Source organism: Clupea harengus, chromosome 6 (assembly GCF_900700415.2).
Source record: "Clupea harengus chromosome 6, Ch_v2.0.2, whole genome shotgun sequence".
Taxonomy (NCBI): Eukaryota; Metazoa; Chordata; class Actinopteri; order Clupeiformes; family Clupeidae; genus Clupea; species Clupea harengus.
The window spans coordinates 28974853-29030303 of NC_045157.1; the positions used below are offsets into that span (position 1 = coordinate 28974853).

Consider the following 55451-nt stretch of genomic DNA (forward strand, 5'->3'; position numbering starts at 1 on the left):
TTCCTTGAGCTGAATTCTCCAGTGTGTTGGTAAAGTGGACGTGATAAGTGAGTAGTGGTAGTACGTCAAAAGTCCCCTGAGTATTTAAAGGTAGCCCATATGGAGTGGGAAATAGCAGTGAGAATAAAGGCTTGTGCATTGGAAACACATGACAATCTGGACCTCATTATTTTGGTGTAAAGCACCAATGATTAAGTCCCTAACAGCTGTGGAGCGTAATGTTATCAGCTGTTGGCTGAGCAAATGAAAGAGGAAGATATGTAGAAAAATAAATAGATAGATGATCAGAGGGAGGCCGAAGGGAAGATAAACCATTTATTTTGTCTTCAGATGTTTTTTTTACTAAAACATTAATGTAACTAGGGTTCAAAATGAGGTTCAGAGAACATACGCCCCCTTAAATTGGAACACTACATTATACATGTGCCACATTTGTCAGATTGGACAACTGAAAATAGTTTGTAGAAAAACAAAGACAGCATATTAAGCTTTTAAAAGTTACATTTAATTAATAAATGGACATGGACGTTTATCAAACCTTTACCACACATTTTTATTAAAACGTGTCAACCTATTGTCTGTGGTGGTTTCTGTCATACTGACACATTATTTGTCAAAAATGAGAGACATAAAAACATAAATAGCAACAGATATGCCTCCAACAAAAACAGATTATTTGATATCACTCTGTTTACCTTCATTTAAAGTTAACATGTATTGCCTTCCAAAAATATCTGTGCTAAATGTGTCTTTGTGTCTGTAATCCCGCCTCTGTGATGCTGACGCCTTGCCTAAAGGGATTCCATTTGTTACTCATCTAAACATCTCAATTCACCTTCTTTGTTCATGGACGTAGGATGGGGCAGCACCAAGTGACTCAAATGCTGTACCATTATCTGGGGTTCACTTCCATCAAAAAGGGACCAGCAAGCCAAAGACACCTCCTGTAGTTAAATTAATAGTTCTTGGCCGTGTCCATGGAATTATACCCAAACAGCACTGGGACAAATTATCTCAAGATTAGGGCTTTATGTATAGACTCTCTCTCTCAGACATTATTCCTTTTAATCTCTCTCTCTCTCTCTCTCTCTCTCTCTCTGTGTGTGTGTGTGTGTGTGTGTTTTGCCAACCTAAATTTAGATCTAGCCCTAGATTTTTTTTCTTTTCTGATTCAGCAGTCCCTTTTTGTGGACTTTAATGCCTATTAAATGCTAACTTCTGGGCATATTTGAGATGGGGAAAGATTTCTTCAACTATACAATGAGATGGATGCAGATGGGGTGTGGGCAGATGGCTGGCTTTTGTAGGTTAATGCACGTTGTTGCCAAGGGCTTTAATGGTGTTTGTAAGTGTTTCTGAAGAGAAATTGTTGAGTGGGGACTGATAATGAGGGCTTCTGTATGGACAAAGCAGGGTTCCTAAGGCACCTGCTTCGTTCATTATGGAGAGAAAACGGCATTTAAAAATTTCCCTATAGCATGCAGCTGCCTTCTTTCTCAGAATAAGAGAGGGTGTCGCAGTAAGCTGCGAGAACATTATTATTTATTTTATTTTAAACGTAGGTGCTCAGTAGGCATGGTCCTTTGTATGATGTTGTGTAAAGTTTGACCATTGATTGCAAACACTTAAAAAAAAACAAAGAAACCTAACAATATAAAGGGTCTGAAATCATGACGCAAACGACTGTGTGTTGGGACAAAATAATATTTATTTCAATATTTCTATAAAAGAATAAGAATAATTACAAATCATATAACAAAATATAAAATAATTAAAACCAAACATTTCCGCTGATTCAACAAACGGTTTACAAACATACAATAGCCTAAATATAAAAAAATAGATGTCAACAAACATCAAGTTTGAATGCGATAATGAGAATAAATAAAATTTAAGTTATTAATCTTAAAAGAAAATTAAAATTAAATAGGAAATAGACATGACACAAAAACACGCTAATATTTCATTTCCATCGCTACATCCTTCTGTATGGCCACTTCAAATTGTCTTTCAGACATAACACTATAAGCAGCAGTGCCAGTGTTTTTGCTACATTTATCTGGGCTTCAGAGTCCCGTTCATTTTCCATCCTCCTTCTGGTTCTTCCGTATGGAGTGCCATTCATCTGCGCAGCAGATAACTGAACTCCTGACAGCTAGGCGCCTGAAGATGATAAAAACCATGGTTAGTTTAAATGCCTTTTTATAAACTTGGTATCGATTAATACCCAAGATCCAAGAAATATAATAAATTAAGGTATGTAAGGCATGTTATTTGTAGTTGGTTAGGGACTGAAGTGGTTCACATAAAAAGGTTAAACAAAGATCTAAAATAAGATAGCTCTACTACTGAAACATGGGGTAACCTACCTTTAACGTATTCTTTTGCGAGGTGTTTGCTCCGCAGGAACTGTGACCCCAAGATTTTGTGATTTTTCAGTTTCTTTTACATTAAATGTGCGTTTTCTTTTGGAGAAGAAATCTGAAAGAAGAACAATAGACGGTTAGGGTTAGGCTACGAACGAATACATAGCAAATGGCCAGGAATTCATATGGACTTATACATTAAGATAGTCTAGCTATTTTTTAATTGTTCCTACCTGTGACTTGTGTGGCGCTGATTCTTGGTGAGTCAGAAGATGATGTGTTTTTCCTGCAAACCGAAGGTGTAGACGTGCATCCCCTGCTCCCCGTGTTGACATTATCAGTGCAGTTCTCCTGGTTAATTCCACTGGCACTAGCAGAGGGAGCTTTAAGTTTGGTGAGTTCATTACACACCGAAACCTTGGCATTTTTATAGTCCACTGTCGTCGACTCTAGATCTACTGTTTCATTCTCTGAAAACCCAGTTATTTCTCTCCCGATTTGCACTGAATCCCGATAGAAAGTAGGCACTATTGTTAGAGATACATCTTCCCATGCGTAATGGCCTGGTAACGGCGTGTCCTCCTTGAAATTAAAATTCCAGCGACTCTGATCTCGTTCAGAAATTTCTCCGAGTTTTGCTCTTAGCTCAACGCTTAGCTCGTCGTGATCAACCGGTCCAAATAAGTTCCGACAGACGCCGGTACGTAAGTGCAGTGGAAACGTTCGCCTCGCAACGAGTCGTTCCAAAGTGCCTGAGAGTTGAACGTCTGACATAATGAAGTATTAGTCCGACAAAAGCAAAATAATATGGGAAAGATCCAGAAGATAGTCCCAGAAATACAAATCCTTTTCTTATACGCTTTTCTCGCCCACTTCAGTCCTACCACCGTAGGTATCAACAAACATAACTGAGATTCAGCTGTACCCATTCCTATTTAAGGTTTCAGTGCGTTTGTGTAGGGTACATTCTGGGAGACCCGCTATTGGTCGAAGTACGCCCCGCCCAATAACAACCTCACCCTTCCATTGATCTACTGAATAAGAATGGTAATTGTTCAGGTGCCAGCAGAGAGGGATTTATTATATGAATTAATTTATATTATCTTAGCTTAGCCTATGAGAGAGTTGGCAAATGTATGCAGTACTTTCTTTGTGCACATATTTTGTGCATTTCCAACCACACAGGCCCATCTGAACAGGATCATTCTTTTTCACTACAGGTTTTCTGTTGTTTGAAAATGTATGTGGAATGCTACTTGTGGAAATTCCAAAATCGGACTCTTTCAAGTTTAACATAAAAAAGGCATCGTTGCAAAAAAAAAAAATACAAGGCGTGTACTAATTGGGCTAAATAGTCCGAAAACGAAAGTACCGGTATGTATATTATCAATACCGACCAATGTAGGCTGTAGCCTGCAAGGCGCATTGACGTAAAGCATCATATTAAAGTGTCGTAATGCCACCACCCAGTGGTGAAATAAGATGGGTACATGTTAACATGTTAACGAGCGCCGTCATTTCCAGATTTACCTAGACTATTTCAACAGTTTTTGCGGGGCGAACGTGTGGACATGTGTATGTGTGTTTTAACTTTACATCATCAGCCCTAATGGATGACTCAAAGAGGACACACCGCCTTGGTTGACCAGGGAGTGGTGCCATTAGCTTACCTGTCTCCCTGTACCAGGTCACCTTGAAGACGCACCGAGGATAAGGCCATTGGAAAGAGGACTGCAAACAAGTGCTCATATAATGTCCCACACTGGCCTATCGTAATGCAAACTCTGGACGAGACTCCCTTGGTGAGTTCTTCATTCATTCATTCATTCATTCATTCATTTATTCATTTTAAGAGTACCCTAGAATAATTTCATCTCTTTTGTCCTCTCTTAATGTCCTAATTGATAATGCTAATTGATAGCCGATCATCAAGAGGAGTGAACATATTTCCTTAACAATGCTTCCGTTGTAAATCTATTCAGCATAATCTTAGTTAACGTACTCTACAGTCCAATGTCATTTTAATTTTATGGCATTCTCACCTAACTCAATCATGTAAACTCTTACACACAGTTGGCTACGGTATGAGCTTATGGATAACGCTTATTCTACTGGCAGAAAAGTCCCATGCTCAAGATCCTACTAAGTAGTCCACTCCCAAGTAAATATAATTATTTATATAATTATCCTACAATAGGACAAAGGAGGAAGTATAGTACAAGTATTGTCCAGTACTTTTATTTAATGGTTTTAAAGGAGGTATACTTGTAACACGGGGATAGTTGTAAGCTGTAAAACCTCTTGTCTAACGTAATGCGATGAAACTCACTGACAACATGTGAGATGCTACGTTCAAAATTTCAGCTTGTGTCTCAATCTCTGTCAAAAGTGTTGTGTTGTGGTGAAACTTGAACTTTTTTGCACAAGATTTTGACATTTAAACCTAATTATTAGCTGCACACAGTGTGTTATATTTCAGTTATTTTATCAAATATTAGGTGAGGTCAGCCGCAGACCAATTGTAATGGCTAGCAAGTGAAATAACTTCGCCACTTTTGCGAAAAATGTGACACCCTTGGTTTGTAAGCGACTCTCACTGGAATTTTGGAAACAAACGCTGTGAAGACTGAAATGTACAGAAAAGCCCTCATTCACCATTATTTTAGTTTGAAAAATTGTTGCTGCAGCTGAAATATTTAAAACTGCAATAAAACGCCAAATGTCACCCCAGAGCTAAAAGCACATGAAAAAAAGTTTGAACTAATTGAAAAGACACAAGGAAAGAACATTTACAGTCACTTACAAGTGTGTATGCGCATGCACGCACACGCACACACACACACAGGTAATTACTATTCCCGAATTCAAATATTGCTTTTGCATGAGGGTTAGTTCCATGAGGGTGGGTTCACACATCCTACCTTATTCCCTCGTCAAATAAACTCACCTCAACACTACATCCCTTAAACCTGAGGATAGGTAATTGGTCATTCCATAACTATTGATGAGATTATGTACCACAGTGTAGTTGACATGGGAAATAATTGCTTTGATGTAAATATAAGGCAGTGTGTGGGTGTGGTTGAGGTGTACCTGTATTCGTTATTCTGTACACAGTGTGTTTGTCGCATTCTGTGCTGTATCTGAAGAACTGCCTTGCACTCTTTCAATTGACTGTAAAAGTCTTTAAACTTTGACATCATATTTATTGCAGTGTTTACCAACACTTTTTGTTAAACCATTTGCCGCTAGGTGTGCGCCTGATGGAAGAGAAAATGTCTTTTCCCATGGGGAAAAAATGAATTTAGTCAGGATGACTCTTTTATCGTTAGCATTTTACTCCATTGTCATGTGTAAGTGGTGTATATTTCTTCCTGGCAAGCCTTATTCAGGGAAATAAGATGCAAATTCTCCTTCAAACTCACCTGTGAAAGAGCCTTGGCAGAAATTACAACATTTGCATGTGTGTAGAGGATGGAAATAATGTCTGGATAGCACACAGAGACAAGTGCCCCAGTATTTGGTCACCTGTCACTTGTGTCCACTTATCATCCTCTCAAACTGTTGATAACGCTTGTGAACTTTTGGAATATGACCCCGTGACTATATACTCTATGCCAGCAGCACCTGTTACAGCCTCGAAGGCAGTGCATTCGATGTGGAGGAGAGGTAGAGATCACACAGGCACAGAGGTAAAAAAAAAGGAGCATTAACTCACCTTCATGATCTCTGGTATAGTTGTAATGATATAGTTTCTAACCATGCCTGTGTGTGTGTGTTTGCGTGATGTCTGTGTCTCCCAGCAGGACTCTGTGTGTATGCCGATGCTACTCTAGACATGAGATGGCAGCGCAGAGACATAGAGACATGGCCCTAGGCATGCAGAGTGTCCGGCAGGAGAAGGGCCACTGGGCAGCAGGGCGGGCTGGAGACATTGATTTCATTGGGTCCAGCAGGACCAGAGGCAAGGTAAGGTCTATACATGTGTGCATGCAGAGGTTTTAATGTTGGTTCTAATCCAGAAACTAATACGCTACAATCTAGGGCAGTATTAACCCTCACCTTTAGAAAAAAAATTCTTCACATTTATTATATTTATATATTATCCATATATTATTATATGTCATAATGAATAGTCTTTGGGAAAAGTGTTTACAGTAACAGCATACATATTACATTTGCTATTCTGCTGTTAGTATTTGCTATGATTTTATTTTGCACACAGTTTGTGAGGGTCCGCAGCTCCACTGATCCTGCCCAGATCTATGAGTTGCTCACTGAGCAGTGGGGGCTTTCTCCACCTCACCTGGTGGTGGCGCTGGTTGGTGGAGATGAGCTGACACAGATGAAGCCATGGCTGAGGGACACAGTGAGGAAAGGCCTGGTGAAGGCCGCTCAAAGTACAGGTATGACCCATACAACTGCTCATATTTGTCAAAAATCATACACAGAAAAGATTAAAACACTTTATATAATTTGCTCCACCATAGTGTTTGTCAGTAGCGGTCACTCATTCACTGTTTAAAACATTTGAAGGATTTCTCAACTTGGAATGAGAATCAAATGTAGATTCACCCTTAGAGTAATAGTTCCTGTGCACTTGTCCTGTTTTATGCACCACCAGTGGCAATGCTGTAGCTGATCCGTCTTCTTACAGGTGCATGGATACTCACCAGTGGCCTTCGCTTTGGCATCACCAAACACCTCGGACAGGCAGTGAGGGACCACTCTCTCGCCAGCACATCCTCAAAATTCCGTGTTGTGGCTATAGGCATTGCACCATGGACCATGATCCAGAACAGAGACATGCTGCTTACTGCCAGGGTGAGTAGTCTAATTGATGCTGTACACTGACAGGGTGAGTAGTCTTATTGATGCTATACAATGCTATAGTCTAATTGATGCTATACACTGCTATACAATGCTATAGTCTAATTGATGCTATACACTGCTATACAATGCTATAGTCTTATTGATGCTATACACTGCTATACAATGCTATAGTAGTATTGATGCTATACACTTTTACGCTGTTCCTGAAGTCTTGGACCTCTGGTTCTAACACTAAATAAAGAACAGCTGCCTTAAAATGGTCCAGTTGCATAGTATATACAGCTCTCACTAAAATGACGTCTATTTGCATGATTACACCAGATATTCAAATGATGTCCCTGCTTCTATTGTACTGAACACCTTCAATTCCACCCGATCCTTTGAAGAATACCAAGCTCCATTTCACTTCATGTATTCCTTACCCAAGACGTTTTCATGATTAAAGGGGAAATTATTTTTTTCCAGCCAGATCAGCCAGCAGCCTACCCCACAGAGGACTTGCCTCATGGGCCTGTGTACTCCCTGGACTCCAACCACTCCCATTGTGTCCTGGTGGAAGAGGATCCCCAGCGTCCAGGGGCCACCAGTGAAATGAGAGTCAAATTCCTCAAGCACATCTCCCTGCAACGCACTGGATATGGGGGTAAACTCTAGATGCATTCCAAAAGAGAGTTGATATAGAATTCAATTAATTTTGGTCATGTTGTACATTACACACACACAAATATGAGATGCTGAAGTGTAAAATATAGAATTATAAAAGATAGTAATACTTTTCTCTGAATCAACATGCAACTCTCTAGGTACAAGCAGCTTTGAGATTCCAGTGCTGTGTTTGTTAGTTCATGGAGAGCCAAGGATCCTCCAGGTTGGTACTGTATTTTAGTTTATACAGTAACTAGTAATCTAGCAATTGAGATTTTTTTGGACTTTTTTGGACATATTCCTGCTTGTTTCCACAGAGAATGTTCAAAGGGATTTTGAACGCAACACCTTGGTTGATACTGGCAGGCTCAGGGGGCGTGGCAGACATCCTTGTGACTCTGATGAATAGAGGATGCTGGGATTCTGACGTGGTTCAGGAGTTACTACAGGACACCTTCCCCAGTGGGCATCACAGCACTGACATCACTTCCTGGGTGAAGCTGGTAAGGCATTATTTGCAAACCTGAGGAAGATGCCTGTAACACGTATGGCCCATCAGAATATTGAATTGAATGGAAATATATTGAATTTGTCTATATCATAATAATGTTTTGATAGATTCAGAAGATACTTGACCATGGCCACCTGTTAACTGTGCATGACCCAGAACAGGAGAGCTCTGAATTAGATACTGTCATCCTCAAAGCCTTGGTGAAGGGTAAGACTTCTGTCACTCTTATGTCCATACATATCCTTTCTTTTCTGCTAATCTTTGGTACATGTGCATTGAAATGTTTCCAACAGAATTGTTAAGTATGTACATGATGATCTGAGTCTATCAGACTTGGGTTTGTGTCTCTCTAGCTTGCAAAAGTCAAAGCCAGGAAGCTCAGGACTTCCTTGATGAGTTGAAGTTAGCCGTGGCGTGGAACAGAGTGGACATTGCCAAGAGTGAAATCTTCAATGGAGACGTGGAATGGAGGGTACAGTATCTTTTTTCTTCAGTCCGTGTCACAAGGTCGTTTGTTTTCTTCCTTATACATATTGGTTCCTGGTTCCACAATCTTTAATTTTGTTAATTGTTATAAAAATCGATAACATTGAAATCATAACATTTATCATTCCAGATATCAACATCACACATCACATCCATCTGTTCACTATTTCCTCTTGTGCAGGCCTGTGACTTAGAGGAGGTCATGATGGACGCACTGGTCAATGACAAGCCAGACTTCGTGAGACTGTTTGTGGACAACGGTGTGAACCTGGGGGAGTTCTTGACCTACGGCCGCCTGCAGGAGCTCTACTGCTCCGTGTCGGAGAAGAGCCTGATCCACTTCCTGCTGCTGAAGAAGCTCCAAGAGAAGCAGATGATCCTGGCCTCAGCCCGCGTCCCCGGCCCAACCCATTCAGAACCAGGAGACCGACGGGCTCGCTTTACACTCCACGAGGTCTCCAAAGTCCTGAAAGACTTCCTCCATGACTCCTGCAAAGGCTTCTATCAGAAGCTACCAGCAGTAGGTTGCAGAGAAATATCTGCCGATTGAGCATAAAAAGTTATCGCACTGGATGTGAATTTCTGACTAACATTATCAGTTCTTACAGGAGAAAGGAAGCAAAAGTCGCCTCTTTCAAAGTCACAAGAACCTTCCGGATATGGAGCAACGTTGTGAGAATCCCTGGAGAGATCTTTTCTTGTGGGCTATCCTGCAAAACAGACAGCAGATGGCCAACTACTTTTGGGCTATGGTGAGTAACTCGTTTGCATGCTTTAACATATTCCAAAGCCAATCTTATCTTCAGAAACATTATTCAAATGTAAATGAAAGAGGCATGAATGGCATATGGCATTCAATTGAGAGAGAGAGATATATATAAAATATTATATATATATAAAAAGTGTATTCAATTATTTTGTGCACTAGGGTCCAGAAGCAGTGGCTGCAGCTTTGGCTGGCTGTAAAATACTGAAGCAAATGGCCCATCTGGAATCAGAGGCAGAGTCAGCACGGAGTATGAAGGAGGCCAAGTATGAGCAGTTTGCACTGGGTGAGAAATGTAGACTTAAAGCCAATACTAGTTTCAGGCCAAATCAGCCCATAAATGCTAGAATGGCTTTTATCCTGCTCGTACCAGTTATGTAAATGTTTATTATACCAATTGTGCATGCTCCTTAGACCTTATTGACAATGATAAATACTAAAATAAAAGTATTCTAAAGTAAAAGTTGAAAAACAAGCCCATGGCCCCTATTCAACTCTATGATTTCCCCTCTAGATCTCTTCAGTGAGTGCTACTCCAACAGTGAGGACCGGGCCTATGTGCTGCTGGTGAGGAAGACCCACTGCTGGAGCAAGTCCACTGTGCTCACTCTGGCAACAGAGGCAGACGCCAAGTGCTTCTTCGCCCATGATGGTGTGCAGGTAACAACCAGGCTTAGACCAGAGAGTGCAAGGGGTTATATCACAGTAGACGAAAACTATAAAACTAACACAAACTCTACACTGTATTCACAAACATGTCCCTCAATGTGTGTAGTTTCAGAGGTTACAGACAGGCCCCTTCTGGAAATGAATGGTACATGCAAGCCTCGTCTTAAGGGGGTTATGCCCTATGCCTCAGCAGCTACCTATATAACAGAAATCAAATATGGAAAATACATGAGCCTGACTGGCTGGCAGGGGCCCCAATATTTTAAGATATCAGGGCTACTCACAAATAGATGCAGTCAAAAGTGTAATCACAGTAAATAGTAAATATTAGCGGACTGGCATTATACTAAGGTACACCAGTAGACATGAGTATAGAGAGTTTTAAAAATGAAGTCATGACCAACAAACAAGCATTTTGGTATGTACCAACACGAATAAGGGGGCAGTTACCCCTTGCATATACTATTTCCATTGCATGATCATAAATTAGACCAAACACAGTGGTACACGAGCATCAATCTGCATTTGAGGAATGTCAGTCTAAACGTGTCAACTGGTTTTTCACATGTTGTATGGCCTAGGCCATGCTGACGAAGATCTGGTGGGGAGCCATGACGACAGACACATCCATCTCCAAACTGGTGCTCTCATTCTTCTGCCCTCCTCTCATCTGGACCAATCTCATCAAGTTTAGGTCTGAGATTCTTCAGCTCTTTATCTTTATCTTTCCCCTGCTCTTTAAGTATGTACTCTTCAAGTTAAGGTCTGAGATTATTCAGTTCTTTATCTTCCCCCTGCTCTTTAAGTATGTACTCTTCAAGTTAAGGTCTGAGATTATTCAGTTCTTTATCTTTCCCCTGCTCTTTAAGTATGTACTCTTCCCACATGTCCAAGTTTAGGTCTGAGATTCGGAGTGTTCTTTATCTTTCCCCTGCTCTTTAAGTCTGTACTCTTCCCACATAATGTCCTGGTTTGCATGTGATGATGTGTTGTAGTGACCAGGAGCTGGAGAGTAGAGGTGGTGGGGAGGAGTTTGCAGAGCTGGACAGCCTGGACACAGAGAAAGCCCTACTGCTTACTGATGAGGATCCACTGTAAGGCACCTGCTTTTCATCTAGTGTGACTCACAAGAAAAGTATCTTTAGATCTGCACATTAGTGGCCTGTAACATTTTTAATATCCTAATAAAGGCGACACTAAAATGTACATTAAATCACATGAATTTACACTGGAGGTATGACTCCACAGACCGTATTCAAACGCTGCATATTTAAAGTAAATGATGAAATTGTATGAAATAAAGTCCACTTGTCTTGTTCATGTCCCAGGGGCTCGGAGGCCGTGGGCAACCCAGGCACTGAGAGCCATACTGCAGCCTGGAGTCGCTTCCTCCTCCGCCGCTGGCGTCGCTTCTGGGGCGCGCCCGTCACCGTCTTCCTGGGCAACGTCATCATGTACTTTGCTTTCCTGATCCTCTTCACCTATGTCCTCCTCCTGGACTTCCGTCCCCCGCCGCCTCTAGGTCCCTCTGGGGCAGAGATCATGCTCTACTTCTGGGTGTTCACTCTGGTGCTGGAGGAGCTCAGGCAGGTGGGACACAATGTCACCTCTCTCCCTTTATACAGAAATGCAGTGAGTTACAGCAGACAAAATGTAGCAACTGTCACAACACTGAATAATTCTACAGGGTGTATGCTTTGGATACTGGTATACATCCTTGGCCTGTGTTGCATGTATTCATAATGTGCATGTCATATTTTGTACTTGATTTATGATGGCTGAATATTACAAACCTTTGTGACTATATAGTCATCCTGATGAAGACACTCTTATGAACATTAAGGAGGTTTCCAGTGACAGCACAACTGTACTGGGGAACTTGAAGAGAATGTCCCCATACAGAACATTCTGGAAAGCATCCAGTGAGATTCTAATGTCTCTTTCTCTCTGACTTAGAGTTTCTTCACGGATGAGGACTCCAACATCCTGAAAAAGCTGAAGCTCTATGTTGAAGATAACTGGAACAAGTGTGACATGGTGGCCATAGGTCTTTTTGTTATGGGGGTGTCCTGCAGGTAGTCTGTTCCGTTCTCCTTCCCCCGTTACTTTCCAAATGATCCTCCCACACTGTGTACAGTATAGCATTATTCTGCCTAGGCATGTGCTATCTTATTGATAGTAACCTGCAGGAAGCTTCCATTCTAAAACATGACCTGGGCTATCTGTGTCTTTCACATCCAGGATGGTGGAGAACACATATGAAGCAGGGCGCACTGTCCTTGCATTGGACTTCATGATCTTCACTTTAAGACTCATCCATATTTTTGCCATACACAAGCAACTTGGGCCCAAGATCATCATTGTTGAAAGAATGGTGATTCTATGTTGCTTTGACATATTTTTGAACTTTCGTGACGGAGGAAATATTATTTTACCACAACCCACTTTTGGTGGTGTGGCTTTTGAGTGAGCTTTGTAATGATAGTCCTTGCCTCTTTCACAGATGAAAGATGTGTTCTTCTTCCTCTTCTTCCTGAGTGTGTGGCTGATAGCCTATGGTGTGGCCACACAAGCTTTGATGCACCCCAATGACCCCCGCTTGGACTGGGTCTTCAGACGAGTTCTATATCGCCCCTACCTCCACATCTTTGGACAGATACCCCTGGAGGAAATAGATGGTGAGTCATAATTCACAGTGGATGCAACATAGTTATCTAACCTTAGAACTAATCACTCACTTGAATTTACTAACTAAAATTAATGAATAGGATTTCCCTGATTCATTAACAATAAGGGGCACATCTTTCTAAAGCAAATCTGTGAAAGTTTCACTGTTAGTGATATGTGGGTGGAGGTGCAAAGAAACGTAACAGTCTACTAACCTCTGGTGTTGAACAGCGGCCCACATGCCACAGACCAATTGCACCATGGAGCTAGGAGAGATCCTAAAGGGTACCCTCCCGCCATGCCCCAACATCTATGCCAACTGGCTAGTCATCCTGCTGCTGGTCATCTACCTTCTGGTCACCAACGTGCTGCTACTCAACCTGCTGATTGCTATGTTCAGGTGTGGTGAGGGTGGATTCAATCAGAAATACTGTACCCCAAGGCTTAAGAATGTGTCGTTTTCCCTTAACTTAACTGAGATACATTCGGATTGTGTAATACTGACATTTGCTTGCCGCTAAATGCAACAAATCTAGACTAAATCAAGTCAATTTTTCCTGTGAGTGATTTTCATTGACATTCTCATCTCGTCCTCCACATAGCTACACCTTTCAGGTTGTGCAGGGAAACACAGACATCTTCTGGAAGTTCCAGCGTTACAACCTGATAGTGGAGTACCACAGTCGCCCCGCCCTGGCCCCTCCCTTCATAATCATCAGTCACTTATCCCAACTGGTCCTCAGCCTGTTCAAGAAGACAGAGTCAAAGCTGGAGGATCTCGGTCTGTTGGCCTCAAGGCCTCCTGTTTCATTCCTCAAGGAAATTGTAACATTACAACATGCATAAATGTTTCAGTTTATCTGGATATTATTTTTGCAAATATTGTGAAATATATATAATATATAAATATATATTATATTAGTATATTAACATTCCAGTTTGTTCATGTAAAAGGATATTTAAAATGAATCTTTATGTTTGTGTGCAACCAGAGAGAGAGTTGCCTATGGTACTGGACCAGAAGCTCATGACATGGGAGACGGTACAGAAGGAGAACTATTTAGCCAAACTGGAACGCCAGCACTGGGAGAGCAGTGAGGAGAGACTGAAGAGCACATCCTCCAAGTAAGCTTCATTTTATATGGTACCACATCACAGCTGACCATATTGAATGTTCAGTCATTTTATATGGTACCATATCACAGCTGACCTCTGGTTCATTTTATATGGTACCATATCACAGCGGACCTCTGGTTAAGGCCCTCTTCCTTATCCATATTGAATGTTCAGTCATTTTATATGGTACCATATCACAGCTGACCTCTGGTTCATTTTATATGGTACCATATCACAGCGGACCTCTGGTTAAGGCCCTCTTCCTTATCCATATTGAATGTTCAGTAATTTTATATGGTACCATATCACAGCTGACCTCTGGTTAAGGCCCTCTTCCTTATCCATATTGAATGTTCAGTCATTTTATATGGTACCATATCACAGCTGACCTCTGGTTAAGGCCCTCTTCCTTATCCATATTGAATGTTCAGTCATTTTATATGGTACCATATCACAGCGGACCTCTGGTTAAGGCCCTCTTCCTTATCCATATTGAATGTTCAGTCAGGGGATTGTAAACTACATCTATACATAGACATCAAGTGAATTAGAGCATTGTGTATAGGGCTGAAAACAATGTAGTGATATCTTTAACGTTTTCTAACAGAGTACAGAGTGTACTGAAAACAGTCGAAGGATTCAAGGAACAGGTTAAACGTCTGTCATCTATGGAAGCTCAGGTATGATTTGAGTTGTGTGTAATTTAAGTAATTTGGTCCATTGTTTGTGAGTAAAACGAGTGTCATTAGTATCTTCACTGTACCAGAAAAAAATAAATGTTTATCAATTTTAACAATAGGCTAATAATTGCAGGTAAAATACTGGATTGCTGAATGTTTCAATCAGAGCACCTCTAAATGGGACAGAGACGCCCCCAAGGATTCACGTGAGACCTCTTATCAATCTCACGGTCTGATAATGTTGGTTTCATACATGCTGAGAGCAGAACTCAGTGTATCAGCTTGTGTGCGTATGTGTGTGTGTGTGTGTGTGCGTGTGTGTGTGTGTGTGTGTGCTGTTCTGCAGGTTCTAAGGCTAGCAGCAGCATTGCTCCACAGCCACAGCCCAGTCTAACGGCGAAACAGGAGAGTGGTATACACCTGGGATATGGAGCCAACAAGAAGCTCCCCTACATCGATGAGTGACGGACAGTTTAGGAGAGTTCATGTTGAAGGCTAAGGATTGTAATCGAATCTTTGACACATTTCATGAAATGTGCATGCTAAATTGTCTTGGAATGTATTGGAATGCAAAATTGGGTACAGGACATATTGAATTTAACAGGAATTCATGGCCTTTGACTGCCAAGACAGTTAAGTATGCATTTATGAGAATATTGACTGGAGTTGTTACTATCTAGAAACTAACCTTATTTATCAAAACTTACCTATAAAAAGAGGTGCTTTAGCACAAATTGTCAATGCTGACAGACTTGCTAAGGAGTTGATGTGATGCTTTTTGCTACTTTTTCAGCATTCTTGTCTTTTGTCTCTTTGATATGATTTAGTTGAAATTAAATTAATATTTAATGATTTATTTATGAAGGTGTATTTATGTAATCTAATCATATCTTTCCATATAATAAACACAATTATGTGATCACCTCTCAGTAATTTATTGTAAATATTTAGGAAGAATTCGATTGCTGTTAGCTCCCATGAATGAGATAATGTTTCAACATTCAAAATTCCACCTAGTAGTTCATACTCCACAATGGCAAATAACTAGCATATGCTTTCGGTCCAGTGACAGGAGGTCAAATTACACTCATTCTGAACATCTCCACCAAAGGTACTGGGAAGACACTCCTAATGACTGCTTCCCTTTTCAAACTTCCCTTTTCCACAGACTTCAGTAGACTTTCTGTCTTATACAGTTCAGAGGTTATTTGAATAATTTACCTATTTATGTAAGCTTGGACAAACCACACGCTATGCTTCATTGAGAAATGACACATTTCCCCCTTTAAGCTAATAGATAACCATGCAAATGTCCTGGTTAATTCACAGAGCAAAGGTAACTACTCCCACAAGCTGGACATGCAGTTTCCAAAGAGAAGCATATTATTGGCATAGCGTACAAAGAACGGAAAGTGAAACAGTGGTGTAATTACCGATTTCAAGATTCTTCACCATCTACAGTGGTGCCATTTTACTGATTCTGACAGGTTGGCCAGCAAACTACATTTCTAGCTGTTTATAGGACAACAGATGCAAGCCGAGCACAAAATCCATTTGTGGGGGAAAGATAGGTAAGTCTTTCAAGTAGTCTTCCACTTCCACTATAACTCAGTATTATATGATAAAGTTACACCCTCCCATGTTAACAGATTATTGTTACAAATGCCTGACGTGAACGGGATCATTTTGATTACCAATTATATTTCAGATCCCATTGTATGAGCAAATGTCATGGTATGACAAAATATTCAACTATACACTGTACTATACACATGCACATTTGACACCATTTCACAGGCATTTTTGACAGGATGGCGTATTTCCTGTGTGCACACATTTAGTAGTACAAGGTAATATGTGTGCATATATATAGAGAGAGAGAGGTATATGATGGGACAGGAGATCCCATGCAACAGCTGTCAACTTTTGGTCAAACTAGTCTTCTTTCATGCCTTGCCATGTACATCACCATAACATAGTAAACTAACACTGTTGCAACAGGTCGTATCGTCTTGGTGACAGGAAGTGTATGCACCACAGGAAGTGGTCAGATAAACACCAAACCCACCTGCTAGCGTTCACAGGACTAAAGGCTCTTCGATAATCTCAGTATTACATGACCAAATGAGAAAAGAGCAATGTTTAATTTAGTAAGCGGAGGATATACTGAGCCATCAGATTTGTAAATATCTGTCATTTAAAAGATAAAATCCTATTGTCTTTACATCATCCTATTGTAGAGAAATTATGAACTTTTGCATATGTTAAAGTAGCACTATGCAACAATTTGACACTTTTTGAGGTATGGTTTTATAGGCAACTAGTATGGTTTTATAGGCAACTAGTTTTATCCTCAAATTCATTGTGGATAGCATATGGTCATGTGAAGGACAGATAAACACCTGTGTCTTTCCCACTAGCCATCCAGGATATGCCCTATGTAGTTCTGTGTTCCGGGCTGGAAAGCTTTCACAGCATGACATTGCCAACTATAGCCCCATAAGACACCAGTTAGTGTGTTGGCAGGCTTCTATCAGTGTCAACTGGGCTGTTGGTGGTGTTTGCAAGGTTTTTGCATGCCTTTTAGGTAGTTAGCTTGCTGCTTTAAGGAATCATATCAAATGTCTGTGAATAATATGCCAATTAAGCACTTACGGATGATACAATCGAATACATTGTACAAAAAAAAATAAAAAATTCAACTTTGCAGAAAGTAATCTAGAAACTAGATCTCATAAGCATGTAAGAGTCTTTCCTAGCTCTGTGCTGAGGATATATCAATGTTGGCCTCATATTCTCATTTGAAGTGCATCCACTGCAGCACAATGAGCAAAAGACACCATCAACACATTCGCTTGATGAGCAGTCCTTCTATGAGTAATCTGCCCAGAGACACACAGAGCCAAAGCACCAGCGTCATGAACAGGTGAGGCAAAGAAACCCTTTCCCACCAAGATATGGAAGGGCTCGAGATCTCTACCAACATTAGCAAATCATTCATTTTTATGGGAATGTCTTTCAGGATATTTTGCAGCACACTGGCTTTTTTTTTACTGGCTTTTTACTGAACTTGCCATTTCACATTTCAGTTAAGTCAAAGTAAATGATTTTTATTTATTTATTTACTGACAGAAAGTCACCTAAGCTTAAGTCAGCAGTCAACGGTGTAGCCAGTTTTAATTTAAATGTGTTTCAGTGGTTGGTACAGAAACAAGAACAGCAGCAACCAAAAAGGAAGTGCTCACTTTTTGACACTTCCTAAAAAGTGTTCTCATAATACTGTTCTAGCGTCTGCACAGCGGTGATCAAAGTGTTCCAGGGAGAAGCACTGCAGACCAATGAGCTTCATGCTCTCATAGAGAGTATAAGGTAACAGCACTATTTAGTACATAGGTTTACACATCATAGGCCTCATTGATTTCAAACTTACATCAAAAAAAACATTTGTTCATCAATTTGGTTCTGTCCACTGACATAATAATCTATGGGCTGAGTTGTTTAACAAGGCCATCAAACTCAAAACAGCACACACACAAATACAGTTTGTGTTGGAAATGGTTCAGTAACACTTGAGCCAAGTGTGATACTGTTTCCTTTTAAAAACATTTACTATAAATCTGTAAATTTACATAAGTCTGTTCAATTGTCACTGAATGGTAATATATGCTCAACATTTCAGGTGGCTCCTGAAGACCGAAATGGGCTCTTTCATCACTGAATATTTCCAGGTGCTCATTGAGATGAACATGATTGCATGTGAATAGTGTATTTAAAATGCTGTAACTTAAACGTATTATTTCCTATGTGTTTAGAATCAGCTCCTTAACAAAGGTTTGGCCTATATAGTTGACGAGATTCAAGGATGTGAAGGTGAGTGCTAGAATCATCCCACAGCTTAGTACCCTTTCTTTTGTCATCGACTTGTGTGTAACACTGGCTTTTTCACACAGACGACTGCAAGCTTTCTGTCCTGTCTGAGACATGGGAAAGGTTTTTCACTGAGATTCTACCAACTTTGCAAGCTATATTCTGTCCATTGCAGGTATCCTCTTGGCATGAAACACTGTGTATCCATGTATTCCCTTATAGGACTCTAACAATGTCTGTAAATAAATGCACGCACCAGTTTGCATTTATAGCAAAAGGAGTTTCTCAGTGACTCAAGAGGATGAGCACCTCATTTCTGAATCACTGTTCTCAGGGCCAGGACATGACAGTGAGGCAAATGGCTCTCCTCAGCTTCAGAGACCTGGTCCTGATGAAGCTCCCACTGCGTGACTTGTTGCCAAAGAACCCAACCCTACTGCCTGCTGCCATTACAAACATGCTCCTAGTTCTGCAGGTGGGAGTTCCTTACATTTATTTGTAATCCAATCAGCGCCAAAAATCTAAAGCTTGTGATTGCACCCTTCATTGTAATGGAACCATTTGTACTTTTTTTCGCAAATGGGATTACTTGCCTTAAATGAAAACTTTCTATTTGTTCATTGCTAGGGTGTTCATGAGCCCAGAGGTCTGAGTTTAGAGTACTGCCAGCTAGAGAATCTGATTGAGTTGGTGATTTCTCCCTACTTACGGAACTGCCTGCAAAAGAATCACACCACCCGCTATACAAGTAAGCTCCCTCCTAAAAACATTTCACAATTCACGGTCATTTCTTTCATACTGCTGCCCATTTGAAAATGCCCCAAATATAGAAAAGAAGGATAGACCTCAATGAAGTGTTGTGTTCCTAAAGGGAATGTGAAGCACTCACGAGGGACCATGGGCCCCCCAGAGATCAGGATCACCCAGCACCTCTCCGACGGCTCACTGCTGGACCCCCTGGTGGAGCAGGAGGGGGAGGTCTACCTGGAGAGGATGGGCACCACTCGGCGCCACACAGTGACCAATGCCCACTCCGATGCCCAGCTGCTGGCAGTGCCCGGAGCAGGCGGCTCCGTCTCTGGAGTATCGCCTCTGGCAGGAGCAGGAGCAGAACCCAACCCCTCCCGCATGAGCAACACATTTTAACATTGCCCTTCAGAACTCTCCCAAGGATCTGTGAGGAGCTACATTTCAGTGACCTGAGGAATATCTCAAAACACTAGAAGGCAAAGAAACAAGTTTATTGTTAACTCAGCATCAGCAAACAATGAAACTCAAAAGCACAATTCCAGTGTAGGCACAGTGTCATGATTTGCTGTCTGAAAGATAAACTATGAAATTCAAGTTGTTAAAGATAAAGGCAAAGACAAACACAGACCTGTTTCCACAACAGTACATTAAGACACATGGGGAAATGAATGCAAAGTCCATAAGAACCACAGTAAATGTAAGGGGGAAATCATTTCTCATTAAAAAGTGCAGGAGACCAACATTCTATGCTGGTAAAGGTTGATTGGTCTGATTTTTGATTGGTTGTTGCTGGATTATATCATGCAAGAAAAATGATTTACATTCTAGGACACTGATTTTTGGCATCTTTATGGAAACTACAAGAGGGATGTTTATAACCACTGAGGCATAAAAACAGCTGTGCACAAAAGGTGTACCTTCAACAAGGAAATCTGATTGGTTTCCACATCATTCTTAGAACAGACCCCATTCATGTTAGCTATATACATGTACACTACTGTGGAACATTGAATGACATGAACACATCGTACAAAAATCACATCAATCTCACGGCTGCACCACAGAAAGTCATTAGTACAGATGAAATAGGAAGAACAGAAAACCCACCATGAGCCATAAATAACATACTACTACCTGTGGTACACTTACATTATGCACAGTAGACACATCACACAATATGCAATGGGCCTCATGTAAGAACATATTTGTATTCCCATTCCTTGTTAGTAAGGCGGTGTTGTGTAATATTGACATGTCGACAAACAAACATGAAGTTTGCCAATGACCAGCATAAATTACTAGTTTAGAATTGAATTGAAGATACAGACAAAATGAAAAAAATACTGAAAGGACCTACACCAAGGCTGTAGCCTACGGCTGAAGGCACAGTGGAAGGATGATGCTAACCAATATTACTGTGTATTCTCTGATGTTTTTTGGAGCTTATTGCACGTGAACAAAAGCAATACATCTCCTGAATCTGACCATCAAGATGTACACAATAGTAGAATCATGGTAGAATTACAACTAAGTCTAAAAGCATTTTTATTCGACTACAAAAGCAATAAACTGTACCTTTATCATAACTGCCATTTAGAGAAATCTCCTCCATAGATGTCACCGGACCTGTCTGTAATAAATACAGACTTTTTTAAGTCCAGAGTAAAAACTGAAAATATTATTATTATTTGATAATCTCAACTACTACTTCATTTGTATAGGCCTAGTCAAACTCTGAGCTATCTTCAGAGTAGTCCCAAGTCCCATTATCTTTTTGCTTTGGAGAGCACAATATTATACTCAAAAGAGAGGATTACTGGTGAAGTTAATCTGAGCCCAAGTTCTTGTAACTTGCTTTCACAAGGTATTATAGGACAATCTTATCAAAGGAGATGTTCTTGCATGAGGCTCAACGCATGACAAGATATAGCGGTCAGGAGCATCTATTATAGGCTTGTTGGACCATGTGCAATACTCTACAGTGTGGAAACATTCTTCCAAATCTAGGCAGCTGAGGCGCAAAACATTCAAGAGTAGACTATATATATGAAGTTGAATGACAGAGTACATCAAGGCATGAGAAAGTATAAACTTCACATATGCACAGTGAGGTCGGCTTCTCTCTCGGGGTTAGTCTTTGAGAGTACTCTTTTTTTTTTATGAAAATAGGAACATCCCCAGGCACTGTGTCAGGAAGGATGTCTTTTTGGAGCAATATGCTTGTCGGTATTTGTTTTTACGGCTGAAACCAAACATCTAGAACCAAATGCGGTTGTGAAGCACCAGTAACAGATGAAAGAGGCTGGGGAAAAGAAGGAGAGAGACTTCACCACTCACTGCAAGGCTAGAGTGAATCTGAATGGAACACATGTCAACACAACCAACAACCATTTTCCCATCCCTGCCAGGAAAAGTTCTTCTCCATAGGAATAATGCTGGTTTGACACAATGGACAGGAAAAATATTTTGGATTTGCAGATTTGAATTTTGCTGCATCACGTTGATACCATGGTCATGGTGAGGACACAGAGTATCTGAATGTTTGTATCAATCGGAGCAATCCATGACGGGCTGTAAAGGGTGCCAAGTTGGGAATGATTCCCGTCATAATGGTCAATGTTAAGACTCAGTACGAATGGCAACAAACACATGACAGCTAAGTGGCATGACCCTCCAAGCCTCTAGAGCCTAACCCAATTCAAAAGGGTATCGAAAGAGACGAAAGCAACGAAAGGATTCCAAACTCACATACCAGTCATCCACCTCTAGAAACTGGGAGCGACAATGGAAAGCAATATTTGCCATTGTGTCATTAAAGTAGTTCTGTCCATACGGCCAGTCTAACGAGCGTATGAAGGCAAGGATGCACAAAAACATTTCCATTCCACATACAATGTAGTAAAAACAATCTTTAAAAACACTGATAAAATTGAGAACTTGAGACATTTTGTGGATAGTCAGTGCATGTGTGAGCAATATATGCACTAGTTCTTTTCACTGAGGAACCAAGCCAGTCTTTCTTAGTAGGCGAAATACCGCTCAGATCAATCTCTCAGGTGAACGCCGACACTCCAGTTCCTTTTCCACCATAGAGATCATTTCAGGAGTCAAGAAACCTCCAGTGCAGTACCCCTACAGCAACCTGCCTAATGTCCTCTCTAGACATGTAGGTCTTTGAGGTCATGTTGACTTTTTCCAAAGTATTGGAGTATTTTTTGGTCCAGGAACTGAGTGCTGGTTAAGCTGCTGATTGATCAAATAAGTCACAGAATGACTAAAAGTGTTGATCATCATTTTGAAAAACCTGCTAAGCAAATGAATGTCAGGAGAAAGTAAATAGCTTAAACTGTAAAGTTAAATCAAGCACTGAATCTTATTCTGCAGACTATCAGACTATGGATTCAACAAGAGTTTGTGTCACTGATTCAACAGCGATTTGTGTGGCGAATGAAACAAGATTGCAAGCTTGTGCTAGCACAATGCCTCAAATGAAAGTGTCACACATTGGTGACTTAACATGATGTTCAATATCGTTGCACTTTGGGGAGAATAAAAAAACAAGTTAATTACTAAAAAATAAAAAAACAGAAATCGGGAACACATAGTTGGTTTACATTACATGAATGGTTAAAAGGCTGGGGGCAGAAGCAACTATTCCCCCCCCCCCTATGGCCATGTTGACATACATATTTCTGGAGTTAAGGCCGTTTTTAATCTAGAATAAAATAGAAAGACATTTTTATGGTTTCAATAGCAAGTGCCTTTAGCTCACTGTGCTCCTATTTAAAGAAACACTTACTGCGTTGGGAATGTAATAGAATGGAGTGACCGGGGCCAGCGTGTTCTCACAGAGAAGGCTCAGGTCCTCGAGGCTGAACGCCCTCTCGACGTGGGTAGGGGTCGAAGCGAGGCATGGCCTCACAGCGCACCAGCATGGTGTCATCGCGCACAAACTGCCTCTGCTGCAGCATGGTCAAGTGCAGGAAGGTGACGTAGCCGAAGCCCTTAGAGTTCTTGTGAGTGGTGGGCCGCTGGAATGCCTGAAGGTCCGGTTTGGTATCCATCACCTCCACGTGGTGCTGCCCTTCCGCTTGGTCCAGAATGGCCAGGCGGATGGTGCCCTGGAAGGGCCACGACAGCTGGCTATCAAACTCCCCCTGCATGGTGTGCACGAACAGGGAGATGTAATTGGCGCAGCGGGGCGCGCTGGGCGTCTGCAGGTGCAGCCTGAGGCACAGCTTGTACCCCGGCCGGCCCGTATAGAAGCCGGGGCTGTGGAGAACGACGGCTTGCCCGGCCTCCTGGCTACGCAGGTGGGCGGAGAAACCCTCCACCCGCCACACGTAGATGCCCTGGCACTGCTGGGACTCCAGCTCGCGCACCGTCCCCTCCACGGAGCCCAGCTTGCGCCGCATCTCGGCCAGCTGGCCCGTCTGCGTGTCGTTGTGGATGGTCAGCTCGCGCAGCTGCTGGTCCTGCAGCACCAGGCGGCCCTCCAGGAACTTCACCGTCTCGCTCATGTTCTTCAGCTCCTGTGCACACTGGCACGGATCCCCTCCCCGGGCGGCGCCTCTCTGTTCTGGGGAGGACTCCAGCCCTGAGGAGGTGCACCCGTTCAGGCTTTGCCGGCGCAGATACTCGGCCATGTAGCGCATGTGCATTCCGGTAAACTCCAGCATGTGCTGGGCCAGATCATTCCTCTGCATCTGCAGCACAGTAAAGGACAAGGACGTTCATGCGCTTGAGGTACAAAAATATGCACACAGATATATGTATATACACACAGATATATGTACACAGTCACAGAATGTGACCCACCTTCTCTCCACATCCAAAGAAGCTGAAGGTGCAGTCTACAGGGGCTTTGAGGCAGTCCGTATTACGATGCGATTCCAACTATGCCGACCAAAACATAATAAACATCGTCATATAGTACCTATTACTCTATAATATAATACGAGATACAATAATATATCCACCAGTTTATAAAAACAACAGTAGCTTTACCTGGTCACGAATGAGCTCAAGATTGCAAAACTGACACACAACATTGGCGAAGGGACAAATCATCTCATGAACCTGTGGATGAAACCAAATGTAAATGACAACGCAATCATTTCTCAACACAGCTCTTCTGAGGAAAACTAAACCTATACAAGCAATCTAAATTCAGCACCTTGCTCTCCTCAAAGACATAAGGCTGAAGACAGTCAGGACAGGTGACAGTGCGACGGAGGCACTGCTCCTGGGTGTGCTCCTCCAGCTGGCTCTTCCGCACGGATTCTTGACACTGTGGACAGGGCACTGTGGAAAACTTGCATTCAGCCACATGGTTCTGGAGTTGAAAGGAGAAAGAAGCAATGTTCTTTAAAGCCTTACAACTGCTAGATATCCCATATGACCGTGAATGTTAGTGATACTTACATCCAAATGGCGAAGCTCCATTTTATCTCGGCAGCCATTGTTGGGACAACGGACAGTAAGGGACAGTATCTCTCGCTTGGCGAAGTTATCAGGGAAGAGCTGCTCCTCCACCAGCCTTTCATTGTCTACTGGACACTTCTGTCCTGTATCCCTGTCAAGTAAACAGAGGGTTCGCTTGATATACACAGGAGTTACAGCCAGTATGGGAACTGAAAGGCTCCACACAAACCAGAGGAAGCAGAGTGGCTGAGCCTGACTAAAAGAGCTTGACAAATATTACAACATTTCCTCCAGCTTTCATATGGTTATAGCCTTTGATGGCTCCATCAGGCTGTTCTTCAGTCTTTGTCATGGTTTTTCAATGGGATATGTATGAATATGTGTTGAAGTTGTACGTTGAATACAAATTTTAAACTTTAATACGTAAACAAAAACAGAGGAAAACGGATATTAAAGCCCACACCTTGGGGAAAAAAGCTGATCTAATTTCAAATGTATTTTTCAGTTTCAGCCATGTTACTGCATCCTATCACTTCCAGTTATATATTAAACACCTCGATAGAGAATCAAATAGGGTACCTGATGGACTTCTCTATGCAGTTGCGACAGAAGCGATGTCCGCAAGGCGTCTGCACAGCACACCTCAAAGCCATAAGGCAGATGGGGCACTCATACTTGCTCTCCAATGGTGGATCAAACTCCACATCATAGCCCTGGATGTCCACCTGCAGGCTGGGGGTAGAGGTCTCGGTGGGACTCAAGTATTCTTTCTCCATGGCTGCAGCGCAAGAGTTAGGGAACTCAGCATGACAGTCAGACTCCAGGCTGCCCTTTGAACTGTCTGCACTCTCACAGCACGCCATCTAAGAGAGAACGGGAATACAACTGTTTATTGATGGGATTGTCACCAACTTCAGGGATCTACAGTATCCAGTAACCACTTTGTTTTGATCAGATTGTTTACCTTGATATGAGGTGAAAGGAACTGTGACTTCTGATTCCAAATAAATACATTCGGGTCAATCAGAAAACATCCACTACAAACACAGGGTGGCCCTGCAAGAAACACAAAATTAAACTGGAGACGTTATGATTGTATCATATGTCCACACATAAGAACAAATACAACATGATGCATAGTCACATTTGCCGTCGGCTTCCACTGGAGCTAACTTAGTCTGTTCTTCAAAATGATCTTCCTTAACCTTGGTTATTAAAAAATATCAATGTTGAACTTCTTATCATGCCAGGAATTGTTCAACAGATAGGAACTTAGGTAATATTGCATTTCATTGCTTACTCACAAAGCCATGGTGTTAATGATATCCATTACACTATCTTACTTGCAGCAAGCTAATAATAAGCTGAAGTGCCTGTTACCTTTGTTAACATTATAGTGAAGTGCAAGTTGATGTTAGCCGAGTTGGAAAACACCAGGGCGGGGCAGATGACATAAAACAGAACAAAACTACAAATGTAAGACTATTACTATGTTTTGCAACTAGCTAATCACTTAGAAAATAACGTCTTGTTGATACATATGGAAATAGTATTTTGGTGACGAGAGACGTTTAAGCAAAAACGCTAAATTGTAACGTTAATCGTGACGTTGCTATAACGTTAACCTCACTAAATTAGCCTGTTCACTAAATTACAACATGCTTGCGAGAAATAACGTACACAGAACTGACTGCAAAAGACAGCAGTGACCAACTTACATATAAACCAAGTAGTTATCTTGTGTGTGTTCGACCAAAGTTAACTTAAGTTAACAATACTTAACGATGGCTAGCTCAATTTGCCTCCTACTCGGGTAGCTATTTACTTCCTACCGGGGTAGCTACCTACTTTTCACTAGTCACAAGTTTCTGTCATTGCGTCTGCAAAAATGTTTAATAGTGTACTCTTCACTACTGCCCTCTACTGGGTGGAGGTCAAACTAGAAACGGATATTGTGCCGTTAGCGTGATGATTTGCTCAGAGAGTGCAACCTTTAAAACAGTCAAGCCGTAAAATATAATGGCACAGGTTCGTGACTTTATTAAGAGGTAGAGCTACATGTCTATCTATCAGCACTCACTGCCTTCCTGCAGTCTCGATACAGGAAGTTAATTACTTTTTCTCCCCCCAGTGGTCGGCGTTGTAATTGCCTGGCGCTGCAATCGCATAATAAAACAGAAAAATGGCGGACTTGACGAGAAGTAGCCTTGGTAGAGATATTTGGTCGAATGTGTCATGGAAAACATCGTTTCAAGGAAGGTTATTCATACTGTTTTGCGTGCTTTTGGCCAAGCCTGGAGGCGCTACTACTCATTGGGTGGTCACAGAGGATGGAAAAATTCAACAGCAGGTAATGCTAGGTCACAATAGTGTCCCGCACTAGCTAAACCAGGTTAGCTTTCAACCAATCGACATCTAGAAAACAAGCCAGCTATACCTTATGTCAGCTAAGTTCACTTGCTTTTGGTTAATCACACAGTCAATCTGATAGACAGCCTCTAAGGCTCGTAAAATAACCAGGGAAGCTAATGGGAAGCTAAGTAGTATGACAGCTATGTTTGTCATTCCGTGGATACCAAGCCGCAAAGTAACGTTGGATAGCTAGGAGAAGTAATCCATCGGGCAGATAGGGTGAACGATTCTGCAGTTAGCTTCCTAGGTGGCATTTTCTTGGACTCTATCATGACATGTGTTTAGGTGTTAGGGCTTTTAAGTTAGTCATAGCTATATGAGGGATAGAATTTGACATACGTTTACACGCACAGGTAAACATGATGACACACAGATATGGGAAGGGGAGCGTTGAGTGATCACGACCGCTATGTTGCAGTCTGTTAGATAACGTTAGGAAGTTACTGTACTGTAAATGTGGTCCAACGTAAGGTAACGTTAGTCATCTTTAAAAATGTACTTAAAACAAGTAGCCTACACAATCTGTTACATCATACCTGTCATAGTTGATTTCTTGACACGAAGCGCGCTGGTTAAGACATTAATGTTAGTTGGTAGGAAACTAATTTACACCAGCTACCCAGCCAGCTGCTTCACAAGGTAGCTGATGTTGATTGAGCAGAAGTCAGCAGCGTTTCAGTTGTTTTTGCCCTATGTTGTTACAGGTGGATTCACCACTCAATTTGAAACATCCCCACGATCTTGTTATCTTCATGAGGCAAGAAACCCGTGTGAACTACCTCAAAAAGCTTGAGGTAATTAAAATGATTTGCCCATATGTCTTCATCTTGCTTCATCGTTGTGTGTGTTGAACTAAACATTTTGTTCATTGGTGTGTTATTATTGTTATATGGTGTACACAAAGACTTTCTTTTTGGTAATGCAATGTTCAAGTACAGTGTGACACAGGACCTTTCCTTTTGAACGAGGCTGATGCATCACATATGTACATATATTTAATTTGTTTACATTTTATTTAACTGTGTGAATTGGTCTTGTGCAGAAGCAGCTGGTTGCTCAGAAAATTCATATAGAGGAAAATGAAGATCGGGACACTGGATTGGAACAACGACATTACAAAGAGGATGCAGATTGTGTCACAGCTAAAGTCCCCCTGGGGGACCTGGACCTATATGATGGAACGTACATCTCCCTTGAGAGCAAAGACATAAGGTCAGAGGGGTGTGATGGACTGTTGTGTGTGTCACAACTGTTGTGTTCATTGTTTGACAGACATTATGGCACCTTTTTTTCATGGGCCGGTGAGATTTATCTCTGATGGCAACCTTGCAAGAACCTGTAATGTTGACACATTAATGGCTTGTGTATTCCAGCCTTGAGGACTATGTCGATCATAGATCTCCTCTGCCACCTGACCTGGAGAAGCCTGACTGTGCTAAGATCCTCAACCTCCCATATAGTATTCATGCTTTCCAGCACCTCCGGGTAAGGTTTTGCAAATTAAGGTTTGCAAATTAAGTGGGCCAGGCACTATTGATTTGCTGCAGTGAATTGGCTGACATTTTGAGTAAATGTAAATGTTTCTTTCACTTGCTTTCTATATCTTCCCAGGGAGTGCAAGAGAAAGCCAACCTGACCTCTCCTTTACTGTCAAAAGAGGACCCCATTTTTGGTTCTCTATCTTACCATTTGGGTCGTAGCATGGAGGAAGTAGGACACAGAATATATCAGGGCCTTTTACGTGTAAGTTACTATCATAGTACCTCAGGTTTACTTGCATGCCATTAAAAGCCCCAGAACGTCTGGACATATATTTTATGCTACAGTGCTATTTTCTGTTCATAGAACTCTTCGTCTTGGGTACTGTATAATATGGCATCCTTTTATTGGCGGATGAAGAATGAACCAAGGCAGGCTATTGATTGTGTGGTCCGTGCCCTACACTTCTCACCAAGGTAACACAAAAAGTGCCTTTACACAAGAATGAAAACACAACAAAGTTGAACTCCTACATCAAACCTTACTACACTTTCCCAATTCCCCATTTATATGCTAAGATGGACAAATGGCTTAGCCCAGGATGCCCCCCCCCTCATAACTACTGTGCAAAATACTAGATCCTGCCCCTGTGTATGGGGGGGGGGGGGTAGTCAATATAGCATTCTATTCATAGGTTATCATCATATATCCCCATGTATTGGAAGATGGCAATTATCATATAAGGCCATTACCCAAGGATGGGTAGCATCTCAACAACAGTAGCAGATTTCACATGGTCTTATTTTGTTTGTTTTTATGTGCCGTTTGTTTACCTTTTCCTTTAGGGTCCACAAGGACGTGGCTCTGGTGAACATGGCCAACATCCTGCACAGAGCCCACTTCTCTGCTGACGCTGCCATCCTTGCCCACGCTGCTCTAGACCTCACCTCAGACTTCCTCACCAGTCACTACACCCTGGGCAACATCTATGCTGTAAGCCTCAGTTCACCCTCTGAACTCTGAACTCTGAACTCTGAACTCAACATGAAATGAAGGCCAGCGTCAGGTCAGGTTTCTCACATGCACTGGCTTGCTTTCTCTCTCTGACAGATGCTGGGGGAGTACAACCACTCTGTGCTGTGCTACGAGCAAGCACTGCAGGTGCTGCCCGGCTTTGAGCAGGCTTTGAGACGCAAGCATGCTGTCCTCTGCCAGCAGAAACTGGAGCAGAGACTGGAGGCCCAGCACAGGTACACGCTAATCTGCCTGCTGAGCCCTCATTCAGACTGGGCCATATGTGCCTTTATTGCCTCCCCATGGATTTCTGTTCTGTTATGATGTGAAACTATATATCTAGTTCTACATAAACATATATTTACTAGTAGTCCATCTGTGTATGCTTGCACTGTCCATATGTTTTTCTGTTGAATTGTTTTTGGTCTGATCATTTTATTTTGATACTTCTTTTATTTTTCACTTTGTTGTTTGGTCTATTTTATTGTTTTTTCTTTTATGAAATGTAATGCTTTTGCATGTTTATCCAATAAATTAGGCATGATTAGTCAAGACTAAATCAGTCATTTGATTTGAAGCTGTTCTAAAAGTAGGTGTGGTAAGGGCATAACAGTTGTAACTGTAACTTGGGTTGCCACTCCTACAGATCCCTCCAGCGTACGCTGAATGAGCTGAAGGAGTACCAGAAGCAGCATGACCACTACCTCCGTCAGCAGGAGGTGCTGGACAAGCACAAGCTCATCCAGGAGGAGCAGATCCTCCGCAACATCATCCACGAGACGCAGATGGCAAAGGAAGCGCAGCTGGGTGAGAAGGCAACACACATACAGGGGCGGAGAGCCCATTTCGTTGTAGGGGGGGACAATACACGGTAACATTTCAGAGAGTAATTCCTGGGGGGGGGGACACAGGAAAATTGCAGATGACCCCGCCCCCTCCCCCCGCGACGAAGCTTTGCCATATTTTTCACATGCAGATGACCCCGCCCCCTCCCCCCGCGACGAAGTTTTGGCATCCTTTTCACATGCAGGGACGTAATAACCATTTTTTTAAATACACAGAGGAACACAAATGTCATTTTTTTAGGTCTCGAACAATGACTGTTGGGGGGGGACAACTTTATGGTAGGGGGGGGACACGTCCCCCCCAGGATCTCCGCCTATGCACACATACACATACACACATTCACACAAACAAATATGCACAGACGCCAGCACCTGTGCTAAGAAAGTCAGCTGTGGGTGTTGTTTGTGGCTGACATCGGTAGTTAAGAGAGTGTGTTTGGGTCTTGTGTCTCCTAGGGAACCACCAGATGTGTCATCTGGGCCCACAGCAGCGGAACCTCTTCTGCCCGTTTGACCTGCCAGTGCGTTACCATCGCGGGGACCTGTTTGAGAATGTACACTACATCCAGGTGAGGCCCAGGCAAAAACATTGTGCACACACACACACACACACCAGGTACCCTTATTGTTTTAGTGGTCATTCACAATCTGAATGTTTCAAATGTCAATGTATGTAATGTGTCCTCTCCATGTTGCCTGCTCAGTTTGGGGAGGAGGTGTCTGTGGCGAGCAGCGTGGCCCTGGTGTCAGAGATGAGTGCCAACGAGAGCCACAGCCCCCAGCCCTACTTCTCCATGTCCAGTGGAGAGAACCCAGCATCCCTCTGGGGCCAGGAGGCCTCCTCTGCCACGGTCGGTTCCTTAGCGCCTGCCAGCCCACTTCTACTGTTACACTGCAGTACTTTTTTCTGTTGAATTGGCATAGAATATTTTAAGAGCTCTGCATTGGTCCATACCTGCCAAAAATCCAGCAGTGAACTTCACTGGGTTTTCAGCAGTAGAGACCAAACCAATTATTGTGGCAATGCACCTGCTTCATCTAAGTCAAACACCACAAAAACATGTAGATCTCCTAAAGAGTTGTGCCATGGTAGCACTAAGTGAGTTGTGATAATGAGATGTCGACTGATGTGTGTGTTTGGTGCAGGCTGGCCTGTCTGTGCTCTGGCCCCGGAGGTCCGACTGCGCTCACCATTTCCCCTCGCTGCCCCCGGCCCATCTGATGCCCACCTTCTACCTCCCGCCAGAGACCAGGGGCTACGGGTGAGTGAGTGAGGAGGAGGAGGAGGAGGAGGAGGGGAGGGGAGGGGAGGGGAGGGGAGGGGAGAGGAGAGGAGAGGAGAGGAGAGGAGAGGAGAGGAGAGGAGAGGAGAGGAGAGGAGAGGAGAGGAGGAGTAGATCACTAGAGTCTTATTACAATACACCACTATTGTGTTTATTTGTGAGGGCACTGATCTGAGCATATAAGAGAGAATGTTCCATCCATTTCTAGAGTTACTAACTCCAACCTGTTCCAGCAGGAAGTCGTGATTTACTTCCCCAATCAGTAAACTCTGAACTTCCCTTTAGTTTCCCATCAGTTTACAATGGTTCAGTGTTATGTAGGCTCTTTAGCCAAAGGGTTGAGAGGCAGTGTGTTAAACACAGTAGGTAGCTCTTAACCTGCGCTCATGTTCTGCACAGGGATGAGAGGGAGTGTGTTAAATACAGTAGGTAGCTGTTAACCTGCGCTCATGTTCTGCACAGGGATGAGAGGGAGTGTGTTAAATACAGTAGGTAGCTGTTAACCTGCGCTCATTTTCTGCACAGGGATGAGCGGGAGTGTGTTAAATACAGTAGGTAGCTGTTAACCTGCGCTCATGTTCTGCACAGGGATGAGAGGGAGTGTGTTAAATACAGTAGGTAGCTGTTAACCTGCGCTCTTGTTCTGCACAGGCTTCAGAACACGCTGTATGAGAACAGAAGCCCCCCTTTGTCTCCGGAGCTGCCCGACTGCGGCTCCGGCCCCCAGCCTCGCCCACAGGACCCGCTGGCCTCCCTGGCTTTGGCTCTGGAGGGGAAGGAGCTACCTGACCTTCATGCCACAGAGGTGAGACCACTGTCAGAGCCAGGATTGGTCCTATTGCTGGGTGTGGTGGAAGTATTATACAGTATTGTTAATTTGTACCCTGATATGCCCCACACTTTAAACTTTATTGACTTCATTTTCACCCTCACAGGTTGCTAGCTCTTCCATCTCTAAGGTTGCTAGCTCTTGACATGGTTGTACTAGGAAGTCTAAACAGTTTTTATCTCGAAAAGAAAGTGGGCGCTCTACTAGGCTTGGGTCACAGAGCTCATTTGTGCTTGTGTGTTTTCTAGATCTTACTGTCACGCAGTGGTGGGTGGAGCTTGGAGCAAACCGGAGCACTGATAGCCCAAGCAATGAAGATGGTAACCCTTGTTTTCTTTTTGGGGCATTTTATTTGATCTGTACCTTTTTGTCCATAGTTGGTGTGTGGGTTTTGAAATGGATTCAGAAACTGATGAAAGTGTATTTGCCTGAAATAGCAACTGTTCGCTGATAACGCCGTGGCTGTTGTTTTAGAAGAGCGCCCCCCGCTGGCTGGTGCAGAACGAGGCTGGGCTTTTCTGGCGCGCCAAGGGTAACGGGACGCGGGCGCTGCAGTGCATACGCCAGGCCCTGGACGCAGCCCTGCCACAGCACCGCGACGTGCCACTGGTCAACGCTGCCAGCCTGCTGCTACGCTACAGCCAGGTCCACGAGGCCCAGCAGCTGCTGCAGGAGGCCCAGGAGCTCAACGCCTCAGAGGTAGCACACTTCTTAACTCCGTTCTCACCCAGTAGTGCTGGTACAGTCTTACAGCTTTACTGTTAGGACACCGTAGAATGGATATGGGACAATCAGACAGTTCTCTGTGTTGCTCAATTCTATGTTCCGTATTCCGTCATTCCGTGACAATGAAATGAGTAACTGGCACCAGATGTGTTTGTTGAATAGTCTCCATAGCATCACCATGGACCCCATCAGTCTTGGCGGGGGTAAACATGGAAGAGTGGGGGCGGGGGCTAATGTCTATTCTACTGTTTGCTAATTCAATGGATTTGCCAAGTGTGATTTCACAGTTCTGACCTCAAAGCCAAGTACTGAACTCATAATTCTTGTGTCACCGCACAATTCGGAGCACACTGAGCTTATTCCAAACACATCATTAAGATCTCAGTTCGTATCTCACAATGTGGAGCCAACTGATCTCACAGATTGGAATTCTCACTTCAGTCTTTCAAACTACATCAATGAAGTTAAATGCATTCATACCGGTAATTGTTAGTAAAGCTCCAATACCATGACAGGGTGTGACAGTGCTTTTTTTATGAAGTAGTTTAGAGGTTAAAACGGGTTGTTCATTTACCAGTCTCTGTGTGCGTTTATGAATGAATGACCGGCTGTAATACTCTGTGAACATGCGTTTCCAAAGCCCTGACTCATCTTAGTCCGGGGTAGTTCTGTCTCCCAACAACTATCTGGAACTGCCTGTGTGCGGGGTAAAAACACTTACTCAGCCGTTTGGAAGGGTGTTCAACTTTCCCTTGGATTGTCCGGCTGACTGTGTTTCCTCTCTCCTTTCTCGCCTTCCCTCTGTCTGTCTCTCTCTCTCTCTCTCTCTCTTTCCCTTCCTCCCTCCCTCTCTCTCTCTGTTTCTCTCCTGCCAGCCCCACTCAGTGCTCAGCCTGGTCAGTGTGCACCTGTCCCAGGCCAACGTGACCGGGGCACTGTCCCTGTTCCGCCGTGCCCTCACCCTGAAGTCCAGCTGTGCCCAGTGCCACGCCAGCCTGCCCCTGCTGCGCTGCCTGCAGTTCTACCCCTTCCTCTACAACCTCCAGCGCCCGCCCTGCACACGTCAGTCTGCCCACTGTGCTTCCTCTCTCTTTCTCTTTCTGTGTCTGTGTCTGTGTCTGTGTCTGTCTAGGCTGTGGATATATGGTTCTAAATGGCTTCAGTTTGTCCTGTTGTATCTGTTTTACAGTCTCACTTCTTCTGTCTGCCCAAAAGACATTTCTGCCAACCATTCGCTTCTGTGAAACACACTTGAGTGCATTTTGAGTTCAGGGTTTGCTAAGACCTGGGGAACTGGAAAAAAATGGCATAGTCTTCTTTCCTCCCAACGTCTGCTGTGCTCCTTCTGAGTCCTGCCCTGCCACTCACCCGTCTTCATTTAGTTTGGCCACCACTGCATTTTGTCCCGTGTCACGCTAGAAGTGCTTTATTATAGCCCAGACTGTGCCTCCTTGGCTCCAGATTTAGCTCCCATCCTCTGTTGTGCTTTTCTTTGCAGAATAGTGAAGGCTCCTTCTCCATCTCGCTCTGCCTCTGAGCATACCCAGAGCAGCCAGCAGAGTCTCCCCTACTCCCCCCACCCCCACCTCCTTCATGTCGAGGCTCGCGAAAAGGCAGACTTTGAAGTGGAGATATCAAGCATTCAATAATTTAAGCAGCTAAAAATAGAAAAGACTTTGTACAGAACAAGAACTCAATTCTGTCTGTACGGCAAACACACGCATCCACTCACGGGCTACACACCCGGGGAAGTGGGATCTGCTGAGTGCACGTGTCAGTCAGTGACCTTTTAAAGTCCCAACATGACCTCCAGAACACACTTTGTTTCAAATGCATTTCAAGTATGTCAGTAATGAGCAGTCAATGAAATTCATTTTGATGCATACACGAGTTTGCAGTTGTGTTTGTTTTTGGGTTATGTTTCTGACAGACACATGAACATCCCTAACCATATAGATTGTATATAGAGACATGGTAAGGCTGTAGTTAGCTCTGTTTAGCTGGTGTATGTGTGTGTGTGTGTGTGTGTAACGGGTGAGTGCTATGTTGTACTCTCCTCAGAGGACTCCGGCTGTAATGGCGATGAGGAGCCGGACCTGCAGCTGGAGGACTGGGAGGCCGGCATCATTGAGCGACAGGACGGGGCAGAAGCGAGCCCGCCACCCATGGGTGCTGTGGAGGACTCCCTGCTGTTTGAGAGTAAGGGCTCTTGGTCACACCCCAGCAGCTCTGCAAACCTGGGCCAAATACCCCAGTCTAGTCTCAGACCAACTAGAAATGAGCTTTGCCAAACTCAATGGAGCCCACAGTTTGTTATTAGAGATTTTGACGTTCACTGTGTATATAAGTGTACCTGTGCTGTTGAGCACATTCTTCTTAGATGTATAGATTTACTGCCATGAGTGAATGTGATCCTTTTTTCATTTATATTGTGTGTCTGTTTCTGACACCTCCTCCCTCTCCCTCTCTCTCTCTCTCTCCCCCTCTCTCTCTCTCTCTCTCTCTCTCTCTCTCTCCCCCTCCCTCTCTCTCTCTCTCTCCAGGGGTGGTGCTGGATAGTAATGGTTCTGGAGAGGCTGGGCAGCAGGAGAAGACGGGTGGAGAGGAGGCCGTCCCCAGGGAGGGGAAGCGGGCAGGAGAGGAGGAGGACTGGCAGCTGAAGGAGGAGCTCATGGGGGCCTTTGAGGGTGCGCTGGACGTCAGCGGGAAAAGGGGGGACCTGAGGGGCATCCGCGTGCTGAAGAACGACCGAGTGATGGGTGGCCGCTCTGGAGGTCCCTGCTTCGGGAACTGTGAGGACGACGAGGGGGCAGAGTGGGTAAGTGGAGCTATCCCGGGCATACAAGGGGCAGAGTAGAGTAGTGGAGGAGGCTGATTACCTTGGACAAGTGTGTATTCCAAGGTCCTCCATACACACATATGTAATACATAACATATAATACATACCTGTAGTATGTAAAACATTTAGGCCATCTCCACTCCACCTCCACTAAATCAAATAAATGAAGCTAAATGTGTAAGATTAGGGAGCCTCTCATCCTTGTTTTCTCTGCTCCACAGATCACGTTCCAGGTGAAGCGCGTGAGGAAGCCCAAGGCGGAGGCTGCAGATGGCTGGATCCAGGACGAGGGCTTCCACCAGGGGACGCCTTCAGCTGGCCACTCCATCCTGGAGATCAGTGGACCCACCATCCCCTCCCCGGGACCCGCCGGTACTCTTCTCTCTTTGCTTGTTTCTAAAAAAAAAGTCCAAAGCCATATACAGTCAATTCTTAAAATATTAGAACTGATGTCGTATTTGAATTTACAGTTTGTTATCATCACATCAATCATAAATCACACAAAAACCGAATGAATTAATAGATGAATGTGTAAGATGAATGCCTGTATGCTTACATAGTTTTGCCTGATCCGTGTGTGTCGGTGTGCAGGTCGCTGGCGTGATTACACGAGTCTGGGCTGGCCTGGTCCCGAGGAGTGCCAGCGCACGCGTAGGGTGGACCTGACCACCGTGGCCAGCACCTGGCTCGCTGTCTCCGCCAAGAACATTGAGTGAGTGGCTACTCCTGTTGCAAACCACCAACCTCCCCAGACCCTCCTCTCAGTTGGGTTCCCATCACTGGCAGCATTGTTCAACCTAGCAAGGGAGCTAGGTTCAGCTTTTCTCTTGATACTAGCTAGGTTCAGCTTTTCTCTTGATACTAGCTAGTTTTCAGTCGGACTGTGTTTAATGTTGTTCTCTGCCTGTCTTTCTTTCTCTTCCTCACACACACACACACACACACACACACACACACACACACACACACACACACACACACACACACACACAGCATCACGGAGCACATCGACTTTGCCACCCCACTCCAGGAGCCGGCGGCAGAGCCGGTGTGCAACGCCAACCTGCCTGCCAGCATGCACACGCTGGACCACCTGGGAGGGGTGGCGAATCGCGGCGGCATCCACTACACCGGGGAGAGTCAGCTTCGTGAGGTACACACACACACCCATGTCTCATATCCCACATCAGCTTCGTGAGGTACACACACACACACACCCATGTCTCATATCCCACGTCAACTTCGTGAGGTACACACACACACCCATGTCTCATATCCCACGTTAGCTTCGTGAGGTACACACACACACCCATGTCTCATATCCCACGTCAGCTTCGTGAGGTACACACACACACCCATGTCTCATATCCCACATCAGCTTCGTGAGGTACGCACACACCCATGTCTCATATCCCACATCAGCTTCGTGAGGTACACACACACACACACCCCCATGTCTCATATCCCACATCAGCTTCGTGAGGTACACACACACCCATGTCTCATATCCCACGTCCGTGACCCATCAGGCTGATATATGTATCATATGGCAAGACGGAGGCAGACACGCTGGGCTTCTAAACACACTTTTTGTACTGTAGGTGCTCCAGAACCTTGGCAAAGACAAATATCCACCTCAATCCTTTGAGCAAGTGGGCACCCGCATCGCCAAAGTCCTTGAGAAGGTACGGTAGCCCCTCTAGGGTTGGGAATGCACATTGGGTGCTACACTGTGTATAAACTCCTTCTATGTCATACTTTAAACAGGAGTTTTCCAACACTTATGATGGCAATAAAACAGTAAAAATCATCAGGTAGACAACAGTGTTTTTATTGTGAAAATCAGATCAGTGGATAACAGGAAATTGTGGCGGAGTTGTATGTCGCAGAATAAAACTGGCACAAAGCCAGTATGGGGGTACATCAGTTCTTTCTTCAGGTAGACTACAACCAAACTGTGTATGTGTTCAACCACACGTGCGCTGATTTGATTGTCATTAGAAGTTGATTGTTTGCAGCTCATATTTAGTTCTAATATAGAAGGCCTATCCTTACTGTAGGGAACATTTAACTAACCAAAAAACCTCCATAAGCATTTCTCATTGAAAAGGGTTCATTTACGGAACTTATTCATTTACAAAAATCACTTTATGTATAACTTGTAAGCTGGGCTCAATCCATTTAACATAAACAGTGTCAGGCTGTCTTGCCTACAGCAACAGGTCAACCGTTTCAGATGAATACTTTAAACTGTTGTTTTATTCATCATAGTCACTGTGACATGAAACATATTGTTATTTTTGGGTTGTTATTAGAATGACTGGAATTTGACAGTTTTATGTAGATTGCGAGTCTGATTTTGGCACCCCCTAAAATGTCTTACTGTCTACTCTTGATACCGTTTCTTCTGTTCCCAAACACAATATGCTTTATACATGTCTGCCACCCATACCGTGTGTGTTCATTCCTCATCAGAACCAGACATCATGGGTCCTGTCCAGCATGGCAGCGCTGTACTGGAGGGTCAAAGGTCAGGGCAAGAGGGCCGTCGACTGTCTGCGCCAAGCACTGAACTACGCCCCGCACCACATGAAGGTACACTAGTACGCCTGCGCGATTTAAGCCTATGCTTGTGAGCCAGCATTTACTTCAACCTTTCATCAGAGATGATTGCTGTTTCTCTTGCAGAGTAGCCAAGAATTCAGTTTTGTTTTATTGGGTTTCAAAGCTCACCCTCCCTGCCTAGTATGTTTGAATGACTGTGCCAGGGTTGCAAGAACTCAGAATGCCTCTTTTTCCACAGGATGTCCCCCTCATCAGCCTGGCTAACATCTTCCAGAACGCCCGTCTCTGGGAGGATGCGCTGACCGTGGCCCGCATGGCCGTTGAGATCGCTCCACACTTTGTGGTCAACCATTTCACCCTGGCCAACGTCTACATTGCAATGGTGAGTCGCAGGAGTAGAGCCAAAAATGTTCCACATCAAGTGTGGTTTTCAGCAGCTGTGCAGTGCATTACCACGCCCTTGTGATGTGTGTGTGTCTTCAGTTATACTCTCTGATCATATATGTACACATTGACGCCGGCCATAGTAAGATGAGGAGGAGAGAGCAGGGCATGTTGTCACACTTGATACACCGTACGGCAAACACGTTGTACCAAAGGAATGTAGTGCATCTTGGGCACATGTTTTGAAATTCATTGTATTGTCACGTAATATTTCAGTGCAAATTTATACTGCAATAAGTGAGCATGTGACAGTGGGTAACTTGTCGCATTTGATTATTAAGCAAATAACACATTATTAATTGTGAACGTAGATTTCTTTTTATTTTACATCAGAAACTGAACTTAACACATTAAGTGAACATAAAAGTCACCAATAATATCTAAAACATTATTTTTTTACTGTCTGTCAAGATTTAGCATAATGATGGTAGACAAACACCTACGGTCTAACAGCATTATTCAAAGCCATAATTCTGGCTAAACATAAACGGTCTCTCCTAAGGTAGCCTCATTTGAATGCATCTCACACATTGAACCCAAGTCTCCTTTGGCCGGCTGTTTGAAAATAGAAGACAGAAACACTTGTTCTCATCTGATGATGAACTGTTGCATGTTTAATGTAATGCGTCGTTGACTCCTGACTGACTATCTACCTCTAATCATAGAAAAGTGAAAAATGTTATTACCCATGGTCAAAAAAGAATTAAACCAATGAAATGTGGTATTCCATAGTGTTTCTGAAAATTGTGCTAAGCTTAGTTTCAGGTGTCCTTGACTAAAGGTAAACCAGATGTGGACTCAGGGGGTTGGGTCACAATGTAGTTTTTTAAGTTTTGAGATTGTGCCCCCTAGTTTGGGAGAAATTACCCTTGTGACAACTTACTTTTGTGACAACTTACCCCACTCACTCCTATATGTTACTGCAACTTACCCCACTCCTATATGTTACTGCAACATAGAAAATGGTTGGTGGCACTTGGTGTTTGAGGCTTATGTCAAGTTGGTTGCTTGAATGACAGAAGTGTTACATCAGTAGTGCTCCTTCGTGTTTTGGCAGGAGGAGTTTGAAAAGGCGATGCACTGGTACGAGTCTACCCTGAAGCTTCAGCCGGAGTTTGCCCCAGCCAAAGATCGACTCCGCACCATCCAGTGCTACCTGCTCACCAAGAGGGAGCGGCGTATTCCTTAAACCTGGACCGTAGGGGATGGAGAGGGGCCAAGAGGCCAGACCTATAAAAGATCTTTCATGTCTCACACATGGAGAGACTTATGCACACAGTCTGACACACACACACACACACACACACACACACACCACAGATGCACACATAGGAAGGCATACACAAACCCGTTTTTAGATACAATTGAGAAATGAAATGATTGATTTGTTTTGTTCAGAATTTGTGCTTCGACTCCATATCATATAATTTTATTTCAAATGGTTTGGGGGATTCTTAAGGGTGAAGGGAGTCTGCTCCTCCTCTCCTCTCCTCTCCTCTCCAAATCAACTTAAAATAACTGTTCCAAGTCTTCAGATTCCCTGATTTTAAGCTCCATGATTTGCACTGGGTGGTTGATTGACCTGTGGACAGTTAGTGACCTAAGCAGTGTTCTGGCAAAACATGCATTAATGTCACCAACGTCATGACACTCATGAAAGAATTCCAAGTCACACGGGCTGAATGTGAAACCTTGTATGACTATAACATACTGGATGTGAAGCACCTACCTGTAGCTTCTTTAAACAACATTCTTCAGTTTAACAATGCAACCTTTTCCGAGTGCTTTACAGACATGTTCATGTTGTCATCTCGGTCTTTAGGGGTTAGTTACTATCACACTTTCATGTGTGCCAAATGTGGTGACGTATTCTGTACAGTTGGGCCTCACATTCCCCATCTTCTTTCTGTTTTTCTGTTCAACCAGGCCTCTGTTCACAGTCGTGCAGAGTGTGGTGTGGGAGGGCTATGAATGTGCATTCGGGGTTTAGCAGTATTCTCAAGTCAGGCATAAAAGCACCCACCACTCCCTTCCAGGCAGGAGGGGTGTTTGTTCTGGCACAAACATAGCCTAAATACCATAGTGAGACTCCACCCCATCCCCTCCCCCCCCATCTCTTCAGTATGGAAAGGCCCAGTGAGTGTCTCAGGGTTCACCACTGACCAGCGAGTTCATTTGAGTCATTTAGGAGATATATATATATTTGCCAGGGTCAGCAGTAGCAGCCATGGTGTAAAAGGGAAGTTTACATTCAAACCAAAATGAATAGGGAAGTATTGACTGAAAATCATGTGTTTGTTATCATTTCTGTTAAGCTCACTTCACAATATGCAAATGGTTTTGGAAACTGAAATGGTTCATCCTTTAGGATTTGATTTCAATTCCGTTGTAGCTGATTGCTTGACAGGAAATCCACAGTTGTACTGCTGCTGCTCAAAGTTGAAAAGGGGGTATTGGTCATCATGCTTTGCACCTATTTCATGACCATTCCATGAGTATGTGGGACCTAACAGAGTGAAAATGTGACATTGGAAGCGATGCTCATGCATTAAAGAAATGATGTGCTCCTCTGTATGCTCTTATTTAAGAAACTCTGAAAAAAAGCAATGATTGGTTGCCTTAGATCATACAAAAATGACTTAATTTAAAATCTGATTGACTGTGTTGTATGTATTTAGACAGTGAATACTTTTTTTTTTCATTGGCTCAAAAATTCAGTGTATCCATTGTCTTTGTATGAACATCAAAAGCTTGTTGGACAATAAATACCAGGGTTTTTCCAACCCTGTGAGTGGATGAATGTACAAGAGTTTGTAGTTTTGGGTTCTGTCTGTGTGTTTGAGAGAGAGAGAGAGAGAGAGAGAGATTCGCTCTTGAGAATCTCGTGTTCCAGCTAGCCACAACTTTTTTGTTTTTGTTTGCAGGAAGGGCCTATGATTCAATAACGCTTCTCACCTCGAGTAGGACTAGTCTGTGTTGCATGACATGAAAACTGTCACAATTCTTCACATTCCCCCTCCCTCCCGCAGGGGCGCCACCTCGGAGCCCCGCCCTCCTATTTTACCAGCTAAATTCATTTGATACTATTTTTAAAATTCTGGGTTTCTAAGGGAAACGCAATGACGCGGTGACGCCATCACTCCCAATAGCAAGCCGATTGGTTGTTGTCTAGCCCGGTGGCTTTTGGAGAGGCACAACTTTTGTGAACAAAAATCACGATTCATGAAATTCGTGTATCAAGCTAAATAAAATCCACATAAACACAGAAGGAAACGGTCCTCACGATGTAGCCGGCATGGTGCGCGCAGGAGCCCTCTCCCGTGCCTGACATCTCATTAATCTTCAACTCACCCTGAAGCCCAATGACATGTACAAAACATTTTGAAGTGCCCCCCTCCTTCCATCCCCACCCGTCAATCCAGCATCCTAGTTGTCTGTACATTAAAGGCGGTGCTACCGGAAAATATAAAAGAACATAATGCAAAGCTTCTGGAGAACCGACACCCTCTGGTCCTATTTCAGCCTCCTGTTTCCAAAACTTGAGTCTAAGGTAAGCCTTTTTGTTATAGCATTTTTATCTGTCTGGTTTCATGAGTGACACTATCTATAACGCTTAATAAAAAGCGTTGTTTTACCGGCGATGTGAGCCTTAATCGTGATGTTTTCGCTGGAATACTGCTAATAATTGTAATCTAGTCTATAGTCTCGTTTTAATACGTTTTTTTAAAAGACACGACGTTGTTGGTTCCTTCGGATCACTCTAGAGAAGTTGATTGGACCGAGTTGCTCTGCTGTGCGTTTGTTAAATATTTGTAATATTGGTCTTTTCTATAATCGCAGTATTTAAATAATGTGATCGCTTAATAAAGTCCTTTTTGCTCACTGTTTGGGGGGTAGTAGAAGTGGTGGTTTTAGCTTGTATGCCGCCCTGGGTCGAACCTCCGTTCAGCGTGCCGTTCCCCAGGAAAAACGTGCCATAATGCTTCTGAAACTATATTTACAGTATTGTGAATGAATTGTGGTTTATTTGGTAGCATTTCATAGTGTGATTTTCCTAATTGCATTAGTGCTGTACAAAGTTAGAGGTGCGCTGTCTGATAGATTCCCCCGCTTCTACCTCCTGCTTCCAGTGGGAAGACCTGAGGTCAACCTACCCCCGCCCCATCTCGTACTTCAGAGTGGGAGACCTTCCCAGGCAGTAGCCTGCCTAGCTCACAAACAAGCATTAGGGTGCCCACCCCGACGAGATTAATTGACACAGTGACACGATATCACTGACGTGCCGTGCAAATGAGCGTGTAAAAATGTTTTTGTGCGGACTCCTTGACGACCCCTGCAAGATGCCGACTGACCATGTCGCCCATACTTAGATCTGGGTACTAGGCTACTGCATAACCAAAAAGGCCCACATTCTCTACACAACAATGTTTCAGACGAGTAGCGCTCACTGCAGTGACATTTTGCATCTGCCGTCTATGCAACTTATTTCAGCACCATGGACAGGGATTTCGTCTATTGCGTGAAGTTTAAGTGCGTTTGTTTCTTTTTCTGTGTGCAGTCCATTAAGTGGGAATATAAATCGATGCTCAACAACATTTGGGTGCTCTAAACAGTAGGCTACAAAGAAATGGAAACGCAGCTTCAATATTTTTTCCTTTTCTGAAATCACCGAATGTGAATCCTGGTTTAGTCTGTTTAACACATTTTGGCGGTACCTACCCTTTCGGTATAAATCTGGTGTCTGCCTAGAGCCCACTCTTCATGGAAACCATCGTGCAGGAAATGCCATTCATGAATCGTGCACGGCCATTGTTGAATGCGAGCCAGTGAGGATGTAGCCTACTCATTTTGGCGTTAAACCGTTCTGTGTGCGTGCATGGACCTGTGCGCGTGTGTTTTGAACACCATATCCTCTGGCGACATTGTGCGGCGAGCCTTGCACACTGCAGGCTGCAAGAGAGCGGTTAGTTCCTTGTTAAAAAAAAGAAGGTCGTGTAAGACATTCTTTCTTTCGAACAGTTCAGTGCTTCAGAGGGCTCTAGCCCTGTTCACTAAAACTGTAGCTTCGAATGCAATGAAACCCCGCTAATGCAGCCTGCAATAATCACTCTCTCCTTCCCTCCCTCTGTCTCTCTCAGTGTGATTCTGTCTCTGTGAATTAGAGTTAGTTGATGTAGATTTAGTAATGTTGGAACTGTGGCATAGAAGAAGACACTTGAGACCTACAAAATAGTTTCCCTCTGTCAGTACAGCCTACACTCGCACATTCTAGTGTCCACAAATGTCAAAAGCGGTTTAATCACGGGCACTGTAAGGTGGGAGAATCTAAACGTGACGTCAATGCCGGGTAGCTGACGTAGTCTTGGGGGGGGGGGGGGGATCTTTTTCTTTTCCCCCTCAGCAGCACGCCTTAATTACAGCATGCGTGTATCTGTCCTCAATGCTAAGAGTATGAGTAGGTTGTATTCAATAAGGCATGTTGTTGCTATTTTTAAAATTGTTTCTATTTATCACCATCTGTCCTTTTGGCACAGGTGCATGTTATTCCCACTATTTACTTACATGTGGCCCAACCGAGTATTTAAGAATGTGTATCGTCTAAATGGAAATGATGAAACGATACACTGAAATACTTAATACCGAAAGCCGTGCCAGAATAGATAGAGAATGACATTTTGAATTTGATAGATCGTTTAATAGAAAGCCATTTTCCTCCCGATGAACATTATATCGAGTATTTGGCCATTGTGGAGTGGGACATTTACATTCAGCACACACCTCTGAGTGGATGTGAACGCGCATGTCATGCGTTACACGTAAAAAAAATCTCCCAAGGAGGGTTGTGAGTCTTTTTTCTCCCCATGTGCTAAAAATAGGTGTGGAGTTTGATCGGGATCTAGAAATAGACGAGGGGTATCACGACATACTACTTCTTGATTTTCAAGAAAAAACAAAACAATGGGGACGCTCTGGAATATACTATGGTTTAGGCTACGATATTTCTCAACAGTAATTCATTTACGTGTATTTAATCATAGCATATGCAATGTGTTTCCTTTTTGGGAAGGTTTCTCTATATGGATGAACAATTCCTGCATGTAGGCCATGTGCAATGTTTGTACCAGGATAATTTGTGGACATGATCTTTCTTAGAACCCATACCAATGCAAGAGAGTTTTAAGCACACCTCATTCTTGCCAGTTCTTTAATAGTTGAACTTACTCACTTCATATTTATTAGTACAAATTCAAAGTACTCATTCCAATACGAATGGTCGATAAGATTTGATCTTTATAAAAACAACTGACCATTAGCCAAACGACTTTCGCGATATCAACTGTGTTTGATCTGGCAGGAATGGAGAACTGAGTGGAAATGTGAGGAGCTGTCCATGTTGTGTGGTTCTGAATATAGTCAATGCTGCGAAATACTCTACAGTATCCGTACCAGGATGGCCTGTCATTGTAATGGTTTGTTTCATGTTCCTTTCTTAACGTCAGTCGTCATTGATACTCAAGAGAACTATATCTAGATGTATAAAACAGCCGCGTCTGTCAATGGAGATCAGCACAGTGGGCTAATGGCGGTACATTTAAAACAGTCACTGACGGATTTCTAGATTCATTCCTTCATTTTGCATTGGCTATTTTAACGGTACTCCATAGAAGGTGCTCGCCATGACTCTCCTCGGGCTGTTCATATAACAGCTTATTCTTATTTTTTGTAGTCGATCAGCTTTATTGCTTTCAGTGCATGATTATTGGAGCAGGATAATTCAAACGCAACCTCACATGCAGCTATACTTAGACTGAGCTGCAAAACACCATTCTTTTTCAAATACCCTACAATATAATGCTATTCAATAAACGATCTACAGATTTTTTTGCCCAGATAAGACAGCATGTCTGTATTAGACCACAATGTTCTTGTCCATAGTGAAATGGTGTAGCTATAAGTGTACACGGCATCCTTTTAAGAGATCCTTACCAAACGTCACCGTATGAACATCAATAAATATCATATTTGGGGAAATGGACAACGCCAATGTCTGTTTGCCATGTTTGACCGAAAAGATGAAGTGAAGCTGGCTAGGCTTCTGTTGGGTAATTCATTTCTGGCGTAGGGTTTGGTTGGGAACGGCGCAGCTTCTGGAGTCGTGACTGCTAAAGTGAGTAATGCGCGTCGGCTGCGTCAGTAGAGGCGAGCACTGTGCTCCGGAGACAGATGGAGGGAATCGTGACTGACTGGAGACATCCACAAATCAGACGGCAATCCAATCAAAATCACATCGAGGGAGATGAAACAAAGCTTAAAATGTTATCTCTTGAACGTTTTAAAGAAAGCTTTCGCCACTGACCTTCAGTCCAGGAGCTAATTTTAACACGCTGAGAAAAATGAAAGGGAGAAGGGGAGTGAGGAGTGGTGGTGGTGGTGGTTGGGGATAGGGGGGGTGGGGGGCGGTGGGGTACTTATGGTTCTATGAAGGGAGGAGGAGGGGGGCATCCAAATATAGATCCTGATCCTCCAACTCGGTGAATTAATGTCCATATTCTATGACAGGGAATGCTGGGCTTTTGTGATATTTTCAGTCAGTGAGCAGGGATCTGTAGAAACCTTGCGCCATCGACCATAGGGTATTATAGAACACGGTAAGTGTATTCTATCCATTTATCCTTTGGAATTGTTTTATCCTCGAATCGTTTTGAGAGGACTTGAATAGCTATAGTATGAAATTAATTATTTAAGTTTGCGCAAAACAAAGGCATTATACATGACTACTATACCACGATACTGACTCTTGTGTTGGTCGAGAGTGGTCAGATTTCATTATTATAATGTGCTGTTGGAAGCTGTGGGAAGTGTCATGGGCTTGTGTCATATTTAGTAGTGTGATTGTCATTATTGGTACATGATGTACTATAGCATCTCAGTGCATCAGATTTGTACACATTTTCACATAGATTTTGTGACTTTCACATAGTATAAGGCACAATCTACTTTCCTTTCTTTCTAATTTCTTCTTTTTTCAAAAAGGGGGGTTCCAATGGTAGAAAGACACCGATTGGTGGGTGACGACTTTTTATATGCTCCAATGAAATCCTTCGCTGCTCTCTATTTACTGTGAGCTGAAGCAATGTAATCTTCTTCCGTCGGTAGATCCATCGACTGACAACAGTAGATCAGCTTTCCTGAGGGCGACGCTACCTATAAGAATATGTGCTTCTGTAGTAAAATAACAACCGCAGATTAAGGTTTAGCAGATGATGAAATGACTAAATGTGAATGAAATGCATCGCTCATGAGAGAAGGATTCGGGTGATTCAGGTGGATATCTTTTAAGTTCGCTTGAATGACATCTCGGGGAAATATCGTTTTAATGGTGTGAGATGGAGCCACGGATGCAAAAGAGAAGCTTTGGAGCTTAGAAGTGTTGGATATACAGAATACGGGTTAACAATAACTGGAAACCACTGCGACGAGTCAATGGATATTTCTTTCATGGAAACAACTGGATTTTGGACCACCTGTCCTTTGCGAATCTTTTTGCGGTCTGGGCTTGCTGTTCTAAGCAATCAAATGGGAAGCCCTTACCCCAAAAAGCATTTGCGAAGGACACATACAGCTATTATGAACTTCACTTAGTCAAAATGATAATGATGAAGGTGATGATGATGATATGATGACGACAATGATGCACGACATTAATTGAACCCTTAATATTTCTTAAGTAAGCAATGTGTAAAAAGTATTTGCCATGCCTAACTTAACTGTTGTCCAGAATTAGGATGACATAAATGATCAAGTGGATATTTGCAACTAAATCATTCTTAAATATATTTATCGTAAAAAGTTTGGTAATTATTTTCTGTAGCGACACATGGTTCTCTTGGGGCCACTGTATTACCGGAAAAGTGACGTAGCATTTGATCTGTCGGTCAAATAGATACAATTTGAATAGTATGATGACCTGATATTTACTTTTGAGAAAAAGATGTACAGTCTGACTGGTTGAAATCTGTTATAACATTTAACTGAATCATTTACTCAACTGTTTACAGTGTACTGTTTTACAGTTTATGTTTATTTTGAAAACAGATTGTCGAAGTTCAGTAGAATACAAATAATGTAACAAGCTACATTACAACAGGAATGTGCTTATGTGCTTCAAACTGGAATGGAATTTTAAGGAAGCAACTTTGTTATTAAATACTATTGTAGAATTATCATTGCAGATGCAGAACATGCATAAGGAGCTTTAAAAAGACACCAGTCTGACATTACAGAGTTTGCAGAGTAAACAAAGTCAGAAAAAGGCTCAGGAGACTCCACATCATTCCCAAACAGAGTAAATTGCACTTCTGATTATTACATAAGCAAAGAGAGTGTCATTAGGTCACGTATCTTCCAAAGACAATGATATGGCATGGAAGTTGCCTTTTTATTGCAATACAGATTATTCACATGATGTTTTCTTTTGGGTGTACATAGGGGCAGTAGTGTGTTTGGGAATTGGCGTTACTATATACAATGAAGTTCTGAGTTATGTGTTTGTTCCATTGCTTCCTGGTGTATTATACAAGTCTTACCCTTTTTGATGTAAATAAAAGTCCCAATAAACATTATGAAACATTTTCAATAAGACAAGTGTAAGTTGTCTCATTGTTTCTTCTCCACAACTTCAGCAAATGTAATAAATGTAAAAAAAACTCAACTGATACTCCTACAGGAAACTGTAACACAAACTCATTTATTGTTCAATGCAGGTGTATTGAAGCTGTGTACAGCGGACCATTAAGGAGTGTTCCTGATGTAGTATAGTGACTTGTGTACTGACTGTCTCAAGATCTGAAAATGAAAAAAAAAGTACAAAACTATAAGTATGTACTTTTTTTTCAGAAACCGACAATGTCTTTCAAAAATCAAACATTCATATAACTGAAATGTTATTTCAAGTGGATGTTGTCAGATGATTACATCACTAGATATTCATTAAGCAGTCTAGAGCAGAAATGACTTTAAAGGCATGTTTTACCATGTGAAAACATACAATTATAAGTTCAGATATTTACTGTGTTTTATATGTTTATTTCATCAAAACACTTTTCCTATATCCTTTTTGTACGCAGTCCTTTAACACTTTGTTGTCCCTCACTGATGACAAATGACTGTATACTCTAGATAGCTATATTGTTTTTCTAGAGAAGGTGCTTGGGCTATCATTTACTGGTATATGTTGTGCATTGGAGTCAGAGACTTCGGAGTCCCCTGAAGTGCTAACCCAAACCCAAACCACAGAATCAAGACAATGAAGTGAAGAAATACATTAAAATATTCTGAAAAATATGCAATAATAAATTACATAATTGAAGAACAATGCGTTATTTGGGCAGAGGCAGCTTTAGGTGTCAATTGCCCTACCCCTCACTCCCTATTGTATCCATTTTAAATTACTCACATGTACTATGTGGGCAAGAAAATGCACATCACTTTAATCCAGTTGCCAAATGAAAGCATTGTAAGATTTTGCACTGTCCCCCTGTTTCCGTGTCTCCTTCCTCAGCCTCTGTGTTGCCTCGCAGGCTCACGGGCCGCCACCTTTAACTCCACTACCACCACTCGTGCTCTTGTTCTTGTTATGCCGTACATTCTTGACGCCACGTAGATTTGCAATCAGGATTTCAATTGCAATAGGACATTGTCAAGGTAAACATTTTTGCTTCCCCAAAACTAGTCCATTGGTAAAATCCTTGTAAATTGTTACACAGATTTTACAGGACCCCTAATCTAGGTGTCTGTCCTTCAATAACTAATCTTTGGCAGAGTCTTACCTCATTGTTAAATATGCTGAGAGAAGTTACCAGAAGAAGCTATAAAATCTATTGGATGATACAACAAAAGAAAATCCTAATGGCAGGTATAACATCAGCCATGATGAGTGTTCACATGTGGTTCAGAGCCTACCATTTTTCACAAGTATGTGGTCTTTCATGTTCTTGTTTTGGATGTTCTTAATTGGGAGATTGTAGCCACTACAACACAGAGCCACAGTCAACAAATATCCAACTGTGATTTCTTTCATGGGACATTTTTTCATTTCTTGTACCTGTATTTAGTCTGTATGGATAATGTCTAACTGTAGATATATGAATGAGCCGTCATGCAAACATGAAACTAATGTCTGTTTTGTCTTTGCTATTGCTGGTCTTCACAACTAATAAAAATGTATTCACAAAGTCGTCACTGTCAGTGTCTGACACTTATGTCCATCTAAATGTCAATGTTTTGCATGGAGGCCAAGCATGGAAAACATGCTGTGAAGAATAAGCCTCTTATTACATTGACCCAACTGGGGATATTTTATGATATCTGATCTCACTCTGCACTCGGGAACCTGCACACATACGTGCATGCACACATACACACACACGTGCACACACACACACACACACACACACACACACACACACACACACACACACACACACACACACACACACACACACACACACACACACACACAGACCATCAACATACACAAACATCTCCTATCACTCTCGTCCAAAAGTTACTTGTCTTCCTCTGAATGGAGTGCACCCATGCAGGATGATGGAAGAGAACACAATGGTCTGAGGCTAAGGAATGAAGGGGCCCAAAGTAGTAGATATTCATTTGGAGTGAGTGCCATAGCCCTACAAATGCACCATCAAACATGTGCTGGACAAAGAAGGCAAAAGAGAGCCCACACATTTTTTAAATGTATTATTTCTCTAAGAAATACTCTCATTAAGTCTTGCAACTCGTAACTGACATGAAGTATGTAGACGCCTAAGATCAAGTGAGAACTATAATATGTAGTGTACAGAACGTGCGTAAAGAAGTAAATCAAACTCCATAGGCCCCATAGACTATCGACATGTTCGTCGTACTGATTCACCAGAGAGAAACATTTAACTGTAAACATCTAACAATAAAGAGCATAAAGACTTCAAAGTAAATAAGAGCGATATTGAACCTACAGGAAGCAAAGTATGCAAGCTACCTAAGTGCCATGATCACATCCCACACCCTTATCCGTATTTCAGCCTCGCTTGCTCTCCGATAACGTGAAGTAATGTGGAAAAAATACCACAAATGCGCACCTTATTTAGTTAGAGCAAGAAGGGCTTGCAGGCTTCGAGGCCCCTAATCTACAACGCCTGCATACGTGTCAACCCCTACAGATGCCCACCTGTATCACTCTCTGGAAACATCCATGAAGTCCACCGGGGGAGGGGGGTGGGGGGGCGGGGGTTAAGAATGTTCTATGAACTACATATAAAGGCTAATTTAATTGTTGTGTGTGTGTGTGCGTGTGTGTGTGTGTGTGTGTGTGTGTGCGTGTGCGTGTGTGTGTGTGTGTGTGTGTGCGTGTGTGTGTGCGTGTGTGCGTGTGTGTGTGTGTGTGTGTGTGTGGTGTGACCTACAAAACGTCAGGCCTAATAGTTTTCATATTATTAAAAATTGCTGCTTGAATAATAAGGAATGAATGCATTATTTGGCACAAAAGATACAGTCTTTGAGTACCAATGATGTTGTGGTAAATGCTACTATGAATGGCATTTCTTTTACCATGACCAGTGTTCGCATATTGAACATGTTTCATACTGTAGTCTGTAGGCCTACTCCAGATGTGGAACCAGGCAACTGTTCTCCACAACAACTGAACGTTTCTTACAGATAATGTCATGTCAGTCATTGCTTTTGTCTTACCGAATATGGTAAATGCAGTCCCACGGTTTTTAATGGGTTTATATTTCTTCTTCTTCTTCTTCTTCTTCTTCTTCTTCTTCTTCTTCTTCTTCACATTATTATTATTATTTTACCAAGACCTAGTTCTGCTGGTAATCGTACATTAACTATAACGCAACTATACATCTCTGCTGAGCCAAATGATGCTGCAGCAATAAACTCCATTACTACCTGTCTTTTGGCGATAAATAAGTGGATGAGCAATAATTTCTTAAAGTTAAACGAGGACAAAACTGAGATCCTACTAGTCGGCCCTAAAACAAAAAGAGAAATGCTGTTTAACAATTTGGGGAAATTAACTCCCTTGATTAAATCGGAGGTTACAAGTCTTGGTGTTATTTTAGATTCAGATTTAAGCTTCAAGTCTCACATTAACAAGGTGACGAAAACATAATTTTTCCACCTTAAAAACATAGCTAAAGTCCTACCATTTATAAATCAAAAAGATGCTGAAAAACTGATTCATGCCTTTATTTCAAGCCGTCTTGATTATTGTAATGCAATCCTTACTGGCCTCCCAAAAAAAACAACTGAGAGACTTCAGCTCATTCAAAACTCTGCAGCTCGGCTATTAACCAGAACCAAGAGGAGAGAGCACATTAGTCCAGTTTTAGCTGCTCTGCACTGGCTTCCAGTAACTTTTAGAATTGACTTTAAGGTCCTTCTCCTAATATACAAAGCCCTTAATGGGCTAGGACCAAGTTACATTGCAAACTCCCTAGTCAAATACTTGCCCTCAAGAACACTGCGATCATCGAATGCTGGTTTATTGGAGGTTCCCAGCAAAAGCCGTAAGAAAATCGGGGACGCAGCATTTGTCAATTACGCCCCAGTGCTATGGAACATACTGCCTATAGACATCAGGGAAGCCAGCTCGCTTAACATCTTTAAAAGAAAACTAAAAACGTACCTCTTCACATTAGCCTTTAACTAGCTACCACTTCGCACTATATATATATATAAATATTTTTAATTTAATTTAAATCTCTACTGGTGATATTAAGGGGTTGGATTAAATATATCTCTATAATTATAATTATAATTTTTTTTTTTTTTGCACTATATCTTTGTTATGTTTCTTTGATGTCTATTTTTATGTGCATGTCATTTCTTTGTGCATATTATGTATTTGCTGTAAAGCACTTTGAGCTGCATTCTTTTGCATGAAAGGTGCTATATAAATAAAGTTTCATTATTATTATTATTATTATTATTATTATTAACATTCATGTGAAAAACCACTCCAGCACTCATCTTTGACCAGTTTTGTTACACAGGCCCTGTGAAGGTCTGAAAAGAGTTAAGATGAGTGTTAAGTATGTCTAGTTGTGATCTTAATTGTCAACGTAAGTCACTCAAACTATGACAAAACCCTTTTTTACTCCAACCCCGGTTTCCATACCAATAGGCCTCACCTGCTCTGAAGATGTTTAGGCAGAAGTCCTTTTGAGCTGCTACAGGAGGAACTGGACCATTGAAGGCCTCCTTGCTTATGAGTGGCCATCCATAGATCTCTCAGCCTCAACACTGGGTCCCATGCACCTCCACAGACTCACTGTAGGGCTGACGCAGTATGGCTACATACCTGATCATCCTTATGTTCCTCATCCACTGTCTCAATTTGGTCCCAGCCCAACCTAGCCTAGGAACAGTCAAACCAAGGATGTCATCCAGACAATGGAAGTAAATATTGTGAAGATGGAGGCCACATGACCCCCCATCACATGAAGTATCTTGACCTCTGTCTTCATATGGGGAATGCTGGGATTTAATTACATAAGAAATAGGAATCGCTGGTTGGGTGGATGTTTATTATTCAACACAGGCCACTGTTCTACATCATTCCTCTTATACAGCACACATATGAGGTCCTAGTCATTTCACCAACCATAGTCACAGGAAGTCAGCCACATCCTCACATCCAGTTTCTCCTAATGGCTTCCTCCACCCCGAGAACCAATGCTTTCTGCTGCCAGGTGATGTTAAACCCAGAGTGAGAAGGTTACACGAAGCAAGGTAAATGTACATTTGTAATGTACAATGTGAACCTGGTTAAATTAGCAGACAAGTAACAAAAACCTGCAACTTTTTTAAAAAGGATGCTTTAAAACCTAGTCATCTACAGAACGCATACCTCAAAGACGAAAAAAAACCTGCTTAAACCTAACTGACGACCAAAAATTAGGGACCATTTAACAACACTATCCTTTGTGCCGATTGTGTGTCATGAAAATATCCAAAAATATGATCTTTACGGCTTGAAGAACTTAGCACTAATTATTCATCAGGTCAACAGTAGTTATTCTGATGGTACATGCCCCAGTATTCCTCACACCTCTCCAAACAAACTAATATGATATGTCAGCATATGAAGACCACAACATATTTCATCATCATCATCATCATCATTGTTTATTCAGGGAGAAATTGACTGAGCACAGGGCTCTTTTGCAGCAATGCCCTGATTGAGGCCACATAGTACAGAAGAACAATACATAAACAAACCACAACAAAACGAAACAGACAAAATACATTTAAAAAAAAACCCACACCAAACAACTCAGAAATTAAGCATAAAAAATAAATAAATAAAATAACATAAAGTAAAAAAATTAAATCAGAGAATCATTCAAAACAACAGCATTGAGGCACATCCTTATTATCTAAAAGGCTCTTAAATTGGTTGACAGACAAATTATTTAGGATAACATGGGAGACAGATAAACATGGACATTAAAAGACTGACAAAAATGAAGAAACATAAAATTGTAACAGCCTGTGAATCACTTATTTAGTTAATGGTACAATTTAGGCAGACGAACAATGAGCTAAATATGTTAGCAAAAAGGAGAGAGAGAGAGTGTGTGTGTGTGTGTTAGTGTGCATGTGTGAATGCTACAGGAGTCAGCGCACATTGCAGTCCAGTGTGCTGCTCCTGGCACAGTGCCGCACACTTCTGCATTTTGCAGTGAGATCTGGGATGTTAGAAATTGTGAGAAATGATTTACATTTTTTTTTCTTGAATATTTCTCTGTGTTTGTAGTGAAAAAGAGAGTGTACGGTGTTCAATACAGTGACCACAGCCTGTCACGCTCTCTCTCCCTCTCACAGTGCATATGTGTGTCTCTCTCATGCACAATTTCTTTGCACTTCTCCACTTTCAGAAGCATATGCTTAAACCTGTGTATACACACATTGTCATGAACAAACTAACAGAAAGGCACATATCTCCTTTCCCCCCTTAATCCACTCAAAATGTTCCTGTCTACCTCTTTTAAAAAAATAGATCATGCCATGTCTGTTTAGCATTTAGTTTCATAGCCCCGGCATTTCTCTTCCTCTCTCGCACAGAGACCGAGTCGAGAACAGAGGACATTTTCAGTGCCGAAGTCAAGAGTCAAGACTGTGGCTGTGATTCAAACAGCAATGCGCTGGAGTACGGTCCT

At 42.5% G+C, this 55451-nt stretch overlaps 5 protein-coding genes across 11 annotated transcripts; 3 read left to right on the forward strand and 2 right to left on the reverse strand.

Moving 5' to 3' along the window:
* Positions 1–1109: 1109 nt before the first annotated feature.
* On the reverse strand, positions 1110–3280 carry LOC116220727 (cyclin-dependent kinase inhibitor 1B-like). Its single transcript, XM_031568710.2, has 3 exons — positions 2600–3280; positions 2370–2481; positions 1110–2163 (listed from the first exon to the last, which is right to left on the reverse strand). Exons 1-2 carry the CDS (start codon positions 3138–3140, stop codon positions 2372–2374), a joined length of 651 nt encoding a protein of 216 aa, XP_031424570.1. The 5' UTR covers positions 3141–3280; the 3' UTR covers positions 1110–2163; positions 2370–2371.
* Positions 3281–3948: 668 nt separating this feature from the next.
* On the forward strand, positions 3949–15253 carry trpm5 (transient receptor potential cation channel, subfamily M, member 5). Its single transcript, XM_031569668.2, has 26 exons — positions 3949–4168; positions 5991–6058; positions 6170–6335; positions 6592–6772; positions 7024–7190; positions 7665–7842; positions 8003–8067; positions 8162–8347; positions 8463–8562; positions 8709–8827; positions 9023–9361; positions 9450–9593; positions 9770–9893; positions 10122–10267; positions 10858–10970; positions 11272–11370; positions 11605–11866; positions 12233–12351; positions 12518–12650; positions 12780–12954; positions 13175–13343; positions 13546–13724; positions 13936–14068; positions 14667–14739; positions 14873–14945; positions 15086–15253. The coding sequence occupies exons 1-26, from the start codon at positions 4142–4144 to the stop codon at positions 15202–15204; spliced, it is 3657 nt and encodes a 1218-aa protein (XP_031425528.1). The 5' UTR covers positions 3949–4141; the 3' UTR covers positions 15205–15253.
* A 974-nt stretch (positions 15254–16227) lies between these two features.
* Positions 16228–20117, forward strand: LOC105889020 (proline-rich protein 5-like). 2 transcript variants are annotated; one of them, XM_031569676.2, is made up of 9 exons: positions 16228–16310; positions 17547–17665; positions 18028–18108; positions 18419–18467; positions 18552–18609; positions 18690–18781; positions 18941–19081; positions 19234–19354; positions 19478–20117. In XM_031569676.2, exons 2-9 carry the CDS (start codon positions 17565–17567, stop codon positions 19750–19752), a joined length of 918 nt encoding a protein of 305 aa, XP_031425536.1. In that variant the 5' UTR covers positions 16228–16310; positions 17547–17564; the 3' UTR covers positions 19753–20117. The 2 variants fall into 2 exon arrangements, with proteins under 2 accessions (XP_031425536.1, XP_012670230.2); XM_012814776.3 differs by having other exon boundaries at positions 16231–16310; positions 17561–17665.
* Positions 19833–26629, reverse strand: traf6 (TNF receptor-associated factor 6). Of its 5 annotated transcripts, XM_042708100.1 has the most exons (9): positions 26499–26629; positions 26085–26160; positions 25745–25836; positions 25360–25643; positions 24781–24931; positions 24533–24691; positions 24364–24435; positions 24175–24252; positions 19833–24062 (listed from the first exon to the last, which is right to left on the reverse strand). In XM_042708100.1, the coding sequence occupies exons 4-9, from the start codon at positions 25641–25643 to the stop codon at positions 23202–23204; spliced, it is 1605 nt and encodes a 534-aa protein (XP_042564034.1). In that variant the 5' UTR covers positions 25745–25836; positions 26085–26160; positions 26499–26629; the 3' UTR covers positions 19833–23201. The 5 variants fall into 5 exon arrangements, with proteins under 5 accessions (XP_042564034.1, XP_031425533.1, XP_031425534.1 ...); XM_031569673.2 differs by lacking the exon at positions 26085–26160; XM_031569674.2 differs by lacking the exons at positions 26085–26160; positions 26499–26629 and adding an exon at positions 26161–26479.
* A 279-nt stretch (positions 26630–26908) lies between these two features.
* ttc17 (tetratricopeptide repeat domain 17) lies at positions 26909–42020 on the forward strand. 2 transcript variants are annotated; one of them, XM_031569671.2, is made up of 25 exons: positions 26909–27130; positions 27897–27986; positions 28235–28404; positions 28566–28677; positions 28804–28935; positions 29038–29147; positions 29517–29664; positions 29782–29921; positions 30332–30492; positions 30987–31099; positions 31235–31381; positions 31677–31792; positions 32465–32618; positions 32891–32962; positions 33120–33341; positions 34244–34430; positions 35430–35567; positions 35912–36186; positions 36429–36579; positions 36799–36919; positions 37201–37360; positions 37809–37892; positions 38683–38802; positions 39011–39154; positions 40274–42020. In XM_031569671.2, exons 1-25 carry the CDS (start codon positions 26963–26965, stop codon positions 40403–40405), a joined length of 3567 nt encoding a protein of 1188 aa, XP_031425531.1. In that variant the 5' UTR covers positions 26909–26962; the 3' UTR covers positions 40406–42020. The 2 variants fall into 2 exon arrangements, with proteins under 2 accessions (XP_031425531.1, XP_031425530.1); XM_031569670.2 differs by having other exon boundaries at positions 26910–27130; positions 33117–33341.
* Positions 42021–55451: the final 13431 nt, after the last annotated feature.

Excerpts from the sequence above, each read along its gene's own strand:
- LOC116220727 (XM_031568710.2), bottom strand. The coding sequence starts at position 3,140 with ATGTCAGACGTTCAACTCTCAGGCACTTTGGAACGACTCGTTGCGAGG. Across the intron at positions 2,482-2,599 it reads CAGCGCCACACAAGTCACAG|ATTTCTTCTCCAAAAGAAAA; the intron begins GTAGGAACAATT and ends TTCTTCTTTCAG.
- trpm5 (XM_031569668.2), top strand. The coding sequence starts at position 4,142 with ATGCAAACTCTGGACGAGACTCCCTTG. Across the intron at positions 9,594-9,769 it reads CCAACTACTTTTGGGCTATG|GGTCCAGAAGCAGTGGCTGC; the intron begins GTGAGTAACTCG and ends TTTGTGCACTAG. Across the intron at positions 12,955-13,174 it reads ACCCCTGGAGGAAATAGATG|CGGCCCACATGCCACAGACC; the intron begins GTGAGTCATAAT and ends GGTGTTGAACAG.
- LOC105889020 (XM_012814776.3), top strand. The coding sequence starts at position 16,270 with ATGCAAGCCGAGCACAAAATCCATTTGTGGGGGAAAGATAG. Across the intron at positions 18,610-18,689 it reads CGAGATTCAAGGATGTGAAG|ACGACTGCAAGCTTTCTGTC; the intron begins GTGAGTGCTAGA and ends TTTTTCACACAG. Across the intron at positions 19,355-19,477 it reads TCACACCACCCGCTATACAA|GGAATGTGAAGCACTCACGA; the intron begins GTAAGCTCCCTC and ends GTGTTCCTAAAG.
- traf6 (XM_031569673.2), bottom strand. The coding sequence starts at position 25,643 with ATGGCGTGCTGTGAGAGTGCAGACAGTTCAAAGGGCAGCCTGGAGTCT. Across the intron at positions 24,932-25,359 it reads TGCATAGAGAAGTCCATCAG|GGATACAGGACAGAAGTGTC; the intron begins GTACCCTATTTG and ends TTTACTTGACAG. Across the intron at positions 24,692-24,780 it reads TGGAGCTTCGCCATTTGGAT|AACCATGTGGCTGAATGCAA; the intron begins GTAAGTATCACT and ends TTTCAACTCCAG.
- ttc17 (XM_031569670.2), top strand. The coding sequence starts at position 26,963 with ATGGCGGACTTGACGAGAAGTAGCCTTGGTAGAGATATTTGGTCGAAT. Across the intron at positions 35,568-35,911 it reads GGACTCCCTGCTGTTTGAGA|GGGTGGTGCTGGATAGTAAT; the intron begins GTAAGGGCTCTT and ends CTCTCTCTCCAG. Across the intron at positions 37,893-38,682 it reads TCGCCAAAGTCCTTGAGAAG|AACCAGACATCATGGGTCCT; the intron begins GTACGGTAGCCC and ends ATTCCTCATCAG.